Here is a 72,089-nt window from a genome sequence, read left to right as displayed (position 1 = left end):
AATCCATCATTCGAAAATTTTTAAAAAAATTACTTTATTTTATTTTTAAAAACATTTTATCATGGTACATATGTTCATGATTTAAAAGTTATTTCAAAAAGTTAGATTTTAGATATATTTCATGAGATAATAAATACGCATATGTTAACTTAATTCAATAACTGATTTATACTAAAATATTATAAAAAAAGTTTTGGAGAAAAATATATTACAAAATCAAACTAATGTGACTAAGTTTTATTAAATGTTGTTGCATTTAAAAGAAAATTGATAAGACATTTCGAATTATTCCATTCTAAAGTATATTATATGCAATTTAGGGGTTTGAATAAAATGTAAGAAAAATAAAATAATATTTTAAATTTATTTTATATTAATATTTTGTTAATGAACATTAATTTAGTTAAAATTAACATGATATGAAATGAGTTAAATTTCAAATATCTCCGGTAATATTGATATGATTTCATTTCCATTCTCGAAATCATTAATTCAAATCACGTTTCTTCCTACATAATTAATTATAAATATTAAACAATTTTAAAAGAATAATTAGACATATTTTAATAATAATATTTAAAATAATAGTAATGTTTATTATTAATCCAAATTTGTTAATAATGGTTTAAACATGTTTAATTTTTTTTAATAACAATAGTAATAGTAAAACCATAATTAATGCAACAATGAAGTATGAAATTAGCTTTATTAAAATTTGTGAAAATGACTTAATACCCCCCAGACTTTTCACAATTCAAATAAACAACAATTAAGACAAGAACAATTAAGACTATTCACAAAATAAACTCACATATTTATAATAAATGATGTTGCATTTAAAAGACAATTGATAAGACATTTTGAATTATTCCGTTCTAAAGTAGATTATATACAATTTAGGAGTTTGAATAAAATGTAATAAAAATAAAATAAAATAATATTTTAAAATTTATTTTATATTAATATTTTGTTAATGAACAATAATTTAGTTAAAATTAACATGATATGAAATGAGTTAAATTTCAAATAACTCCGGTAATATTGAAATGATTTCATATCCATTCTCAAAATCATTTATGCAAATCACCTTTGTTCCTACATAATTAATTATAAATATTAAACAATTTTAAAAGAACAATTATACATATTTTAATAATAATATATTAAATAATAGTAATGGTTATTATAAATCCAAATTTGACAACAATGGTTTAAACATGTTTAATTTTTTTAGTAACAATAGTAATAGTAAGACCATAATTAATGAAAAAATGAAGTATTCAATTAGCTTTATTAAAATTTATGAAAATGACTTAATACCCCCTAGAATTTTTCACAATTCAAATGAAACAACAATTAAGACAAGGACAATTAAAACTATTTATGTAGTAGCCGGTTCCATTTTATAAGATTAATTTACTAATCATATTTAGATTTAATAAATCATGATTAAAGGGTTTTAATATGATCTAGCGGGCCTAGGATTTGGGTCCAAAACGCCCGAAAAATAGTTAATGGACTTATTTGGCCTAAATAGGATCAGAACTTCCGAACTAGGGTCGGAACGTCCGATCAAATCGAAACCAGCGAAGTCAGTTCGGAAGCAACGTAGACGATCGGAACACCCGATAAAGCCATCGGATCTTCCGATCTGTATCATCCGAGATTTGTCATTTGATCTTGAACATGTAGCCGCATGCAGGGGATCGGAGCTTCCGCTCTGGCCCGATCGGAACGTGGCATGCATGCATCGATCGGAACTTTCGATCCGGCGATCGAAGCTTCCGATCGAGGTCTATAAATATTGGCCGAGAATGGTTTATTTGAATGCAATTGAATCCAATCCTCTCCAGTAATGGCTCTATTTTAAGGGCTTCAAGACTCTTTATTTAAGAGTTGGAGTAGGTAGTAGTATTTTTATAGTTAGCGGACAATGTTCGTAATAGTGGCCAAGCAGCGGAGCTTTGGCGAGGTGTTCAGGGGTCGTAGCAAGGCTGTGCCCAAGCTCTAGTGTAGTGACCCTTACCTGGATCACCTACTAAACAGAACTTAAGCATGCAATTAACTTAATTAAATGGATATCAGAATAAAACTGCGGAAATCATAAACAATATACAATCCCGAGGCAAAGAATCTATAAATATCCAAATATTATACAACCAGATCGAACAGTTGTATCAATCTAATAACAACAGAATAAAAACCTAGGCGAAGCTCCAGCTGACCAACCACTGCCTAGCCCCTCTTGGATCCACCCGCCTCATCCAATCGCAAACCTGTCCCATGGAATAGGGTGTCCAAAAACACAGAGTACGAGACATGAGCATAAAACGCTCAGTACAAGAGTATGAGTATACATGCATGCAAAGTGAACTCCCTATAAACTCGAGGTCAAGGATCAGATAACAGAAATAGACCGGGCCCTGGTATGTAGCACGCTGTGCCATCGCTTCAGGAGGTGGCTCCCATACCATAATACCAGTGGATATGCCGGACCCAAATTGATGGAAGTCCAACCACTAACAGGATAGGGAAAAACCCTACTAACAGACATCTCGAAGGAGATAGCTCAGTATGCAAATGAATGCAGCATAAATCAATGACATATAAACCATGCAGTCACATAATACATGCATACTCAGTCAGGATATCTCGAACAGTACTTTCGTACCTCAAATCAGTGCAAGCTCTACCAACTCTAGGTCCACGCCTATAGTCTGCTCTACACTGCCAAATGATACTACTATCATTAAAGTGCTCTAAAAGCCTTAACTAAGCTATTGCATACTCCTAAATATTTATAGGAAGCAAAAGCTATACATTCGTCCGTCGTTAGCCCTTTGCTGTCGATTGCCTCAAAACTAGGCCACAGCTCTGCTACGACGCCTGAACTGCTATGCCACTTCCGGATTCCCCACGGGACGCCTAGAATTCCCTAGATCTAAGTTAGAAGGCTAAGGAATCGAGAGAGAAGAGGTGATTGGTGCACTTCAAAAATGAGCTCGGCACCCCCTATTTATAGACGGAGTTCGGATCGTCCGAACTGGACTTCGGGTCGTCCGAACACGTTCGGGTCGTCCGAACTGGGCTTCGGGTCGTCCGAACCCGATATTATGTCATTTCTTATGTCAGCATGATGATGTCATCCATGACAACTGTCGGCAGCACGTTCGGAGCGCCCGAACCACTCTTCGGATCGTCCGAACCCTGACTTCGGTCCGTCCGAACCTTGACTTCGGATCCTCCGAACTCGATGACCCTCAAACCATTTTCAAGTGTTCTGAATCCAATTCCGGACTCCGTTAACCCATTAAGAGTTCCCTTAATCACGTTTACTCTTAACTAGTAGGATTAATGAATTGATTAACACTTAATCACTGATTTCGGGTACGGGCTACTACATTCTCCCCCACTTAAGATGTTTCGTCCTCGAAAACAGATCTTAAGTACTGAATGTAAAACAGAAATCAGAAACATTCTTTATTCCAGTCAAACGCTTACAGAGTTTACAACTGAATACAACTTAAGAATGAAATCAAAACAACTCAGGATGTTCTTCACGCATCCTGTTCTCAAGCTCCTAAGTAGCTTCCTCAGTGCCTCGGCGCTGCCACTGAACTAAAACCAGAGAAATGACTTTGTTCCGCAAAACCTTATCCTTATAATCCAGGATACGAATAGGTTTCTCAACATAGGTCAAATCCTTGCTTACCTGAACCTCAGACCGCTGCAGAATATGAGACTCATCCGCCACATATCATCGCAACAGAGATACGTGGAACACGTTGTGAATACTGGAAAGATGCGGTGGCAAAGCTAGTCGATAAGCCAAATCGCCAATGCTCTCCAAGATCTCAAACGAACCGATAAACCTAGGAGACAACTTGCCCTTAAGGCCAAATCTGAGAATTTTACGAAAAGATGACACTCTCAGAAATACTTTCTCCCCGACATCGAACTGCAAAGGCCTACGCTTAGTGTTAGCATAGCTGGCCTGACGATCCTATGCAGTCTTAATCCGTTTCTTGATCTGATCAACAATGTCTACCACCTACTGGATAAACTCCGGTCCCTCATCCTGTCTCTCCCCCACTTCTTCCCAGAAGAGGGGAGTACGACAACGTCGCCCGTACAATGCCTCAAAAGATGCCATCCCAATACTAGTATGATAGCTGTTGTTGTATGCGAACTCGATCAATGGCAAATGATCCTGCCAGACTGAACCAAAATCCATGACACACGCTCTAAGCATATCCTCCAAAGTACGGATAGTGCGCTCTGACTGACCATCACTCTCCGGATGATAGACAGTACTCAAACTGAGAGTAGTACCCATCGCACGCTGAACACTCCCCCAGAATCTAGAAGTAAACCTGGGGTCTCGATCGCTGACAATGCTCACAGGCACTCCATGAAGTCGAACGATCTCCTGAATGTACAACCGAGCCATACGATCCACATTGTACTCCCGGCTATAGGCAATGAAATGCACTGACTTGGTGAGTCGGTCCACCACAACCCAGATAGCAACCCAGTTCCTCGGGGATACCGGCAAATGGGTCACAAAGTCCTTTGTGATAAACTCCCATTTCCATTCAGGAATAGGTAGACTGTGAAGCAATCCTCCAGGTCGTCGGTGCTCTGCCTTGACCTGTTGACACACCAAACATCTCGAAACAAACTGATAAACACTGCATTTCATTCCCTTCCACCAGAAACGAGTACGTAGATCCTTGTACATCTTGTTGCTCCCAGGATGAATACTCAACTTAGTGCGATGCGCCTGAGACAAAATCTCCTCTCGCAACTCTTCATCCTGAGGAATCACAAGCCTACTAGACAAACACAGAAAGCCATCTGACTGATAATGAAATCCAGACGAGCTACCCTCGTTAGCTAGACGAGCTAAACGCTGGGTCTTTGAATCAGACATCTGAGCATCTCGAATCCGCGAATACAAAGCTGGCTCAGATAATATCACAAACATCTGGATACTCTGCATACCTTTCTTATGCTTGAAGGTATATCCTGAAGTACAACAGTCACTGATCGCACTAGACATCGAACAAGTCTGAAGTGCGGATAGTCGCACCTTGCGACTCAAAGCATCAGCAGTGAGATTAGCAGCTCCCGGATGGTACTTAATCTCGCAATCATAGTCCTTAAGCAAGTCCATCCAACGTCTCTGCCTCATGTTCAACTCTGCCTGAGTGAACAAATACTTGAGACTCTTATGGTCGGTGAAGATCTCAAATTTCTCGCCATACAGATAATGACGCCAGATCTTCAAAGCAAACACAATGGCTGCTAACTCCAAATCATGGACTGGGTAGTTGTCCTCGTGAAGCTTCAGCTGTCTAGAAGCGTATGCGATCACATGCCCATTCTGAGTCAGGACACAACCTAACCCCTGAAGAGAAGCATCAGTGTACACCACATACCCTCCAGATCCTAACGGTAATGCCAACACTGGCGCAGAAGTCAACCGCCGTCGAAGCTCAAAGAAGTTCTCCTCACACTCGGAGGACCACTCGAAATCCACACCCTTGCGGGTAAGCTGCGTCAAAGGTCGAGCTAGCTGAGAGAAGTTCAGTATGAAGTGACGATAATACCCTGCTAGACCCAGAAAACTACGGATCTCAGCAACCGTTGTCGGACGCGACCAATTAAGCACCGCCTCAATCTTGCTTGGATCAACAGAAATCCCCTCCCTGGATATGATATGGCCAAGAAAGACCACTCGATCCATCCAGAACTCACACTTGCTCAGCTTGGCGTACAACTGCTCATCCCGAAGAGGCTGCAGTACCAACCTCAAGTGAGAAACATGCTCTTCCGTATTACGCGAATACACCAATATGTCGTCAATGAAGACCACGACAAACTTGTCCAAATACTCCCTGAAGACACGGTTCATCAGGTCCATGAATATAGCCGGCACATTAGTCAAACCAAATGGCATCACTAGAAACTCGTAATGCCCATAGCGAGTACGGAATGCAGTCTTGGCTACGTCCTGATCTTGGACTCTCAACTGATGATACCCAGATCTCAAGTCAATCTTGGAGTAAACTGAAGTGCCCTGCAGCTGATCAAACAAGTCATCAATACGAGGCAACGGATACTTGTTCTTCATAGTGACTCGATTCAGCTGCCGATAGTCAATGCACAACCGCATAGACTCATCCTTCTTCTTTACAAAAAGAACAAGAGCTTCCCAAGGAGATACACTAGGACGAATGTACCCCTTTTTCAAAAGATCCTGTAGTTGATTCTTCAATTCACGCATCTCTGACAGAGCCAGACGATACGGTGCTCGAGAAATAGGCGAAGTACCCGGCATCAACTCTATGCCAAACTCGACTTCCCTAACAGGAGGAAAACCTGGAATCTCATCAGGAAATACATCTGGGAATTCATCTACAACAGGAATACTCTCTATCCCAATGCTCTCAGCGGACAAATCAACTGCATAGATAAGTTAGCCTTCCCCGCCAGACTCTAGAGCTCGACAGGCTCTCAAAGCTGATACCAAAGGAATCGGGGGTCGCGCTCCCTCTCCATAGAAAAACCAGCTCTCACTCCCTTCTGGATGAAAGCCTACTAATCTCTGATAGCAGTCCACTAAAGCTCGATAGGTAGTCAACATATCTATTCCCAGAATACAATCGAAATCATCCATCGCAAGAACCATGAGATTTGCTAACAGAATGTTCACTTCGAACTCTAAAGGGCAACCCATCACTAGACTCTTAGCCAAAGTAGATTGGCCCATCGGAGTAGAAACAGACATCACTACGTCTAGTGCAATGCATGGTAACTTATGCCTCTTAACAAAACGTGCAGAAATGAAGGAATGAGATGCACCAGTGTCAATAAGTACAAGAGAAGGTATACCATAAAGCAAAAATGTACCTGCGATGACTTTCTCATTCTCCTCCACTGCCTGATCATGTCTCAGGGCAAACACCTGGCCAGAAGCTCGTGGCCTCAAATGAGAACTCCCAGCAGGTTGTCCCTACGACCTCTGCTGCACGGTGGCCTGAGAACCAGATCCTGAACCAGAACCAGAACCGCCTCCCCCGTATAGTGGACAATCCCTCCGGATATGACCAGTCTCTCCACAACGGAAACAAGCTCCAGAAGCTCTATGGCACTTGTCGGATGGATGGTTCTTCCCACAATGATCACACTTGTCCTTCTTACCGAAATGGACAACACGTCCAGAACCAGAGGAAGAAGTAGATCCAGACTTCTTGAAAGATTGGGCACGGGGACCCAAAGAACTAGCAGGTCTCGACTGAGAGAAAGACCTGTTCCGTCGAATGCTGTCCTTCGCCTGGTGACAACGGCTCACCAAACCCTCGTAGGACATGTCATCGTCAACCGCCACATGGTCATGGATCTCAGGGTTAAGGTCCTGAAGGAACAGATTATACTTCATCTCGGAGCTGTCGGCAATCTCGGGGCAATAGGATAGCATATCAAAGAACTTTTGCTGATACTCATCAATAGACATGGCTCCCTGTCGCAGACTCAGTAGCTCACGTGCCTTCGACTGACGGAGTGCAGGAGGAAAATACAGCTTCTGAAAAGCTGTGCGGAACTCGGCCCAGGTAGCCACTCCTCTCACCGCAACAAAAGGTGCAGAAGTAAACCTCCACCACCTGCGCGCACGTCCATCCAGAAGATAACCCAGTGTCTCCATCTTCTGCTCCTCGGTGCATTGGAAAGTCTGAAAAGTCGTCTCCATGCGGTCTAACCAGTTCTCCGCATCCTCCGGAGACTCACCTCCAACCAAGGGCTTAGGCCCCATCTGCAAGAATCGACGTACACTGAAACGGTCCTCATCTCGATGACGATGGCGGCGTTCCCGACGAGGCTCCCGGTCGGCATCACCCCAACGCCCACCAATACTGCCATGAGAACTCTGGTCGTCACGATCTGCCATCTACAAAATTAACCTAACGGTTATCTTTATGTAGAATCTAAATCCCAAGAATACTTTTGCATGCTCTGATATCATAAATGTAGTGACCCTTACCTGGATCACCTACTAAACAGAACTTAGGCATGCAATTAACTTAATTAAACGGATATCAGAATAAAACTGCGGAACCATAAACAATATACAATCCCAAGGCAAGGAATCTGTAAATATCCAAATATTATACAACCAGATCGAACAGTTGTATCAATCTAATAACAACAGAATAAAAACCTAGGCGAAGCTCCAGCTGACCAACCACTGCCTAGCCCCTCTTAGATCCACCCGCCTCATCCAATCGCAAACCTGCCCCATGGAATAGGGTGTCCAGAAACACAGAGTACGAGACGTGAGCATAAAACGCTCAGTACGAGAGTATGAGTATACATGCATGCAAAGTGAACTCCCTATAAACTCGAGGTCAAGGATCAGATAACAGAGACAGATCGGGCCTTGGTATGTAGCATGCTGTACCGTCGCTTCAGGAGGTGGCTCCCATACCATAATACCAGTGGATATGCCGGACCCAAATCGATGGAAGTCCAACCACTAACAGGATAGGGAAAAACCCTACTAACAGACATCTCGAAGGAGATAGCTCAGTATGCAAATGAATGCAGCATAAATCAATGACATATAAACCATGCAGTCACATAATACATGCATACTCAGTCATGATATCTCGAACAGTACTTTCGTACCTCAAATAAATGCAAGCTCTACCAACTCTAGGTCCACGCTTATAGTCTGCTCTACACTGCCAAATGATACTACTATCATTAAAGTGCTCTAAAAGCCTTAACTAAGCTATTGCATACTCCTAAATATTTATAGGAAGCAAAATCTATACCTTCGTCCGTCGTTAGCCCTTTGCTGTCGATTGCCTCAAAACTAGGCCACAGCTTTGCTACGACGCCTGGACTGCTATGCCACTTCCGGATTCCCCACGGGACTCCTAGAATTCCCTAGATCTGAGTTAGAAGGCTAAGGAATCGAGAGAGAAGAGGTGATTGGTGCACTTCAAAAATGAGCTCGGCACCCCCTATTTATAGACGGAGTTCGGATCGTCCGAACTGGACTTCGGGTCGTCCGAACACGTTCGGGACGTCCGAACTGGGCTTCGGGTCGTCCGAACCCGATATTAAGTCATTTCTTATGTCAGCATGATGATGTCATCCATTACGACTGTCGGCAGCACGTTCGGAGCGTCCGAACCACTCTTCGGATCGTCCGAACCCTGACTTCGGTCCGTCCGAACCTTGACTTCGGAGCCTCCGAACTCGATGGCCCTCAAACCATTTTCAAGTGTTCTGAATCCAATTCCGGACTCCGTTAACCCATTAAGAGTTTCCTTAATCACGTTTACTCTTAACTAGTTGGATTAATGAATTGATTAACACTTAATCACTGATTTCGGGTACGGGCTACTACATCTAGGGCATTCGACATCAGCGGGCTGACGACAAACGAAGGTATAGCTTTGGCTCTTTATAGTAGATAAGGATTATGCTATAGTTTAATTAAAGCTTTTAGAACATGATAGATGAGGTTTGGCTTGTTAGATAATGCATGGTTATTATGAATTTTAGTGCTGCATGGTAGGCTTGGAACCTAGATGGGAGCTTCTAGGATCTGGCTTAGAAAGGTACGAAAGTACTGTTTGAGATATCCAGACTGAGTATGCATATATTATTTGTTTGCATGGTTTATTTGGTTATATGATATGATTTTATCTGTATATACCTGTCATGACTGTATGTTGCATACATGAGCATATTGATCATGTATCTTTGAGATATCCTGTAGTAGTAGGGCGCTCACCCTACGAGTAGTGGATGATTGGATATGTAAGTCTTGTGTCACGTCATCGTTATGGTTGGATACTTGTACTAGTATCAGGTCACCATTATTCACCAGGTATATGAGTCACCTCCTGATGCGACGGTGCAGCGTGCTATATACCATGGGCCCAGTTTTTGAGCTTGTTTCCTGACCTGAGTGTCTTGATATCCGATACACTTGCATACATGCACATGTAATATTGTATACTCATACTCTTGTATTGAGAGTTTTATGCTCACATCCGGTTATTTTCTGTTGTCTGAACACCTCATTCGATGGGGGCAGTTGCAGGTAGTTCTCCCAAGGATTGGGATGTTAGGTGGTGACCAAGGCAGGATTGCAGGGTTGACCACTAGATTAGACTTTTCTGCTATTAAGTTATTTAAAGTTTTTGCATTTTCTCTGATTAAGATTATTTATTGTTTAAATTGCATGCTTAAGCTTCTGATTAATAGATGATCACGGTGTGGGTCACTATATTTATTATATCAGAGCATGCAATAAGATTCTTTGGGACATAGTATTGACATTTGGGTTATCCTTGTAGGATTACAAGATAGATTCAATGATGATAGCAGTGACATGAATTGGAATAGCAAGATATCTAGGCTTTTCCAAGATTTTCATTGCCAAGGTTGGAATCAAAGTTTCGTATTATGTGGATCCTGTTACGCCTTAAACGGATACAAATCTCGTGTATTGAGATTAATATTTTTAATGCATTAACAAATCTCAAATTAATATGTTTTGATGATTACAAAACTCGGTTAATCATTACTAACAGTTTAAAGTAAGAAATTTGCATATTATAATACTTTTGAGTATAGACAATATTGGAAGCAAGAACCGACAATCAAAAATTGGAAATAAAAATTTCAAGGGTTCGAATCTGCCCAGGTTCGGACGATCCGAAGAACGTTCGGACGACCCGAAGATTTTTTATGAATAAAATAAAGATCGGAGGACAGGCTCGGAGGGCACGGAAGAACGTTTGGATGATCCGAAGACAGTTCGGACGACCCGAAGAATTTCTTGGAATTTAAATAATGATCGGAGGCACTCTCGGAGGCCACAAAATGACACTTCGGATGACCCGAAGACAAGTTTGGAGGACCCGAAATACTTTAAGGCCACTGAAGATTTTGTCGGAAGAAATTTGACGGAATGAATTTAATGCAGCCGTTCGGACGACCTGAAGATGAGTTCGGACCACCCGAACAGTTCACCAGCCGTATAAATTTGAACTTGAATCAGACAACGTTCGGACGACCCGAAGACCCATTTGGAGGCTCCGAACCTGTTTGGATTTGCAACTATAAATACATGTCATTTGAAGCCATTTCAACTCACCAATTCACTCTCATCTCCTATTTCAAGCAATATCCTCTTCTTCAAAGTATTCAAGTGATAGTTGAGCGATTTATTCAAAATCGATGGCTGTTTGTATTAAATCATTTGTGAGTTGGTTGCTCGGTTATTGTAAACACTTGTGTGTGAAGCCAAGTGTATTTTGCGAGTCTTGTGGCTATCCTTGGAGCCCTTAAGGCCAAGTGTTCTAGTTGTATTGGCGTGGTGATCGTGTTGAGTTGTACGGCTATCCTTGGAGCCATCAAGGCCAAGACGTTGAAGTGCTAGTGGATCCTTGGTTAATCGATCTTAACCAAGAAGGGGAGACTTAGACGATTTATCGTCGAACTTCCATAAACATCTCTTATCCCTTTTACTGCTTTATTTACATTACGCATATATTTACTGCACTTATTTGATTGCTTTAAGTCTTCCGCTTGCGTACTAGCATAATCGCTTTAAATTGCTAAAGTTGCCAATAGAACCAAAATCCCCCCCCCCCTCATTAGGTTCTAACAAGTGGTATCAGAGCCATCTTTTTACAAAATATTTTCAAAAAGGCTCTATGGCAAATCTAGCTAGCGATTATGCTCAAGGGCAATCAACCAATCACCCTCCTCTTTTCAACGACATAAACTACGGATATTGAAAAAATCGAATGTCCCTATATATCCAATCCGTAGACTATGACCTTTGGAAATTAACTGTGAAAGGTCCCTACATACCTACGAAAGAGGTTGAGAAAGTCAAAATTCCTAAGGGAATGGACGACTTTTCAAAGGAGGATATGAAATTGATATCTCAAAATGCTAAAGCTATGAATATTTTGCATTGTTCCTTAGATATGAACGAGTACAACCGGATCTCAATGTGCTCCTCCGCAAAAGATATTTGGGACAAATTGAAGATATGCCACGAAGGAACCAACCAAGTCAAAGAGACAAAGATAGATCTTCTACAACTCAAATACGAAACATTTGAGATGTAATCGAATGAAGATATAGACACAATGTTCCGAAGGCTTTCTCAAATCATCAATGAGCTAGCCCAACTTGGATAACAATATCCAACCAAGCAAGTATGGAGGAGAGCTCTACGCGCCTTACCCAAGGAGTGGGATGCCAAGAGGACTGCCATCATTTAGTCCAACAAAGGCGACACCGCATCGTATGACCTTGATCAGCTTCATGGGACCCTTAAAATCCATGAGTTAGAAGTATCTACAAGGAAAGAATCAAAGAGGGAGGATGAAAAAACCAAGGCAAAGGGGATTGCCTTATCCACCCAAGTCGAAAAAGAAGAAGATGATGATATGACACTCTTCGCAAGAAAGTTCAAAAGATTTATGCGAGGAAACAACTTCAAGAAGAAGACGGACAAGGAAGTAACATGCTACAATTGTCAACAAAAAGGCCACTATGCAAATGAGTGTCCTCTCAAGAAAAAGGTTAACAAGGGAAAGAAGAAAGCACTCATAGCCACTTGGAGCGATATCGATGATGACGAGGAGGAAGCTAACATTTGTCTCATGGCTAAGAGTGATGACATCATTTCTGACGACGATGACGAGGTAACTTCCTATGATGAATTACTACATGCATATAAACATATGTTTGATATGGTTAAGTCACTTAGAAAGAAAAATAAAAACCTCAAAAATGAATTAGAAACTAAGGAGCATGAAAACCTAAGATTAAAGGATGATATAACTCACTTAGAAAAATCATTTGATAAGTTCAATGTTAGTAGTAATAAATTGAATAATTTACTTAGCATGCAGAAATGTAGTTTTGATAAGGATGGAATAGGATATGGTAAGAAATCTATAGACTTTACTATCCTCATTGCTAAAGCAAAAATGAGATCACCCCCTACATGCTCTTATTGTTGTAAAATAGGTCATGCTAGACATAAATGTAGATCTTTGAAATATCAATATGATCAAAAGAGCTATATGAAATGGAGGCCTAAGAGTACTTAACAACTCATCAGTCGGCATTATGAGATCATGATCTAAGGAAGTTCATCATAGACCGGTTTAAACGGCCTTGACTTGCGACTGGTCTTACTGATGAACGCTGCTCTGTCCAAGGAAATAGGTTTTTAAAGAGTCCATAGCCCTACCTACTACTGGGAGCACTCTTGGAAAGTGGCGATGATGTTGCTATGAGAGACTGAACGCTTAGAAGTCCATTTTGTATGTCTCTTTTCTAACACTGTGGACCCAAAAAGAACTAAAGGGTAACAAAATCAACTCTTGCAGGAAAATAAGAAAACTGTTCTCCCTAGCATATGGTATCTAGACAGTGGATGTTCTAGATATATGACGGGGAACAAAGAGATACTCCAATCGGTCAAACCAAAGGAGAAAGGAACTGTCACCTTTGGAAACAACAACAAAGGAGTTATTGAAGGAATCGGCTCAATAGGTATATCTAAATCTTGCTTGATTAATGATGTACTCCTAGTGAAAGGACTTAAGCATAACCTACTAAGCATAAGTCAATTGTGTGATAGAGGTTATGAAGTCAAGTTCACTCCCCAACACTGCACTATATCACTCACATCTGACAAATCCATAAATTTCAAAGGATATAGAAGTGAAAATGTATACAAGGTTTCTTTAAATAATTTATCTTTATCAAATATTAAAAGCCTTGTATCCTTGAATGTTGATGACAACATTATTTGGCATAGACGACTAGGTCATGTTGGTCCTAGTACCATAGAAAAACTTTTTAAACTTGATTTAGTTGTTGGTATGCCAAAACTTAATTTAAAATTAGATTTTGTTTGTGATGCGTGTCAACTTGGCAAACACACAAGGAAATCTTTTAAAAACAAAAATTTTGTATCAACTTCTATGCCCCTTGAACTTCTTCACCTAGATCTATGTGGTCCCTCGAGGAACGCTAGCCTAGGAGGGAAGCTTTATGCATTTGTCATTGTGGATGATTTTTTACGTTTCACGTGGGCATTGTTTTTAGTCATCAAAAATGACGCCTTTGATTATTTTAAAACTTTTGTCAAACGCATTGAGAATGAGAAAAATCTTTCAATAAAACAGATCCGTAGTGACCACGAAACTGAATTTCAAAATAAGAGTTTTACAATTTTTTGTGAAGAGAAAGGCATCGGTCACAATTTTTCTTATCCTAGGACTCCTCAACAAAACGGGGTCGTTGAGAGAAAAAATAGGACACTTGTGGAGATTGCGAGGACCATGATATGTGAGCATTCTCTACCAAAATATTTTTGGGCTGAAGCAATGAACATTGTCTGTTACATCATTAATCGTGTATCAATAAGGCTCATTCTCAAGAAAACTCCATATGAATTATGGAGAGGGAGAAAGCCTAACATTTCATACTTTTGAGCTTTCGATTCAAAATGCTGCATTCATAATAATGGTAAGGATAATCTCAGTAAGTTTGATGTCAAGTCTGACAAGGGCATCTTTCTCGGATATTCTACCTCAAGTAAGGCTTTTAGAGTATTTAATAAACGCACTTTACTTGTTGAAGAATCAATGCATGTTGTATTTGATGAATCTATGTCTATAGTTTCTCGCACTAACAATGATGATATAGAATTACTCGAAGAAGAGATGGCTTCATCAAGCTTAAATGATATAAATGTTTCTATTGAGAAAACACCACTTCCAAAGGATTGGACTCTTTACAAAGATCATCCTATGGATCTTATCATTGGTAGTCCTTCGAAGGGAGTAATCACTCGTTCTTCACTTAATAATATTTGCAATCATCTTGCTTTTGTTTCGCATGTTGAACCTAAGTGCATTGATGATGTTTTATTAGATGATTCCTGGATTATTGTTATGCAAGATGAATTAAATGAATTCAAGCGCAATGATGTTTGGTGTCTTGTTCCTAGGCCGCATGATAGATATATTATTGGTACTAAATGAGTCTTTAAGAATAAACTTGATGAGCATGGTACTATCACTAGAAATAAAGCTATGCTAGTAGCGAAAGGATATAGTCAAGAAGAAGGCATTGATTATGATGAGACATATGCTCCTGTTGCCCGACTTGAATCTATTCGCATGTTGCTTGCTTTTGCCTGCTCTAAAAATTTCAAGTTATTTCAAATGGATGTTAAGAGTGCATTCTTGAATGGTGAATTAAAAGAGGAAGTTTACATTGAACAACCTGATGGCTTTGTTGATGCTTTATTGCCTGATCATGTGTATAGATTAAACAAAGCTTTGTATGGTTTGAAACAAGCTCCTAGAGCTTGGTATGAAAAACTACTTTCCTTCTCTCAAATGATTTTTCGAGAGGAAAGATTGACATTACTTTATTTACCAAAAATGTCAAAGATGATTTATTGATTGTGCAAATTTATGTTGATGACATAATTTTTGGTTCTACTAACGAAACTCTCTGTCAAGATTTCTCCAAGATTATGCAAGAACACTTTGAGATGAGCATGATGGGGGAACTTAACTATTTCCTCGGATTGCAAATCAAATAGTGCAAGGATGAGTTCTTTGTGTACCAAAACAAATACATCAAGGAGATTCTAAAGAAGTTTGGGATGGAGAACACAAAATCATTATCTACACCAATGAGCACAGCAATCAGACTCGACAAGGATGAAAATGGTAAATCTGTAGATCAATCTTCCTTTCGTAGTATGATTGGCTCCTTAATTTATGCTACTGCTAGTAGACCGGACATTATGTTTAGTGTTTGCTTGTGTGCACGATTTCAATCATGTCCAAAGGAATCACATTTGTTCGCTTTAAAACGCATTTTCAAATATCTTTCAAATACTCCAAATCTAGGCTTGTGGTATTCGAAAAATTCTTTATTTGATTTAAAAGCGTATTGTGATGCCGACTTTGGTGGATATAAGGTGGACAGGAAAAGCACTAGTGGAACTTGTTTCTTTTTAGGTAACTGTTTAGTTTCTTGGTTTTCAAAGAAACAAAATTGTGTTGCGTTGTCAACGACCGAAGCCGAATATATGGCTGCCGGTAGTTGTTGTGCGCAAATTCTTTGGATGAAGCATCAATTGCTCGACTATGGCGTCTCTTTTTCAAAAATTCCTATTTTCTGTGACAACACAAGCGCCATATGTCTAACAAAGAATCCGATTCAACATTCGCGCACCAAACATATTGACATTCGTCATCATTTTATTTATGACCACATCGAACGAAATGAAGTTGAACTTCAATATGTTGACACAACAAATCAAATTGCTGATATTTTTACAAAACCACTAGATGAAAATACTTTTATTCGTTTGCATGGTGAACTTGGCATGATTGAGTTGTAATCACTTGTGGACATAAATAAATTTAATGTCATATTAAGGGGGAGCTTATTATTAAATTCGAGCAATATAATTTTGGATAATATAAATTAATTGTATTTATTCAAAATTAAAAAAGCTCACATTTTATGTGAATTATTTGATTTAAACTTAAATTGCAAATTTTAAATATTTAAGGTCATTTTCGATTTTCTGACTTCGGCCAGTTCAGACCACCCGAACCCTAGTTCGGAGGACCCGAACCGCCTCGCGCCTTTTCAGTATAAAATCTTTCAAATTTCCTCCGAAAATAAAAAAATTTAAGAGAATATTAATAGTAATTTTTTTATATTTGAAAGAGTGTGTTATATACTGATATATTTTTTAAATAAATGAGTGCATGATATACTTTTTAAATAAATGAGTTAAGTGAATAGTCAGATAAATAAATTATTAAAAGAGAAAAACACATTAATTATTTAATAATGAGAAAAGGTTTATTAATAATATATTTTCTTTATATATATATATATATATATATATATATATATATATATATATATTGGAAGTAATATCTTTATATATAAATATGTGTATTGACTTGTGATTTTACTTTGGTGCTCTTACTAATTACTTTTCTTATTAATTTTTTTTATTTCCTCATTATTTGTTTTGTGCATTGTTCGTTTGGTTTTTCATCACACTTTATCTTTAAGTATACTGATTATTTTAAACATATAGCCATAACTTATGTGCTTAAATAAACTTTTGTTTTGCAACCAATATTTTTTTGTCCTTTATATTTGTAAATTATTTGAATAAAACATCGTATAAGATCAGTTTTATGTTTTCTTTTAGTTTCTAATTTTTTTTATTTGTAACCTCTTTGTTTGTGGCGTTGACTACAACTTATGTGTTTTTTTAAAAGTTATGCAACCAACATTTTTTTTGTTATATTTATAAAATACTTGAATAAAACTAAAACATGATAAAAGATCATTGCGATATGATTTTTTTAGATTTTATAATTCTCAAATCTTTTTATTTTACTTGTGGTACTTAGCCACAAATTATATGTTTAAATAAAAGTTATATGTCTTTTCTAAACTTTTAATTTTTTAATCTATTTATTCTACTTGTGGTCATTAACCAGAAATTATATATTTAAATTATATATTTAAATAAAAATATAAGCTATATCATATGGTTTAGTTTCCAATATCTAATTTTTTTGTTTAAATTTTTATGGTCTGTATTTAAAAACTACTTAAAAAAATATGTCAAAAATTAAACTAATATACTTTTTTTTTTATTTAACGTTGTCAATATTTAAATTCCTTTAATTTTACTCTATCCGAATCTACTACTAATCACTTGATAATCATGTAATTAACTTTATTAAAAAAATAAATTATTAATAGCGGAATATGACTGAAAACTTAAGAATTAATTATACAACTCAATCGAATTACAACAAAAGATAGAAATATCTTTAAACTAAAACCAACGGTAATTTCTTCTCACATGAACACTGATCCACCTCCTGAACAACTCGCATATTGCCCAGTCGAATATGGTATCCATGATAGAAGCACGGACGTAAAATCGTGAATTAGTTGTACAATGTTTCCACGACTTTAAAAAGTGATTAGATGAAAATTTAAATACAATATATATTATATTTTAACATTTAATTATAATGATATATATTATGTAAATTGTTTGTAATTATTGGCCAAACAATCAACACATAATTTGTCCAATACGATTTACTTGGTTAAATAACGTTTTGTGTGAAGGTTTACAAATTTATACCGAACAATAAAAACTATGAGTTCTATCGTAAAAAAAAATTACAAATTTTTATTTTTCATAAACATAATATATGTTTTTTGTATGGGAAAAAAAGAAATCTATTCTCTCAAATTTCATCTCCTCCGTCGTTCCCCGTTGGTCACCATTGTACAAACAACACTATTGTACAAACTAGGGGTGCATGATGCAAAGCGATTCGATCGAAACTCGACTCAAAGTCTGATTTAATCGAGCTTAAGTTGAGTTCGAGTGACTCGAATCTTCACTCGAGTCAAATTCAATTTGTAATAGTTCCTACTCGAGTCGAATTCAAGTAAACCACTCGGGTAACTATATATTATTATCATTTTTTAAAAAGATATATAATTTAAAGTGTTTTTTTCAATATAAATATAAAATTTAAACTTTAAAATTATGCCACTAACACTTTCACGCTTGAGCTTGAAATTTAATACTCGATTGACTTACAAAATTAAAAGAATAGAACTCAAGTAGTATGATACTAAAGCTCGACTCGATTCATATGCAACTTGTGTACAAACTAACAATAGACACTTAGAATTTTCATTTTTCATTTTTCACTTATTGAGTTCGAGTAATTCTCGTATCCCAGAGCGATCTCACCAAGCATGATACAAACAACATATCCTCCAAAACGTTTTGAAATCAGTTTAATTTTACATCCTCTGAGCTAAGCTTAATACGAAATACAAGCAAATTACACCGATGCCATCAAAATCTATCTGCTGTCATAACAACAGGTTGAACTTCAGACTGCTTGGTTGCAAGGTAAGGACCCTTTCTTATTGCTTCCTGTAGCTGCAAGTGTTTTTTGGAACAAAAATAATTAATAAGACACAGTCGGATCATGGCACAAAATACAAACATTAACCCATGTATCTAGTCAATGATACCAGCGTCAGGCATGAATCACACAGACGAAAGTGTAAATTCTTTATGAATTCACACAAATGTGTGATATCTGGTGTTCCTACATTATCTAAAGAATGCTTCGTTTTAATTGATGCTGTGTTGTAACCCGTGTATCCAGTCAATGATATCATTGTCGGGCATGACTCACATAGAACAGTGTAAATTCTTTATGGATTCACACAAACGTGTGATATCTGGTGTTCCTACGGTATCTGCAAGAATGCTTTGTTTTAATTGACGCTTAAATCCCGTGTTTTGCGCGTCTGATAACGATACATGATCATCAAATAATTTCAATAATCCACGTAATTCATCAAACATACGTAGAACGAGTATTGAATCACTGCAAGAGATTGGAGTTCTGAAACAAATCATCTGTATGAAATGTTTCTCTTGCACTTGCACCCGCAAATTTGCTCGTACCACAATTCTAGCTTTCGACTACATTAGGGAATATTGAGGTGTATTAGCTTCATTTTCAGAATTTATGCAATTAGATTAGATATGATGGGTCCAGGAGCATCGCGTATACATTTATGCTAGGACATAATTTTCGAGTTAAAGGCTGCCCAAGTCATGCAAATTAAATTGAGATTTTTGAGCCATGATATGCAAAGGTCTGAAATGATAAACATTGAAATATATCTCCAGAGAGATAACACGATATCAAACCTTCACAGCGATGTCAGCGAAAGTTGGATCACTTGATAGTTTACTAGATGATACGAAGGCCCGGTATATTGCTTCACAACATCTGTGTCTAGACTCCATTCCTGAAAAATCATCGCAAGGGTAGGACAAGTTACTAACTTCTCTCTCGTGTGGAGAAGACTCTTCCCATATTATCATTATTATTATATTGAGACCTATCTCTGACCGTGAGATACTAGTACCAGTATGGTAACAGAGATGCACCTATCTTTTTGGTTTCAGTATAAGTGTCAACCAGTATGGAAATAATCTCCGATCGTGAGATAAGGTCCATCAGACACCAGGGTCGAGCCACCAACCCAGTAATCAGTCTATAACCCTGTTTATAAAAAAAAATATCAAGATAGGCTCATAAACCTTATACTTCTATAGTTCTATTTACCCACAGCATAAAAAAATAATCTTGACAATATATTTTGTCAAGCCAGAGAAAAACTCATCCTCCTTTTGCTTTGCTTCATTTCTTAGCTAAAAAATAGGGTACAATTTTATGAAGCCGACATCCCAAATGATAGGGTGGCTAGTTCGAGTCAGCCGGACTCCTGAGAATGGGGTGAGAATTGAGAGAGAATACTCAAAATCGAGAGAAATTTAGATTGACATATGTCGAATGTTTACAAATGAGACTATGTGTCCTATTTATATCCTTTGGTACTACACTAACTATGATAACTTTTTTCTGCCATATGTTTTATGGTCACATGAAACTAGATTAACTTGCTTAGTCTTCAAATCCTCTTATCATACATTCATTTGCTCCTTTAGCCGAGTTTCATTTCTTAGCTAAAATAGGGTACAACTTTATGAAGGCGACATCTAAATTTGTTCACTTCCTACTCTTTAGTTCATAATGATGATTCCTCTTAGTTCCCAGGAGATAGAACTAGACCATATATATAAAAGCCATAGACAAACACAGAAATCAATTGATTGTGAAAGGAAGTCATATTATTTATGTCCTTTAAAGTTTAAAAAACAAAAAGACAAACCCAGAAATCAATTGATTGTGAAGGGAAGTCATATTACTTATGTCCTTTAAAGTACTAAAACAAGAAAACATACTCAACATATACGTTCAACAAATTCAAGGTGATTTTTCTTCCTTTTTTTTGCCATAAAATATAGAAACCAGGAATTGTAATACCAAACAATCAAACATGATCAGGCTAAAAAAAGAGGGAAATCATTTTTTGGGGGGCGGGGGTAAAAAAATAAAGGCACCAGGTTTGTAACAAGATAAAGAGACTTAGGTAGTGTTTGGAAGAACTTCTAAAATTTTGTGCAAAAAAAAAGCTGAGAAGTGCTTCCTAAAAGCTCTCCCAAACACTACCTAAAAATCTGTTTTCAGCTTCTACTTCTCCATAGCCAATGTATTTAGCACAAGGAGACCGGACATTGCAACATGGTGCCTGAGAAATGAGAGATGTGGAAAAGTTCATCACTGAAACAAAAGATGTTTTTGACAACGGAGTTTTATCCTTTAAATTTCCTGTTTACTTCATTAACCAGGATAATTTTAGAATTAACCACATTGAATCAACGCTCATAAATAGAGATTCAATTCAGAAAGACGCTTTTTAAATTAATAGTCATTCAAGTGCTTTCTCACCGCCATACGAATTTCAGAATCTTGCTGAAGGATTGATAGTAGTAGTCCCTGCAACATACATCACCATCATATCAAGAACAGGATGCAGAAAAAAGAACATTCAGGATAACCAAGGACATTAAAAATAAGACTGAAAATACATCATTGGCAGAGTACGTTCACTCAAAAATAGTAAATATAGCTTAAAGAACAAGTTCATCATGGATCCGGTGGCTATGTAGTACATACGATGATTTTGAAGCATGCTGAAGAATCCCTATAATTTATTCATTCTTTGTCCTCTCCAGCTTATCAATAATTATTTTCTGATCCCACAAAATAACTATAACACAGTAAACAAATAAGGGAAAGACCAAACCTGCCACAGTGAAGCAATAAGAGAGGACAAGTATGTGAATTAACAACCAAAAGGAGGTCGAGAAGAATCAACTTACTGATGGAGTCAGTTTAGATGTGTTAGATGCTTTCTCATAAATCAAGCGCTTAAGGTTTTCCTCAGCTGTGTTACTAAGGACAACATTGTTCTCCACACGTGTTTCGCCAGCAATGTTTCCGAGAGCATGTAAGGCAGCCTGTGCCCATAAAAGAACCAGCCTCAATCATAAAAAGGTGATATTGTCAATTGATATTTAAACAGAAAACATTTCTATTCTTATTCGGTCTGACAACACACTCCGATTGAAAGATCAAAATGTATAAAAGATACACATTTACGATGCTTGAACTGTCCATCCTTGCAGCATTATTATTTATGTAATAGTATCATTTCTTCTTCACACTTCCAGAAAGGGGTAAAAGTTTGCTAGAAATGGGGAACAAGTCCCAGAAAGCTTCTTGGCCTAATCACAATAAACTACTTCCACCAAAAGAATATGATCCTTTATTCCAGATTTTATTTGATATACTCTCTATCATATCTTGTGGCCAAAATAGTTTTGTTTTGTTGGATGCTATCAAACTTTTGGAGACGACTGTTACGAGTGGGTCCTCATGTGCATGTGAACCCATTTAAAACAAAAAATCAGGGGAGAGGTGTTGTAAACCAGTGTTGAAAGGACTGAGTTTGCTAATTGAAATTTTTACCCAAAAAAAAATGAAGCAGTGAGGCAAGTCTGCTCACCAGCTGTTTACCATGATGCTGACGGTCAAAGGCAGCATCTACAACATGTCTAGCAGCAGGAGGTGAAGTTGACAGAAGTAATGTTGCTCCCTGAAATGCTGCATAATTTTTACATATAATGAGAAGGGCTTAAAGTCCAGACTACAAGCAAATAAAATTATTCTCTTTAATTTATTTACTTATTAAAAAGGTTTAACAGAGCCAAACAGAAAATTTGAGTAAGAAATGTATAGTTAGCACTCACTCAATTTAAGGATGAAAAAGTAGTTAGTTTGGGGAACAGGCGCATACGTAGGAAAAACTCATAAAACACGGAATAATTATGACTTGATTACATAGAAGGAGGTTGAAAGGTAAAAGGTAAAAGTTGTAGAATTTTACAACATATATAATATAGATGCATACTGACATGATCCAATTTGACCCAATGCTTCAAGGGCACATTCACATTCATCTGAATCTTGGCTTTGCAGGAACTCAAACTTTCTCTCAATAGCTGAAAGAACACTTGTAATACCTGTTTTCAAGAGTGAACATTACCAGGCATAAATTTCTCTTGAATGCCCCAAATCCTTTTCTGTTGGTTGCAATTGTTCGAAATGTAGACCATGACGAGAATACATAATCTTGGTCAGTAAAACTTACTAATATTCTATATGTAAACCTCCATAGTACAAGACGAGAAAAAACAGATTGCAGCTAACATAATTGTCGAGTTTGCTATTTCACTTGACTCATGTCACCCATGCATTAATAATTGGGAGTGGTAATTTACACTCCATGTTTTGTTATCTGCACTCCATATGTGAATAAATTTTACACATTAAGTGGAGAGTAGATAACACAAAATGGTGCGTAAATAACAACCCCCCTGAATATTATACCAACAATATTAAAAACTCAAAAAAATTGGGATGATTTGCAACAATTGAATGGTTTAAAAAGTTTTTTAAAAAATAGACCACGAGACCAAAACACATGTGATGCAATGTATTGTATTATGTACAAAAGTGAAATGAGGTCTATTTTAAAGAAACGTACAGGCCTATTCCTGCAAAGCGTTCACAAAATTGTCGAAAAGATACTGGGACATTCTAATAAGAATGAAAATTCAAAAGTTACAACACTAATGAGGTCAATCAACCGAAACCACACACTGACATTATTATAAATGGTGATTAATTTCAGATGGGCTTCCAGAGAAGTCGTGTTTGTATTCATAGAGAAATGAACATCTATGTTTTGAAATTCTATTCCGGCATGTTCAACAATTGGTTATCAGAGAGCAAAATAAGTAGGGAAGCAATTCTAACATTTTGTGAACCAACATTTTGTTCAAGCGTAGCACTAAATGCCTAAATTGTTGGGATTTCCACATTTTGGCCAAAAACGAAAAGATTGTGAGATACACTTTCTGGCCCCATGCATAACCCTTTCATCTTTTTCGTACTCCCTTTTTCATAAAGCATCTTACCTATTTTTAAGCAGCATACATGCATTCGAGCGTATTTTATACGGAATTGGTTGTTTGGAGGAGTAATAACTCAGCAGGATTCCTTCACAATAAACTACAGGAGTGTTTTTCCTCGTGTTTTCAACATACAGTGCTTAAAAAAAGCATGTTGCTATGGCAGAGATAGTGCTTGATTGACAATAACAATATTAGCCTTCAAACGCTATACCAAAGAACAGCCATTGCAGGCTTCATTTAGAGAATGGAACTTCAAACTGCTAAATGACACAAAATGATAAAAGCACACCAGTAACCTGGCATAAATTTTGGGCTGTAGAATAAAATAGAAAAAAGGACATTAAACCTACTGGAGCCATCAATGAATTCAAAAGCATCTCCCTTTGACAGAAGCCTTCCTGCTATCACCATTGCCCGTGATCTTAAGATCGTTTCTGCAGCTTCACTGCTAGTAAAGTTCGAAATTTCATTGCATAAGGCATAAAAACCGAAGGACGACAAATACTAAAAGAGAAAAGCCAGTTTTCCAAAAACCTGATAATAGAACATAGAATTTGAAAGAGGCTGGTTCTTGACACAAACTCTGCACTATGCTGAGCTTCTGCCAACTTCATTATCAAGAAAAGATAAATTTCACTGAGATCATGGTATTTATGCCTACTAAACAATAAAGTATGAGCATGAAAATTACAAAGTTAAGAAAATCATTTGAGGTTAAACTATATCTATGGATAATATTTACATACGTTTACATTATTTGAAAATTCTTAAACAGATGATATTCACTTCTAGTCATTCGACATACAACTTTTATTTGAAAAATGAGGAAACAAAAGTTATGTTCATAAAAACTTGAACTAAAATTTGTTTGGAGTTTTATTCCTTTAGGCACCATTCAGTACAAATGATTAAGCGATAATTAATTTCTAATCTCCATTCACCCCATGTTTGGTTCACATTTCCTCAGACCGACATAAATATTGTTCGCATTTGGAGATTATCCATCGATCCATGTACATTAGAGTAATACGACCAAAAAAACTATGCAAACACTTCTGAAATGGGTGGAACTATTGGAGCGGTGGCGTGTTAGATGATGCTGGCAGTAAGGAGGCACTGTCTTATGTTTCTGCTGATGCTGGAACTATATTGTATGAGAAGGGTGATTTTTCTATGTTTCAGATTTCAAATTTGGTTACCTATAATTTAAAGAAGGTTGGCTTGTTCCAAGACATACTAGACCTCAAAATCAATCACCATTTGGACAAAGGAAGCAATGATTCAGCACTGGTGACTGCAGAAATTTAAAAGAAAAAGGAGCACTTACTAGGATTTGGCCTTTGGGCATTCCTTGTGTTCAAAGCCGAAATGCAAAAAACGTAGGACGAAATTCAGAAGTAAAAGATTTGGCAAGCTACAGCCATTGCCGCTGTGTGAGCTACCTCACCATCATTCATTACTTTCCCTTTTTATATATTCTTTAATTTAATTGAAACCCAATTCTTCTCTTGTGGTAAAAAATTTCACAAAAGTGTGAAGAGATAGCTCTAAAAACTAATTAAAAGAAGAAGAAGACAAGAAGGAGAAAATTGAGGCGGAAAACCGGGTTAACTTGTGGATGTGAAGAAGGGGCTGCCAAAGGAAATGAGTGGGAGATGAGATAAAATTGAGTTGAAAGTTTGATTTATAGGGTGTTTGGTTAAACTTATTAAAAAGAGCTTATAAGCTCCTAGAGCTTAAAAGCTGTTTTACGAGCTTATAAGTTGTTATAACTTATTTAAAAAATAAGCTGTTAAAGTGTTTGGATAAACTTATTTTAAATAACTTTAAGATGTTGATGTGTTTGGTATTATAAAATTCTTTTTATCGTCGAAATTACCAAAAAAAGTATAATTATATGAAAATAATGTTTCGAGTTATACATATATGAAAATAGTTTTAGAATAAACATATATTAAAAAATAAAATTGTTATAATATTTTATTTTAGAAAAGTTTTTGTGATTTGGAATTTTTTTAAAAAAATTATTTAATATTTAATGGGTGGAGGATATGATGGAGATTTATTAAAATATTTAAGGATATTTTAGAGTGATAAAATGTTAAAATAAGATCTTTTTGAAAAAAGTACATTCCCCCTTACTTTTTTAAAAACAGCTTATAAGTTGTCAAACAACTTATTTTGACAGCTTATAAGCTGTTTTAAAAAAGAATTACCAAACAAAAATTTAGAGCTTAAAAGCTCTAAAACAGCTTATAAGCTGTTTGAAAAAGCTTTTAAGCTCTGTCAAACACCCTCTTAAAGAAAAATATATAAAAGCTTTTTGAATGGTATATAAATACGATTAGAATTCAAATTGTCGTTATGTTTAATAATGCGACCAAACACCTCGAAATCAAATTATTTATCATAATCACCACATTGTTCTGTCAATACAAGCAAATAGTGGCTTACTATAAGGCAAAACATGCAAGGTACGTGAACTAGACAATAAAAAGGATAGGCATATTTGCAGGGAAATTATGTGAATAGTAGGAGGGAGTTCATTGGGTTAATTATAAATTTTTTGAGCAACTATACCACTCGTCTTTAATTGAGATCATTCTAGATTACAGTTTGCCCAACAATCAACATATGCGGATGTTAGGGTGTAAAATTCGAAAATGCTCTCTTTCCAGGGTGGAACACACGATTCAGTCTAACTTTATTTAACATTTGAAATATAGCATAACCATTACTTTCTAAACTAGTGGGAATTAATGGCAAAACACAATCATCATTCAGATGAAATTACGGTTTCTTTCTTAAAGTCTCAAGCCACAGCGTATCTCCAGTATCACCATATGATAAGCATTAACATAAACATTTTCGGGGGGGAAAAACAAAACAAAACAAAACAAAACAAACAAACACATTCGAGTTAAGGCCGTATTTCTGGGCCATTTCTGTATGGTACTCAGTGGTTACCTTACAAGCTTAGATTGTTAGTATGATTGAAAACAAATCATGCAGGATTTCTACCCTCTCAAGCTGGCTCAATTATGATTTCATTTATATTGAAAATCAGCAAACTCGAGCCAAGCTCGGATATGTTCGAATATATTTTCAGGTCAAATGCGAACCTCAAGTCATTTGTTTGATAGCTCATGCGCCGCTCGGTGAACTTTAACAATTATTAATTTTAAATTTTTTATAGATATTTTCAAAATGAACGAAATAATGACCTCTAGCTAGTTTGAACTTTTGCATGAGAAAGCTTAATAATTAAGTTCAAACCAAACAAACCGAGCTCGAATTCAAATGCTTAGTGAGCAAACATTAGAGCCCAAGAGAGTTTTTTTCAAGCTTTCAGTAAGATAAAAAATTCAAGCTCAATCTCAATGGAAAAATGCTAAGTATTTGACTCAATTCGGTTCGTCGGCACCCCTAATTATGATTTTTTTCCCTAAATATACCCAACTGCATAATCAAGATAAACATGGATACTATCAGATTTGATGGTGAAGTAATGCGCAGTGCAAAAAAAACAATATTAAAGACGAACCTCAGCTAGAAGTTCCAGCACACTCAAAATAACCAGAGTATCTTCAGTATTTCTCACTTCAGCCTCCAATAGATTTAGAAGATTTGATTTTGAGATTTCTGATGCCACAGAGCTTGAAATAGAGAAGAGCCTCACTATCAAGGCTAAAAGCCGAACTCTTCCCTTAACACGTTTTGAAAAATAAGAAAGCATAAAAGAACTTGAATTGAACTGATGCCAAATATCCACAAAAGTATGAAGCATAAGGTATTATCGGGTTAAATCAAATCTCCTTCAGGAAAAAATTAAAAAAAATAAATTTCACAAAATTAGTTGGTGTGCTTTCAATTGCAAATCCTAGATCAACCAACAACGGAATTAAATTTATAAAGGTAGTGGCTGCAGTTTATGACAAAAAGGAAATGAGTGTAGCATCCAGTCTCTCCAAAGTTTTAGGTTGACCAACATGTACCTATCACCATTGTAATGGAACTTCATGATTCTCAATCCTTTTGCACGCAAAATATAATGTTCGACATAGTTTCAGAATCAATATGACCTATGTAGTTAGAACCAACTCTACACCAAGTAGCCAACGGTCCTAAAGAACAACAAACACAACTTTCCGAGGAAATGGTTTTCAGAAAGTTCAAGGCAAATACGTTTTGGATGAGGATTATGTGCACTAGAAAAGGTGCTTGTGGAACTCCTCATCATTTTATAATTGAGAAGATTATTTTTATATGTTTCTTCTTGACTTTTAAACCAACAAACATATCCTTAAGCACTACATGTTTCCATATTTTAATCTATATCTTGAACAAAAAATTATACTTACTGCAAATTATTAACATCTTAATACATAAAAAACCACCAAAAAATCTATAATTAGACTTAGGCCTCGTTTGGTATCAAAAGCCAGACCAGAAAAGCATTTTTTTTTAAAAACAAAAGTGCTTTTTTAGTTATAAGGTGTTTGGATGGTCATTTAAGTGCTTTAAAAAGTACTTTTTAAAATTAAATTTAGAGCTTTTTCAAAAGCCCAAAATTAGAGCTTAAAAAAACACTTTTTTTAAAAAAAGTCTATGAAATCCAAACAGGCTCTTAGTGAACTTATTATCAAAACATAATAGTTGTAATAAAGCATCTCCATGGTCTCAACAAAAATATAACAATAAAGCATCTCCAAACATGAATATCTTTTTACCAATTGATCATCAACATTCAACACACACTCGCTAAGAAAAATACTTAAACTTCAAATATCTGTAAATAATTAACGAAACATCTAAAATTTCAGGCATTACTATTTATTCACAAGTAATTTTATTGAATATGTTTACTAGGTTACGCCAAAATTTTCACTAAAATGCCTTCATTGTAATAATACTAACATCTATTTTTCTTAATTAAAATTACATAACAATCAAAATATGCAATCACGTTGTGTTACTTGGAATTCAAAGATTCAAATTTTCTTATACATGTTGTAATTTTTTAATAATGAGGTTAAGTGTGATGTTATTCTATCATCTAAGGACGCGTAACTTATCACTTAACAACCAAATCAGACCAATAAAAAATAAAATTAATCATATTTATTTTAATATTTTCAAACAAACATAACTGATTGAAATTTTATTCAACGAACGAAAAATTCTCAAACCTAATCTGCACCAAAAATCAATTTGAAATTATATAGAAACAGCAAATCAGACATGCACAAATTTTTCCCCAAATTTGATTTGTTTTGTCTAGTTCTTTTTCGAAAGATCAATGAGTTGAAACAAGCAGATATTGCAAATAAAATAGTAATTAATATATTGAAATATTTGAATTGAATTCTAAAATTAAATTGATTTGATCAGTTCACGTGAAAACTTAGTAAGACTAAAAGTGTGATTTCTCTCTTATTAGGCAAATAATAAATATGTACTAATGAAATTAAAAAGTGAAGCAGTGAGCTACTCTTTGGAGATTGGATACAGATAACATTCAGCGCACAAATTACAAGTGATGTTGATTGAGAATTTACCAAGGGTGAACACTTTCGAGCCAAATTTTCAAGATGTGTCGCTTCATTGGTACTTGATGGAAAGACAATCCCCTGTAGGAAAACGTTATGCAATTATTAATCAGTAAAATGTCATTAAATTATTAATGAGGAAACTAGAAATATCATTGACCATACATCTCATTTGGCACATACCATTGCTTCAGGATAGCTGGCTAAAATTTTAATTGCATCAGCTGATGCAGCAGCCACTTGCTCATCTCTGTAAGAAAACAAGGAGTTTTGATTAGCACTGTTTAATATTACAAAAAGAAAGTCTCGGTGGTCTCTGTCAAGTATATTCCAGATACACATAAACCACACTTGATTAATATACCACACAAACCGTAAAGCAACTTGATAGATTTCTGAAGAAGCAAGATTGCTAACCACAACATTTAGTGTAGTGTAAAGGATCCGGCACCATAATACAAAATCAAGGTCAATTTCCCATATATTGAGGTAATGGGTAAATTGATTAGGGGTTCATATACATTCCATCATATATCGAGGTAATGAGTAAATTGATTAGGGGTTCATATACATTCCATTTTTTTGCATCCAATTGGCAACACCATCACAGACATATATATATTTTAGTAATTAGTCATCGTGCAATTTTCAACTCCATGAGAAAAAGATAGGGGGTCCAGTCGTCAAATCGATGTTGAGCACCCCGTACTTCAATTTATACCAAACATTGAAGGAAGCGGAAGATCTCAAGAGAGTTTATATGTAAGATGCATCGAATAGTAAAATCATCCAATCAACTGCAGGCAAAATTTTGAACACTTGGCTACTTTGAAAGGCATATGAATAATTGGACAGTTCAGTTCCCGTAATTTCTTTAGGTCTTCTCACATGTAAAATACTTGTTTATGAAGATAATATAAAAAAGAAACATCATTTCCTCCAATTTTTTCGTAATTAGTACCTTAAATCAAGAAAAATTTATGAATGTTGACAAGCCATAAAATCATAGAGAAACCTAAAATCTATACTACTACCTTAGTCCCACTTTAAAAATTGAAAGCTGTCTCAGTTTGTTAACCATCTAATTTAACCAGATTTTCAAAGAGCAGTAATGAGCAATTTTAGTTAATTTTATGAGATATATAAATTGTATCGATTATGCAATTGATGTTAATCACACAAAGTTTTATTTATTGAGATTCACAAAACAATAAATAGCTGGGCTTCACAAGTCACAACATTTCAAATTGAGTGTTTCTTTTAATATATCATTTTTTTTCCTTTAAAAGTTCAAGAATATGGTCTGACAGAAAGAGTTCAGGTTAAGCTTTAAGCATGTGCCACAGCAAACTGGACAAACGACGTATAAATATAAGTTAGTAATAGATAAGAAAAATCAATTATCATCGGCAGAACAACTAACAACAAAACATAAAAATCACAGATTCCGTTCGTAACAAACTTTGCAAAATTATACCAAATAGAAACACGTTCTTTTCTCACAGAAGCACTTACAGATTACCAATCCATAAAGGAGAAATAAAATCTTGTTAAAAACACTGAGATCTGAATGCACAAATGTTGATTTTTCTAAAATACAATCCTTATTTTGCAAGAACATGTCAATGACAACAGTAAAGTGCAAGGTTTACCCGTCAACCAGGCAACTGAGCAGAAGTGGGTAAACACCATACTGACGAATTAGCTGAATGGAAATCCTCCTATCAGTATTCTCTGACAATAGACAAGATACCTGAAACATTGCATATGTGTCTATTGCAATGATTGCATATAATAATTCAAAATTGAAACGATAGTACGTGTAGGAGAATAGCAAATTATTCAGTTGTCAATCGGAAGTTCCTACAACGTCTGAAAAACTAAACCATACACATACCGTTACGCAAGCTAGACGTTTCACATTTTGAGAATCTGCTCCAAGACCAACTAAAACAAAGGGCTGAATCATTAAAAAAACAACTTTATAAGAACTCAAAACAGAAAGGAAACAAAGATGATATCCCAGGCAGATAGATGTTGACTGCTAGGGATAAGTGAAATTCGAACTAAAATATCGTAAATAAAGAGAAAAGTAAGTTCCTATCTTATTCTCAAGATGAATGCCACATAACAAACTTTACTCATATGTATCCATCCCTTTACACAAGGCAATGCTTGAAATTCTAATAATCAATGAAACATTACTTACAAATTGTATGCGTCAAGATTGCTACCATACCATAAAATGAGGGATAAGAGATGCTCCATATTTAGTTTTGAAAATCCTTTCCAAACAAGGGACCACAGCATTTTCCAGGCCAGGATAATCCGCACTAGTTTGCAGAGCACTGTTTAAAATTTTCAAATTCAAAGAAACAAGACACAAAAGAGAGTTAAAATGGTGAACAAAATTCTATGACATTGAAATGCAACAAACATAAAGATGTGGCTCATCTCAATATCTGACCACCAATCCCAAACCGTAGAGACCATCAAATGCCTGAAATAACCATCTAAGTACACACAGAAGCAAGCACTAAGGCAGAGTTTGGGAATGTTTCAAGGAAGCACTTTCCCAAACACTACCTAAAACCAACTGAAAACACTTCCCACCTTTAAGCTAAGGCCCGGGATTACAAACCCAAAAATCTAAAGATCAACTGGATTCGAACAAATGGAAACCCCTGAACTAGCAACGACATAAACTGATTAAGCTATGAAATCAGATTGCATCTGCGGCATTTGAACATGGGATCTCATGCTCGGATACTATGTTACAATACAGAGTGCTCAATATCAATCGCACCCAACAGCAGTTTTACATTTTCAGAAATACATAATACATAAAAAAAAAAAATCAAAATTACCTAATAACGGCAGGGAGAGGGAAGCGAGCGAGAAATTCCTGCGCTGAAGTGTCGGAGAGGGAACCTGAAAAAATTAATTGCAATGAATATGCATACAACCTGCTTGATGATTGATATGCAGAGAGAAGGGTGAGTTAACCAGGGCGGTGGGCGAAGTCGGAAGCGGCTTCGAGTAGCTGAGCGGGATCAACGGAATATTCTTCCTCCATTACTTGTCTACAAAGTCACAAATTGTTTCTGAAATTTTCCGGAAAGATGCTGTTATGATATGATTCAACTATAATAGATGATCGACTGATGGCATCATCCTTGTGTGATGTGTCCACCCATCATCTCCCTGCCAAAAATGGGGTTCGTTCGACCCTGGCAAGAGGGTAATACCTTAAGCCATTTATTGTTTGACACGTGTTTCACCGTAAATTTATTTTATAATTTCTTATTCTTTTATTTTTTACCCTTTTGACGACCGTAATTTTCTAAAACTCATTTTCATTTCTCACCCTTCTTTCACCCCGGCCCACAACGTGACTTCCACCACCACCACTGCCCCTTGTGCTGCCGCCACCATCGCCCGGTTTCATCCCCGCCGCCGTCGGAGGTGCTCCACCACCTAATGCTTTACCTCATCTATTTAAATTTTATATTATATTTGAAATACCCTTGGGTCATTCCATTTAAATTTATTTCGTTCTAGTCGGCTCTTACAAAATACCGCTGCCGCCTCACCAGACACCGTCACTAGAGATTCTACCAATATCAATTTTGCGGAAAAATCAGTGTCTTGGGGTAGCATAGACTTTCCCCAATTTTGCATTGAAATATTTTTTGATACGTTTCTTATATTATTTTTTAATGTAAGATTTATGCCTAGTGATATTTTCTTTCTCATTTTCAAACTTAAGTTATATTTTTCCTTATATATTTTTGTTTGTGGTTAAGAAAAACTCCATTCACATATTTTTTTTCAACTATAGCCAAAATATAAGAAGTTTCGAAAACCTGTTAATTAGTTGTTCACATTCAAAATCCGAACTTCTGAAATTATTATTCCTATAGTTGTGGTAAGAATCAAAGCATTAACTATTTAATGTTAAATAATGAATTGTGTGTATAACAACATAGCTTATGTATTTAATTAATATTAGATTGTAATTTATTAAGTAAATCTAGATGGTATGTAAAAGTTTAATGCAAAAAATGACGATTATTTAAATGAATTAATAGATGAATTATTGATTAATCACTTATAATCTCTAATGTGCGTTGCTTTTGAAATTTTTCAGTTTGATAATTTTCAGTTTTTTCTTTGAAATTTTTGTAGATTATTATTTATAGAACGTAACAATATCATCAGCTCTCACCTCATTCCGTTAATATGAATGGTAAATAGTATAATTATGGTTATTCTATCAAAATTAATTGCTGGAGTTTTGCTTGTTGTAATAGACTTGGTGGGGGATACCGCTAAAAAAGTTGAAGCAGCAAGTAGGTGTGAAGAGCAATGTGCAGATTTGGAGTTCGGGATTCCTGAAATTGTTTCGGTACAATCTACTAACTCTATTATAGATCAATTGGAGGGTAGATTAGTTGTTGGTCAAGTCGTCAAAAATGTTGAAGATGCATATCTATTGTATTGTAATTATGCACATGCTAAAGATTTTAGTGTTTGAAAGGAGGACCAACGTTATTTTTTCGGAACTAGTGAACTTCAAGCTAAAGAGTTCGAATGTTCTTGTGAAGGCGGTAAAGATGAAAAATGTTCCAACGAAAGAATACCTATTTATCGTAAGCCGATTACTAGAACTAAATGTAAAGCAAAACTTTGAATCGTAAGGCAATGTGGGGGAGAATGGACCGTAGGTAGGTTTGTGACGGAACACAATCATGAAATGATTGCTGCTGATCAAAGACATTTGTTGAGATCATCACGTAGTATTTCATATGCACAAAAATCTACTTTAGAGGCAATGGTAAATGCCAGGATATCGGTTGCATTAAATGGTAAATGCCAGGATATCGGTGGCTAATGCAGTCTCTTATATGGAAGCTGAAGCACAAGGGCCACAAAATTTGAGATTTATTAGAAAAGATGCATATGATCACGTTGGTCGTCTGAGAAAACATACAAAAGTTGATAACGGAGATGCTTCTGCGCTGCTTTATTATTTCATAAATAAGTCGAACATAGAGTCTCAGTTTTATTGGAATGTTCAATTAGATGATGACAACAGGATCATGAACTTTTTCTTCAGGGATTATAGATGTCAGGTTGATTATGAATACTTTGGTGATGTTCTCTCAGTTGACACTACTTATCGAACCAACAAATATAATTTGATATGTGCTCCTTTTGTTGGAATAAATCACCACAAGCAAAATGTGATGTTTGGTTTGGCATTCATGTCTAATGAAACCGAGAGTTCGTTTGAATGGTTGTTTAGAACTTTTCTGGATTCTATGGGTGGGAAACAACCTCAAACAATTTTTATAGATCAATGTCAAGCAATGATGAATGCGGTGGATCGGTATTTCCATGTGCACATCATCGATTATGTCAATGGCACATTAATCAAAATGTTCCATCACATTTAGGCAGCTTGAATGGTGATTCAAATTTCAAACGATTGTGGCATAAATACATGAGTCATTGTGAATCTGAAGAAGATTTTGAGGTTACATGGAGATGTTTGATTGATGAATATAATCTCAGTGGTCACAAATGGTTAAATAAAATGTATACACTGCGATACAGATGGTCTATTGCATTTAGCAATCACAGGTTCAGTGCAGGCCTTCTAGCTACTTCTAGAAGTGAGGTCACAAATGTTGTCTTGAAGAAATTAGGTAGCAGTGCCATTTCACTATTTGATTTTGTGCTTAATTATGAAAAAATACAAAAAAATTGGCGTGCAAGGGAAAAGGCAGAAGATACTCGTTGTTGTCATGAGAAAGCTTCAGTGATGTTGAAAAACAATCCATTGTTGAATTGTGCTGCTGATGTTTATACACTCACCATTTACAAGTTAATTATTCGTAGTAGAATTGGTTAGTTCTTTGAATACAACATTTGTTCAAGATCCTTTGGCTTTGAGTGATTCTTTCCTTGAGTTCAAAGTGAAATCTTATGGTGAAAACTCAAGAATTGACAAGTGGTGTATAATAAAGTGACTCATGAAGTACAATGTAGTTGTCGCAAATTTGAGTCAATGGGCATATTATGCAAGCACGCTTTGAAAGTTTTCAACTTTATGAATGTGAAAGATATTCCCAAATCACATATAAAGAAGCGTTGGATGAAAGACATTTTGGTGGAGCTTCTGCTCATTGTACGAAAGACAGAATCCAAGAACATCAAAGAACGACTTTGATGATCTCCTTAAGCTTAAGAGTTGCTTTTTTATTGTTTTGTCTTTGTTTGTTTAATGTGACCTCACAATTATGTTCATTTCAGTTGTAGCAATGATTTGGATTGATTTTGAAGTAAAAGTTACCACGATAAGTTTATCGCCATGATTTTAAATTTTTTGGATTTATATCAAACAATTAAGATATACAAATCTAAAAGATAATTTTAGTGTAAAAAATTTAATATTTAAATCGTGCATATAAAATTATAAAGTTAAATAATAAAAATGTATCTCTAAATTAAATTAATTTTTATAATCTTCGTAAATAGTTGAAAATTTTTATTTTGTTATTAATTTCTTGTTTTACAGAAACATCATATATTTAATTTCTCTTATATTTTTGGTATTTTTGTAAAAAAAAAAATTCACCTTGCTTATGATTAAGACTAATATTATAAATATATTGGAAAATTAAGATACTAATTGAACTATAAACTAATATTTAATTTTTCCTAAGATGAATTCATAATTTATTGATCTACGTTAAACAAATTAATCATTAATTTATAATTTTTTTACATGATAATTATTAATTTATACTTTCATTAAAATATTATCATGTAAAAAAAACCTTATAAAAAATAAATATGAACTAAACGAAAAGTAGTAGCATATATAGGAATTACAATATTTATGTTTTTTTAAAAAATTACGAATCTTTGAAACACCGAAAATATTTAAACTTCTCATTTAAAAAAGGATACATTGTTGTCAAAATTGAAACGATGGTTTAAAGTTAAGAAGTGAATCAATTGTGTCAAAAAATAAAAAAAAAAAATAGACAAAAGAATAAGAATTATAAAGTGAACTAAAAAGTAGGACACATGGCAAAATACAAATGGCTTAGGCCCTTATGCCAGGTCGAACCAACCCAAAAATGGGAAGATTTAGGTAGAGTTTGCTGCCTATAAAAATAATATATTATGAAGACTTTTTTCACAAATTAACGAAAAATTTCCATAATCATTTATTTTTATAGGATACAAACACTATCTTAGAAAAATAGGTCTCTTAACAAATTCAATTAAGAGAATAGGCCTTGAATGACATATTACTTATTTAGTCTATGAAATTACTTATATATCCTTAAGAACTTCTAATAAGATACGTATAATTTTATTTTATTTTTTTTAAAAAAGGTGAGAATGGATATAAAAAAAACAAAACAAATTCAAATAGTTTTATATAAAAATTCAAATAAAAATAAAAGAGCATAAACCATATCATATACATGTTTATGTTGATACAAGAGCAAGTAAACATATACTCTCAAGTCATTATTGGAAAAAATATGATAAATGATTAAATGTTCGAATAGGGTATGGATCCATTATAATGGTTGATACAGTAGCAGAAAAATTAAAAATAGAAATTGAGGAAACAAAATTTGTAATACCTATTATATACCAAATAGAATTACGAATGGATATTATAATAGGGAATAATTTTTTAAGACAATATTTTTCTTTTTCGCAATTTGAAGATCACATAACTTTAAACGAAGGATCATCAATGATTTATATTCCTAAAATACGAACAGCATTTCGTGTAGGAAATGAAGGATTTACAAAGAATTTTCATAAACGAAATACAAACCCAATAGAATTAAAAATAGAAAATATTTTAACAATTAATCCTGAAAAAGAAATCATGAAGAAATTTCATGATATTTGTTATGAAAATCCTCATGACAAAATTAAGAAAAGAAAACAATTTATCGCTTCAATAAAGCTTAAAGATCTAATATCACAATCCGTGAAGTATCAAGAAGATGCAACTTGGATGATGTAAAAATATTCGAAAAAGAAGTACAAGAATTACTCAAACTTAAGACAATTATTCCAAGCAAGAGTCCACACTCTTCACCAGCTTTTTATGTCAGTAAGAAAGATACTGACAAGAAAAGAATGGTAATTGATTATCGGAAAATGAATAATGCAACAATTATGGATGGATATTACATCCCGAACAAGAACGATTTAATATCTTATATATGAGGAATGAAATATTTCTCCAGTTTAGATTGCAAATCAGGATTCTGACAAATTCAGCTAGATCCACAAACACAATTACTTACAACATTCAGTTGTCCAAAAGGACAATATCAATAGACTGTATTACCTTTCGGACTTAAACAAGCACTAGATATTTTCCAAAGATATATGGATGAATCTTTTAAATCATATGTAGATTTTTGTTTTGTTTATATAGATGACATATTAATTTACACAAAAAACATTAGATTAACATTATAAAGTCCTCATGACAGTATTAGATATTTGTCATAAACATGGAATTATACTTTTTGAAAAGAAAACTCAATTGTTTAAAACGAAAATAAATTATCTAGGATTACAAATAGAAGATGAAAAATATTGTCTACAACAACATATACTTAAGAAAATTCATGATTTCCCTAGTGAAATCAGAGATAAAGATCAATTAAGAAGATTTCTAGGATTATTAACTTATTCCATGAATTACATTAAGAAACTTGTAGAGATCACAAAATCTCTACACGCAAAACTTAAACAGGACTATAAATGAAAATGGTCGAAAGAAGATACTAATTACATAGACACTATTAAAAAGAAAATAATTAGTAATCTTCCTGAATTATATTTTCCTTCAAATAAAGATATAATAATAATTGAAACAAATGCGTCAGATGAATATTGGGGAGCGTGTTTAAAAGCATATACAGGAGAAAGAAATTTAGAAGAACTAACTAAAACAACTACCAGGAATAATGAAGAATTATGTAATTAACCAGGAACCTTTCAAGGCGCACAACTGAATTATCACTCAAATGAAAAAGAATTATTAGCTTTAATTTTTACAATTAAGACTTATGAAATTTATTTTATCTCTAAACCATTTTTAGTAAGAACAGATAATATGAATTTAACATATTTCAAGTCAAAGAAAATATCAAGAAATGCAGGAAGAAATGCAGCACAGTTAATTAAATGGAAATTTGAATTCTGAAGACCGTTACGTTCCGTGCTCCATACAGGGGAAATGAAAGCCTGGTGGCAGACCAAAAGACGTAAAGAACGCGAAGCGTGAAGTGCAATTAGATCTATTTATAGGACGAGTTTCAGGCAGAATGGAGGGTTCCTGCCCGGTTGTGGTCCGACATTATCAGTTCAAGATCTAGTGAAACGACCCTAACCTCTAATTTAATTAAATAAATGAGAAGGAGGAATTTCGAAGTATTATTATTATCACTATTTTATTTTTTTGAAAAAAAATTCGGCATGACCTATTTGTTTATAATCAAACCCACCTGTCTCAAATCAGCATTTCAAAAATAAAAAGAAAAACTCTCAAAAGATAAGTGTAGTAACCCAGATTCCATTTTAAGATAATAATACGTTAAACATGATTAAGTGTTGGTGATTAACCAAATCCGGGGTTTAATCGAACTTCAGAATCAAGAATTGGATTTTCATTTCTCTGAGCCAGTTCGGATGGTCCGAAGAGAACTTCGGACGGCCCGAACTCAGCACACCGGGGGCTCCGAAGGTGAGCTTGTTGACTTCGGAGTTAAGGCAAGTTCGGACGATCCGAACTAAGGATCGGACGGCCCGAACTCCCTCATGCCATGCAAGCAGGATTACTCAGCCATGGTTTTTGACAAGTGTCAAATTTAGGACACTTCGGACGACCCGAAGTGGTGATCGGATGGTCCGAACTTGACGTGTCTCGCATGTAGGCAGTGAGTTGGATCGGACGATCCGAACCCCAGTTCGGAGGGCCCGAACTCGACCAGAAATTTTCCTATAAATAGAACTCATTCGATTTCAATTTGAATTACAAATTTCCGAGTTTCCTTCTCCAGTTATATAGTGTGAGTTATACACTTGAGGGCCCTATCGGTTATAATCGAGGTTCTGGAATAACCAAGGTGTGGTTATAGTCATCCGGGACCAGCAACTCCAAAGGGCTATCTACGGACGAAGGTATGGTCCGCGAATCTATTTAAGTTTTGGAAGTACTTATTAGCTTAGTTAAGGCTTATAGAACTTATGTAGTGAAACGGTGAACTTCTGAATATAGGCTTGGAACCTAGAATCCTACTATACTTGAACTAGCTTAGAGGTACGTGCACACTGACTGAGATTGCCAGCGAGTATACATGTTTATATGTTGCATTTATTTGGCATTATTATATGGCATGATATATGATTTACCATTTTTCATATTCATATGTCATGTGCATATACACGTTGAGCCTATACCTTGTTATACTTGATTATAGAGTCGCTCAGCTCTATACTCGATAGTCTGTCACTGAGAGTACCGCGACGGCAGTGACATGTATGTCTGACTACTCTGGTGTACTAGACGAGTTGCTTGCGCATCTATATATATATATATACAGTAATGATCACCTGGGTGCAGGATTTTTCGTGTGCGACCATGGGGTTTTAGTGTTTTTTTTACACTAAAACACGGTATCGGGTTTTAGTGGTCGCACACGAAAAATCCTGCACACTGGGGTGCAGGTGATCAAAATTATATATATATATATATATATATATATATATAGAGTAATTTTTAGCTGCCCAACCATTCCTGCCCAACTCGTCCCCGACCACTAAAACCCACTACCGGGTTTTAGTTTTTTTTTTTAAAAAAAATTCGTATCACTAAAACCCGCTACCGGGTTTTAGTTGTCGGGGACGAGTTGGGCATCATTGGTTGGGCAGCTGAAAATTTCTATATATATATATATGATATATTATTGAAAAGTGATGCTAAAATTTTTATATTCGAATGTTTATGAAGTGTAGATGGTGGTTTATGAAAATTACTGATATAGATAATCTGGAAATAAAAGCCCAAGTTCTTGTAAAACCCCCCAAGTTGACAGCAAGTTTTTTTGGAATTAGTAGTTATCGAAGCAGAAATAAGCAAGCTCGTGCATTTAGTTGATGTGAGCTGATTTATTCAAGCTTTTCTGTGCATAATTGTTTCTTTACAGGCCAGAATTGTGTACTCAGAGTGTCAAATGGCTGAATTTCCAAAGTCCAGCAAGGAATCGTCCAAGAACGAAGCACACAAGAGATCATCTTCAGATACAAGGGATGAGAATGCATCCAAACAACAAAAAAGGGAGGAATACCCTTACCAAATGCTTCCAGGGTTGAAGTTAGCGGCTTCCAAAACTTCTGCATTTCGAGACTTTAAATTCATCCGTCAGGATTTTTTCAACCACCGTGAAGTAGCATCTAATCAAGAGCAAGAATTCGTGAATAACCAAATCCGGGTTTTAATCGGACTTCAGAATCAAGAATTGGATTTTCATTTCTCTGAGCCAGTTCGGATGGTCCGAAGAGAACTTCGGACGGCCCGAACTCAGCACACCGGGGGCTCCGAAGGTGAGCTTGTTGACTTCGGAGTTAAGGCAAGTTCGGACGATCCGAACTAAGGATCGGACGGCCCGAACTCCCTCATGCCATGCAAGCAGGATTACTCAGCCATGGTTTTTGAAAAGTGTCAAATTTAGGACACTTCGGACGACCCGAAGTGGTGATCGGATGGTCCGAACTTGATGTGTCTCGCATGTAGGCAGTGAGTTGGATCGGACGATCCGAACCCCAGTTCGGAGGGCCCGAACTCGACCAGAAATTTTCCTATAAATAGGACTCATTCGATTTCAATTTGAATTAAAAATTTTCGAGTTTCCTTCTCCAGTTATATAGTGTGAGTTATACACTTGAGGGCCCTATCGGTTATAATCGAGGTTCTGGAATAACCAAGGTGTGGTTATAGTCATCCGGGACCAGCAACTCCAAAGGGATATCTACGGACGAAGGTATGGTCCGGGAATCTATTTAAGTTTTGGGAGTACTTATTAGCTTAGTTAAGGCTTATAGAACTTATGTAGTGAAACGGTGAACTTCTGAATATAGGCTTGGAACCTAGGATCCTACTATACTTGAACTAGCTTAGAGGTACGTACACATTGACTGAGATTGCCAACGAGTATACATGTTTATATGTTGCATTTATTTGGCATTATTATATGGCATGATATATGATTTACCGTTTTTCATATTCATATGTCATGTGCATATACACGTTAAGCCTATACCTTGTTATACTTGATTATAGAGCCGCTCAGCTCTATACTTGATAGTCTGTCACTGAGAGTACCGCGACGGCGGGGACATGTATTTCTGACTACTCTGGTGTACTAGACGAGTGTGGTTGCACCCAGAGGTTGATCCGTGCGGTGGCAGCACTCATGTGGCGCGGGTACTGAGCATGACTTTTCAGATGACCTTTTACTAGTCATCATGTTGCATGCATTATGTAGTGACCCAACCCGGATCCACTAACTAATCAGAGTTATAGAAAAAGCGCACGCAATAAAAGCCTAAAGCGTAAAGAGCGGATAATTAAAATACAACAAATCCAATCGGCAGAATACAACCGACATTATCACAATTGCATAAATACTGTTATACAACCAAATCGAAGGTTCAGGGTAAATAAATCTCTACCCTCTACAACCTTGCACTCCCCAAGCTCAATCCTGCTGAGAGCCGCCTGGACCGTCCAGCTTCAAACCTGCCTCGCCACAAGGTACACAATACCCAAACACAGGGGCGTGAGCTAGAACGCTCAATACGAAGCAATGATATAAATAAAAATATGCGCACACAAATGATTTAAAACTCAAGTGAAAACACTTGCTCATGGCGCCGGGAGTATACAGTACCGGCTAGAGAGCTACTCCGCGAGGTACTCGTATATTCCATATCAGGGCTGAGCCAATCCCATCCTGACCCGAATCCAAAACAGGATACAAGTCCCATATGGAAACTGTCATACCTGACTCGAGTCCAAAATGAGATCATCGTTCCCTATGGAGACTGTCAATGACTCACATCTCTCCGGATGCAGTCATACGTAAAATCATGTATGTGCTAAGGCGGTAAAACATGCTAAAACATGATAAAACATATAGCACATACTCATGCAACATATAAGCAAATATATCATGCCGGCTATCTCGGTCAGTACTTACGTACCTCTAACACTGCTGGTCAAACCTAGCTCCACTGGTCTAGACTCCAAGCCTACTAGTCCAGTCTACTAGCTACTACAATGCAAATATCCATGCATCAACAATTAAGCTCTAAAAGCCTTAACTAAGCTATTGCATACTCCTAAATATTTTTAGGATGCCAAAGCTATACCTGCATCCGTCGTTAGCCCTTTGCTGACGATAGCCTCAAAACTAGGCCGTAGCTTCGCAACGACGTCTAGATCACTAAGCCACTTCCGGATTCCCCGTAGGACACCTAGATCCCCCTAGATCTGAGTTAGAAGGCTTAGGAATTGAGAAAGAAGATAGGAGATGAGCGAGTCACAAATGAACCTCGGCTCCTCTATTTATAGACAACGTTCGGGCCGTCCGAACTCGGCTTCGGGCCCTCCGAACTGGTTCGGATCCTCCGATCATGACTTCGGATCGTCCGAACACGATCGGACCGTCCGATCCTTACTTCGGGTCTTCCGAAGTCACATCAGTGATGTCATCCATGACGTCACCTTTCTGACGTAGTTGATGACGTAAGCCCTAACCCTGTTCGGATCCTCCGATCCCACCGACGGAGCCTCCGATCCTCTTCGGATCCTCCGAACTCCAGTTCGGAGCGTCCGAACCTCCCGAGCCATGCCCACCATGTTCGAGTATCCTGGATCTGTTTCTGAAGTCCGTTATCCCATCAGGAACTTACATAATCATGTTTTACTTAATCTAACCATGATCACGTGATTAATTACTCATTAATCACTAATTAGAAATGCGGGTTACTACATTCTCCCCCACTTAAGAAATTTCGTCCTCGAAATTTAAGTCTTAGAGGAAAACATAAATAGCCAACCAAATGTTCTTTATTACAACTGAACAAATACAAATTTGATACAAAGAAGTACAAAATCTCAAAATAACTCGGGGTGCTCGGCTAACATCCGATTCTCCAACTCCCAAGTAGCTTCCTCTGTACCTCTGCGCTGCCATTGAACCATAACCAATGGTATTCGCTTGTTACGAAGTACTTTGTCCTTCCTGTCAAGAATCCGCAGGGGTTTCTCCACATACGATAGATCCCGATCTACCTTTACCTCGGTCGGGTGCAAAATATGCGACTCATCCGCCACATACTGCCTCAACAAGGACACATGGAACACATCGTGGATCTCCGAAAGATCGGGTGGCAAGGCCAGACGATAAGCAACATCCCCAAACTTCTCGAGAATCTCAAAAGGACCAATGAATCTAGGTGTTAGTTTACCCTTGCGACCAAACCTCATCACCTTCCGGAAAGGTGACACACGCAAGAAAACATACTCTCCTACCTCAAAATGAAGTGGCCTGCGGTGAGTGTTCGCGTAGCTAGCCTGTCGATCCTGGGCTGCCTTAATCCTGCGTCGGATCAACTCTACTGCATCAATCATCTGCTGAATCATCTAAGGACCCTCAACCTGACGCTCGCCAACCTCGTCCCAAAATAAAGGTGTACGACAACGGCGTCCATAAAGAGCCTCAAATGGTGCCATGCCAATGCTGCGATGGTAACTATTGTTGTAGGCGAACTCCACCAATGGTAAATGATCATGCCACGCTGGACCAAAATCCATCACCGCCGCGCGAAGCATATCCTCTAGAGTGCGAATAGTACGCTCCGACTGTCCGTCCGTCTCTGGATGATAAGCCGTACTCAAGCTCAAAGTAGCCAAGGGCTCGCTAGAAACTACCCCAAAATCTCGAGGTGAATCTCGGATCTCTATCGCTGACAATGCTCAATGGAATCCCATGCAATCGAACAATATCCCGCACATACAATTGCAACATCCTATCAAAGGTGTAATCGCGGTTATAGGGAAGAAAATGCGCTGACTTCGACAACCGATCCACGACAACCCAAATAGCATCACAATTCTTGGAAGACATAGGCAAGTGGGTGACAAAGTCCATCATCACATGCTCCCACTTCCATTCAGGAATCTCTAAGCTGTGAAGTAACCCTCCGGGTCGTCTAAACTCTGCCTTGACCTGCTGACACACAAGGCATCGGGATACGAACTGATAAACGTTGCGCTTCATCCATTTCCACCAAAATCGAGTGCGAAGATCCTTATACATCTTCATGCTGCCTGGATGTACAGAGAATCGACTACGGTGATCTTGCGATAAGATCTCATCCCTCAAAGTAGAATCCTCGGGTACCACAACTCGACCAGAAAGACACAACAGACCGTCTCCTTGCAGATGAAAACCAGAAGTGTTATCACCCTAAGCCAGCCGGGCCAACTTCTGAGTCTTCAAATCAGAATTCTGAGCTCCCCGGATTCGTCTGTATAGCGCTGGCTCTGCAAGCACAGAAGAGACACGAATCCCTTGTTGTTCTTTCTTATGACGGAACGTAAATCCCAAAGAACAACACTCCTCCACTGCCTTCGAAACCGAACTGGTACGAATGGAACTCATATAAACTTTGCGACTAAGCGCATCAACAACAGGATTTGAAGAACCTGGATGGTACTTGATCTCACAATCGTAATCCTTCAACAGATCCATCCAACGACGCTGCTGCATGTTCAACTCAGCCTGTGTGAACAGATACTTCAAACTCTTATGATCGGTGAAGATCTCGAATCGTTCTCCGTACAAATAATGACGCCATATCTTAAGAGCAAAGACAATGGCTGCAAGATCTAAATCATGTACGGGATAGTTCTCCTCGTGAGTCTTCAACTGTCTGGAAGCATAAGCGATCACGTGGCCATTCTGAGTCAACACACACCCCAAACCCTGGAGAGAAGCATCAGTGAAGACTAAAAAACCACCTGATCCAGACGGTAAAGCAAGAATTGGAGCTGTCGTCAGACGACATCTCAACTCACGAAAACTGTCTTCACAAGCATCAGACCAGACGAAAGAAACGTCTTTCTTCGTCAACTGAGTCAAAGGCTTAGCTATCTGAGAGAAATTCTCCACAAAACGACGATAGTATCCTGCTAAACCAAGGAAACTACGAATCTCAGAAACTGTAGTCGGATGTGACCAATTCAAAATCGCCTCTGTCTTGCTAGGATCAACAGATATGCCATCCTGAGAAATGACATGACCAAGGAACACAACTCGATCAATCCAGAAGTCACACTTACTCAGCTTTGCGTACAACTGTCTCTCCCTCAAGATCTGAAGTACAGTATAGAGATGGTAGGCATGCTCATCCATGCTGCGAGAATACACCAAAATGTCATCGATGAACACCACCACAAACTTATCCAGAAATTCGCGGAAAACTCTGTTCATCAGATCCATAAAAATAGCTGGAGCATTCGTCAACCCAAATGGCATTACTAGAAACTCATAGTGTCCATACCGCGTACGAAATGCTGTCTTAGGAACATCCTCCTGTCGAACTCGCAATTGATGATACCCAGACCGAAGATCAATCTTCGAATAGACAGAAGTACCCTGCAACTGATCAAAGAGATCATCTATCCGCAGAAGAGGATACTTATTCTTCACTGTCACTTGATTCAACTGACGGCAGTCAATACACAACCGCATTGAATCATCCTTCTTCTTGACAAACAGTACTGGGGCTCCCCATGGCAAAACACTAGGTCTAATATAACCCTTATCAAGAATATCTTGCAATTTCTTCTGCAGCTCTTTCATTTCTGACGGTGCCAATCGGTAAGGAGTTCTGGAAATTGGTGCAGTCCCTGGCACTAACTCAATGCCAAACTCAATCTCCCTTACTGGTGGCAAACCTGGAATATCTTCCGGAAATGCATCTGGAAAGTCTCGAACCACTGGTATCTCTTGGATATCTGGCTCTCCTAAGGATGCGTCAATGGCGTAGATAAGGTAGCCTTCCCCGCCAGACTCTAAAGCACGTCGGGCCTTCAGAGCTGAAACCACTGGCATCGGGGGTCGCGCTCCCTCACCATAGAAATACCATGACACATCATCCTCTGGACGAAACTGGACGAACCTCTGATAGTAATCCACTATCGCTCGGTAGGTAGTCAATAGATCTATCCCAATGATGCAATCGAAATCCTCCATCGCTAGAATCATTAGGTTAGCACTAAGCTGATGTCCCTCAAAATCCAAAACACAACCCACAACCCACAACTAGACGCTTGGCTAAAACCTCGCTCCCCATAGGAGTAGAAACCACTAGCAACACGTCTAAAGGAATAAATGGCAATCTATACTTCTTAGCGAAACGTGCTGAGACAAAAGAATGCGATGCACCGGTATCAATTAAAACATATGCAGGAAAACCACGTAAACTACAGATACCTACAATCATCCGATCGCTGTCAGCCTCTGCCTGCTCCTGGTTAAGCGCAAAGACTTGACCTTGGGTACGTGGCCTCAAAGAAGAATGACCCCGAGAAGGAGTCTGAGTAGGCTGTCTCTGAGACTGCTGCGGATGCTGGCGCTGCTGCGAAAACTGCTGCTGGAAAGGTGGCTGCTGGTACTGAGGTGGCTGAACAGATGCCTGAGAACCTCCAGAACCACTCGCTGCCCCAATCAGCATAGGACAATCTCTCTTCATGTGACCCTCCTGGCCACACTGGAAACATGCAGTGGTCGATCGACCACACTGTCCTGGCAGATGCATGCATCGGCACTGAGCACACCGGTTCGGTCTCTGTCCACCAAAACGATGCACTCCACCAGATCCAGCGGAAGAAGAAGAAGTACCTCCTGGCTTCTTGAAGGACTGTCCTCTCGGACCCAAAGTACTAGAGCTCGCTGGCCTGGAAGAAGAGTAAAGTCCCCTGTTCCTCCGAATACTGTCCTCGGCCTGGCGACAACGGTCCACCAAATTCTCGTAAGTCCCATCGCCACCCACAGCAACCATACAATGAATGTCAGGGTTCAACCCCTGAAGGAAATGATCAAACTTCGCCATAGAACTATCAGCAACATGAGGACAAAAAGGTAGCAGATCAAAGAACTTCTGCTGGTACTCCTCGATCGTCATCGTCCCCTGTCGCAAACTCTACAACTAACTGGCTTTCGCCTGACGAAGTGCTGGAGGGAAATAAAATCTCTGATAGGCAGTACGGAACTCAACCCAAGTAGTTGCACCTCTAGCTGCTATGAACGGTGCGGAAGTAGATCTCCACCACTTCCTCGCTCTGCCCTCAATCATAAAGGCAAGAATCTCCATCCTATCCTCAGCCGTGCAACGAAACTCCTGGAAGCACTGCTCCATCCTCTCCATCCAATCCTCCGCCTCTTCAGCTGTCTCACCACCCGTCAAAGGCTTCGGGCTAACTTCCTTAAATCTATGCATGCTCACTCGCCTGCGCTCCTCGGGCTGTCCCCGACGTCTACGATCATCTGGATCGCCCCAACGACCGCCGTCTATGCTACCGTGACTCTCGTCGTAATCTGCCATCTGTTACATAAGAACAGATAATTACTTAATCCGCTTTATGATATTCCCAGTGCAATGCGTCTCTCTGATACCAAAAATGTAGTGACCCAACCCGGATCCACTAACTAATCAGAGTTATAGAAAAAGCGCACGCAATAAAAGCCTAAAGCGTAAAGAGCGGATAATTAAAATAAAACAAATCCAATCGGCAGAATACAACCGACGTTATCACAATTGTATAAATACTGTTATACAACCAAATCGAAGGTTTAGGGTAAATAAATATCTACCCTCTACAACCTCGCACTCCCCAAGCTCAATCCTGCTGAGAGCCGCCTGGACCGTCCAGCCTCAAACCTGCCCCGCCACAAGGTACACAATACCCAAATACAGGGGCGTGAGCTAGAACGCTCAATACGAAGCAATGATATAAATACAAATATGCGCATACAGATGATTTAAAACTCAAGTGAAAACACTTTCTCATGGCGCCGGGAGTATACAGTACCGGCTAGAGAGCTACTCCGCGGGGTACTCGTATATTCCATATCAGGGCTGAGCCAACCCCATCCTGGCCTAAATCCAAAACAGGATACAAGTCCCATATGGAAACTGTCATACCTGAATCGAGTCCAAAATGAGATCATCGTTCCCTATGGAGACTGTCAATGACTCACATCTCTCCGGATGCAGTCATACGTAAAATCATGTATGTGCTAAGGCGGTAAAACATGCTAAAACATGATAAAACATATATCACATACTCATGCAACATATAAGCAAATATATCATGTCGGCTATCTCGGTCAGTACTTACGTACCTCTAATACTGCTGGTCAAACCTAGCTCCACTGGTCTATACTCCAAGCCTACTAGTCCAGTCTACTAGCTACTACAATGCAAATATTCATGCATCAACAATTAAGCTCTAAAAGCCTTAACTAAGCTATTTCACACTCCTAAATATTTTTAGAATGCCAAAGCTATACCTGCGTCCGTCGTTAGCCCTTTGCTGACGATAGCCTCAAAACTAGGCCGTAGCTCCGCGACGACATCTAGATCACTAAGCCACTTCCGGATTCCCCGTAGGACGCCTAGATCCCCCTAGATCTGAGTTAGAAGGCTTAGGAATTGAGAGAAAAGAGAGGAGATGAGCGAGTCACAAATGAACCTCGGCTCCTCTATTTATAGACAACGTTCGGGCCGTTCGAACTCGGCTTCGGGCCCTCCGAACTGGTTCGGATCCTCCGATCATGACTTCGGATCGTCCGAACACGATCGGACCATCCGATCCTTACAATACAACCAAATCGAATAGTTGTATCAATCCAATAACAACAGAATAAAACCTAGGCGAAGCTCCAGCTGGCCAACCACTGCCTAGCCCCTCTTGGATCCACCCGCCTCGTCCAATCTCAAACCTGCCCCATGGAATAGGGTGTCCAGAAACACAGAGTACGAGACGTGAGCATAAAACGCTCAGTATGAGAGTATGAGTATACATGCATGCAAAGTGAACTCCCTATAACTCGAGGTCAAGGATCAGATACAAAGACAGACCGGGCCCTGGTATGTAGCACGCTGTGCCGTCGCTTCAGGAGGTGGCTCCCATACCATAATACCAGTGGATTTACCGGACCCAAAGCCATGGAAGTCCATCCACTAACAGGATAGGGTACAACCCTACTAATAGACATCTTGTGAGACCTCGATTCTAAACCACTAATCTCGGATTAAACAACAAGTAAGCGAACAAGAATCCAAGAGTAAAACAATTCAAAGTTTTTTTTTTTTTTTAAACGCCGCGCGCCCGCGCGAGGAACCAAGCTCGCGCGTGCGCGGGTTTCAACAACCGAGACCAACCAAAGGCTCGCGCCCGTGCGAGGTACCAAGCTCGCGCGCGCGCGGGCAAACAATTCAGAGGCCCAACGGAGGCCTCGCGCGCGCGCGAGGAACGCCTCGCCCGCGCGCGGAAGGCCTGGGCAGAAAATGCTCAGGCTGCAGAAAATAAAGAAAGGATTCCGCGCTTGGTCCGACATGCCTTCAAATACATATGCAATAACAGGGTGTAGGGAAACATTCCATAACAAGTCATGCTTTCAGAAGGCCTAAAAACAACCAGAAGTCTAAAACGATACAACAACAACATACTTCGATTTTAGATTACAATCCGAATACAAACTAATTCGAATAACAAAACATATCAAGTTCGAGTTCTAACATGCTTCAATCTTAAACTAGATAAACATGCTAATTCGACTTCTAAACCGAGTCTTACTTCTACTACTTGCCCTCGAAGCTAACCATGCCTCTTCTGACTTGTTCCTACCCCACCTGTTGCCAAGTACACATACAAAACAAAGCAACAGCCGGATAACCGGTGAGAATGATAATCCCAGTAAAAGCAACATATCAAGTAATGAATATACAACATGCTATCAAACCACATATTCAAGTCGAAGTTAATGATATGCATGTCTTTAAAACCAGGATATCGAATCTGATAAACACGGGAGTATTGCTCTGCTTTTGGGATCCTGAGGATGAGATCACGTAACGACTCACCGACTCTCCCAATCGAGGTGGTGCCACGTATCCCACTCCTCTAGACTTTGAGCAACCATAATGAGTATGCTAGCACTAGGTGAAATACTACAACCTAGGCCACTCAATCATGGTTCCCAAACGTCTAACAAAAAGGGCGGTTCTGCCCGCTGAAATCAAAGTAGGCTCAAGATGAATGCATAACAGGAACATAAACATAAGCCACATAACAAAAACTCAATCAATCAACAATTACAAGTTCCACGTGCTAGAACAAGTATCAATGCAATATGTGATTTAAAAAGGGGAAACTCGAGAACCAACAGTCCCGAGTATGCTATCCCGCTACGATGACTGCTTTTACCTTTCAATGCAGTAGTTCCAACTCTGGATAAGCTACAACAAAAGGTTTAATCAACAACTAAACAATCCAACAACAAAGGCAACGGTTCAAGGTAATCTCTTTACCGTTCTTCGTCCAATTCTCGACGACCAAATGCTGCTAACACAGGGCTTGACAACTCCAAACGAATCTGTTCAGATACAATCAAAATCAATTACCATGATCGACTTACAAGCCAAGTTCAACAACTTCAAAAACGGTTCAAATCTCCAAAACTCAAACCGACGGCATAACGGCTATAACTGAACAAACCGACAACGCAGACAGCAGTTCAATAGAGATATAACCTCATAAAAATTCTAAGACAACCAAAACAAAGCAAACCCATCAATCTCAAAATCCACATTTTCGAAAATGGCTTCCAAAAATCATAATAAATCCGAACGTCGCTCTAATTCAAAACCGACAGATAATAAACGATCAGAACTCTGTAGAGAAAAACATACTCGAATCTCGAACGATTCTAACAACATCCATAAACTAGAATGTATCCGATCGTAGAAGAACTTACAATATAACAGAGCTCTCACTGCAGTGATCGATAATCTGCCTTCAGAAATAAATTCCAACGGCCGGATCGAGCTCGGGATGAAATCTGGAAGCTTGAAGAATCGATTTCTTCAACAATGGAGGAGGGAGGCGTGAAGAGGAAGATGATGGAGAAGAGAGTGGGTCCAAAATCCTTATAAATATCTATAAAAACCGATAATTGCGTTTTAGTCCCTGAAAAATCCAATTTTTGCAAAAAGGACCCTGATCAAAATCAAACCGGCTCGAGAACTCTGTAATCTCTGATTAACTCAAATAAATTCAATTAAGATAAAAACGGGGCGTTACAATTCTCCCCCACTAAGAAGAGATTTCGTCCTCGAATCCACAAGAACCATAACTCATAAGATAGAATAAAGAACTAAAGACAGTAAGAAGAACTCACGTCATCCGAATAACTCCGGAAATCGCTGTCTCATGTCAGATTCTGTCTCCCAAGTCACTTCCTCGACGCCGTGACGGCTCCACTGCACTTTCACCAATGTAATCAACTTGGTTCTGAGTTGCTTTTCTTTCCGATCAAGGATCTGAATCGGTCGCTCAAAATAGCTCAGGGTCTCGTCTAACTCGGCTTCGTCAGGCTGAAGGATATGAGAAATATCTGGTTGATACTTTCGCAGCATAGAGACGTGAAAAACGTCGTGAATACCAGATAAAGACGGAGGAAGTGCAAGTCTGTAGGCAAGATCGCCTATTTTCTCGAGAATTTCGTACGGACCGATGAATCTCGGAGATAACTTTCCTCTCTTACCGAATCTGACGGTGCCTCTGAACGGAGAAATCTTAAGGAATACAAGGTCTCCCTGCTCAAAACTCAGAGGTCGACGTCTGACATTCGCATACTTCACCTGTCTATCTTGAGCTGACTTCATTCTGGTCTGAATGATCTTAACCTGCTCTGCCATATCTCTAAGCATCTCCGGTCCCAAATCTAGTGACTCGGACAATTCATCCCAAAACAACGGAGATCGGCACTTTCTACCATACAAAGCCTCAAAAGGCGCCATACCGATACTCGCTTGGAAGCTGTTGTTGTAAGAAAACTCGACAAGAGGCAAAGAATTCTGCCAACTAGTGCCAAAGTCTAGCACTACCGCTCGCAGCATATCCTCCAACGTCTGGATAGTCCGCTCTGACTGTCCATCTGTCTGAGGATGATAAGCTGTACTCAGATGCAATCGAGTACCAAGTGCCCCCTGAAGACTGTGCCAGAAGTGAGAAGTGAATCTAGGATCTCTGTCTGAAACGATCGACTTCGGCACACCATACAATCTCACAACATTGCTAACATACAACTCAGCCATCTGATCATGACGATACGTCATCCTGTACGGAATAAAACACGCAGACTTCGTCAATCGGTCGATCACTACCCAAATGGCATCGCATCCTCGAACGGATCGTGGTAGCTTCGTGATGAAATCCATAGAAATGTGATCCCATTTCCATTCAGGAACAGATAGGCTGTGCAAAAGACCACCTGGTCGCTTCCGCTCTGATTTCACTTGCTGACAATTCAAACACCGAGATACAAATCTCGCAACATCGTCCTTCATTCTCTTCCACCAGAACTGACTCTTCAGATCGTTGTACATCTTACGACCTCCAGGATGAACGCTAAACCGACTACAATGAGCCTCTCGGAGAATACGCTGTCTCAACTCCGAAATATCAGGCACAACAATACGATTATTCACGAACAAAACATCATCTCTAACCTGGAATTCAGACTGATGGCCCGATCTGACTTTCTCTACTGAAATCTGGATGCTCGGCTCAGACTTCTGTGCTTCTCTGATTGCAACAAACATCTCTGGCTCGGCTTGAATAGCAAACACTCTGATAGTCTCCCTATCTGTTTCAAACTCTAAACCAGAAGTGCAACAATCATCGATCAACTGGGAAACACCCATAGTAGAAAGGGATAAAGAACAAAGCTTTCGGCTCAAGGCATCTGCAACTGCATTAGACTTCCCCGGATAGTACTTGATTTCACAGTCGAAATCCTTCAATAGATCTAACCATCTCCTCTGTCTCATATTCAGCTCTGCTTGAGAAAACAAGTACTTAAGACTCTTATGGTCAGAAAAGATCTCGAAAGACTCACCATAAAGATAGTGACGCCAGATCTTCAGAGCAAAAACGATCGCAGCTAGTTCAAGATCATGGACCGGATACGAGTCTCATGCGGTTTCAGCTGCCTTGATGCATACGCCACCACATGCTTATGCTGCATAAGAACACAACCCAAGCCTCGGTTAGAAGCATCACAATAGACTGTGAACCCTCCAGTACCCTTCGGAATAGTAAGAATTGGAGCACTAGTCAGTCTCCTCTTTAGATCAACAAAGCTAGCCTCACAATCTGGAGTCCAGACAAAAGGTGCATTCTTCTGAGTCAGCTGGGTAATAGGCTTGGCAATAGACGAGAAACCCTCGATGAAACGACGGTAATAACCAGCTAAACCCATGAAGCTTCGGATCTCAGGTACTGATGTCGGTCTAGGCCAATTCATAACCGCTTCGATTTTGCTGGGATCGACAGAAATCCCATCTTCAGAAATAATATGACCGAGAAAGACAACTCGATCTAACCAGAATTCGCATTTCGATAGCTTGGCAAACAGCTGCTCAACTCGCAAAATCTGCAAGACGATTCTCAAGTGCTCTGCATGGTCAGTACGGTTCTTCGAGTAGATAAGAATATCATCGATGAAAATAATGACGAACGCATCTAAATAACGCTGAAAGATACGGTTCATCAAACCCATAAAAACAGCTGGAGCGTTAGTCAAACCGAACGGCATGACTATAAACTCAAAGTGACCATACCTCGTTCTGAATGCGGTCTTAGGAACATCTTCCTCTCGCACTCTCAGCTGATGGTAGCCTGACCTCAGATCAATCTTAGAGTAGACAGAAGAACCCTGCAGTTGATCAAACAAGTCATCTATTCGGGGTAAATGATATCTGTTCTTAACTGTAGCCTGATTCAATTGGCGGTAGTCGATACAGAGCCGCATAGAACCATCCTTCTTCTGAACGAATAGAACAGGAGCACCCCAAGGCGATACACTAGGTCTGATGTATCCATTGGCAATCAAATCCTCAAGCTGCTCCTTCAACTCTCTCAATTCAACAAGTGCCATACGATAAGGAGCTTTTGAAATAGGTTGAGTACCTGGCACTAAGTCAATGCTGAATTCGACTTCTCGAATGGGTGGCAATCCAGGAACATCTTCCGGAAACACATCAGCAAAATCTCTAACCACTGGTAAGTCAACCAAAGCTGGGCTAGATTTCAGTACATCAACCGCATAAACCAAAAATCCTTCTGCACCTCTCTGTAACAAACGAGTCATAGATAACACTGAAATCAAAGGAATTCTAGATCGAGAACCCTTACCAAAGAATTTCCACTCGTCTGCCATTTCAGGTCTGAACCTGACAACCTTCAGAAAACAATCAACTGTCGCCCTGTACTTGGTTAAAGCATCTATCCCGACAATACAATCAAAATCTGACAGCTCAAGTACAATACAGTCGAATTCTAACAAATTTCCCTCAAAACAAAGTTCACAGTTCCTGACTAGTCGGACAGAAACAATTCCTCCACCCAAAGGTGAAGTAACAGCTACTACAGTAGGCAACAATTCAGTTGGCAAAGCATGCAATAACACATATTTCTCAGAGATAAAGGAATGAGAAGCACCTGTATCTATCAAGACATGAGCAGAATGACCGAAAATCGAACAGTTACCTGCTATGACATCGTCAGGTGCTGCCTGAGCCTGATCCTCTGTCAATGCAAAGACTCGTGCTTGCTGTCTCGGAGGCTGATTTGCACTAGAGCTACCTCCTTGTCTGTTCTGCTGTTGCTGGGGTTGGAAAGAGTGTACTGCAGACGACTGCCTCTCCGTTTGAGCTGCAGGTCTAGACAAACTCCCACTCTGAGCTCTATCTCTATTACATTGAGGGCACACTTTAGAGAAGTGTCCCGGTTGCTGACATGTGTTACAATTGCCGAATACTCCCACACACTGATCCGGTGAGTGTCTTCCTCCACACTTGCTGCAGTACAAGGATGATGACCTAGAACTCGGTCCTGAACCGAATTGCTTCGAACCACTGGAACTGGACGAACTGTTTCCCTGTCTCTTGAACTGTTTACCTCTTGCCTTGTACTGATCCTTTCTGTTTCCCCCACTGTTTCCACCTTCATACCTCTGCTGCTAGTTCTGATGTTGAGGTGGCTGATTCTGGTACTGAGATGGTTGGTTCTGATACTGCCTCTGCTGCTGAGGTGCCCCCTGATTACCTCTTTGCCTCCACAAGCCTGCTTCTGCTCCCTTTGCGTAATTCATGGCATCCGCAAAGTTGCTAGGCCTGTTGGTGTTAACCAACGTGAAGACATCGGGGTTCAACCCGTTGATGAACTGATCTGCCTTAGCTTCTTCATCTCCGGCAATTAGCGGTGCAAAACGCAACAGACTATCGAACTTAGCCACGTACTCTTCAATGTTCAGATTCCCTTGCCTCAGATTTGCAAACTCTGCTCCCTTATCCTTACGATACGAGATAGGGAAAAACCGCTTATAAAACTCAGATTTAAAAAGAATCCAAGTAACCTCTGTACCTCTACTCTCAATTGCTTTCTTTGTCATGATCCACCAGCTCTTAGCACCACCACGCAGCTGATGAATTACTAACCTGATTCGGCGGTCATCTGTGTAGTCAATGGAATCAAACAACTGATCCATATCATCCAACCAACTCTCACAGTCAACTGGATTTTCTGAACCCATCAACAATGGCGGATTGAACGACTGAAACCTCTTCAGCAAGGTTTCCATAGGAGTCGCTGAAGCATCCAACTGATCAACCTCAGTGCTAGCTTGCTCAGTCGCAGGGATAACTGGTGGTGTGTTTTTGTTTATCACTCGACGAGGACCCATCTGATTATCAAAGGTTAGCACACGAGATATCTCAATCGCTACCATCAGTGCCCTTACAACCGCTTGGAATACCGAATACCAGTCGAGAACAGAAACAGTTATATCTCAAGTAGATCATGCTTTATTAATTTCAATCACACAACCATGTAATTCAAATAATGCTCAAACAATAAAGCATGCTCGCATGGAATTAAGTACACAATTAAATAATTCAAACACATGCGAGGAGTCATTGCACACAGACTCGATCTACCCCGCTCACTCTAGTTTGACCAAGAATCTTAACGCTCTGATACCACTTAATGTGAGACCTCGATTCTAAACCACTAATCACGGATTAAACAACAAGTAAGCGAACAAGAATCCAAGAGTAAAACAATTCAAAGTTTTTTTTTTTTTTTTTAAACGCCGCGCGCCCGCGCGAGGAACCAAGCTCGCGCGTGCGCGGGCTTCAACAACCGAGACCAACCAAAGGCTCGCGCCCGCGCGAGGTACCAAGCTCGCGCGCGCGCGCGCGAGGAACGCCTCGCCCGCGCGTGGAAGTCCTGGGCAGAAAATGCTCAGGCTGCAGAAAATAAAGAAAGGATTCCGCGCTTGGTCCGACATGCCTTCAAATACATATGCAATAACAGGGTGTAGGGAAACATTCCATAACAAGTCATGCTTTCAGAAGGCTTAAAAACAACCAGAAGTCTAAAACGATACAACAACAACATACTTCGATTTTAGATTACAATCCGAATACAAACTAATTCGAATAACAAAACATATCAAGTTCGAGTTCTAACATGCTTCAATCTTAAACTAGATAAACATGCTAATTCGACTTCTAAACCGAGTCTCACTTCTACTACTTGCCCTCGAAGCTAACCATGCCTCTTCTGACTTGTTCCTGCCCCACCTGTTGCCAAGTACACATACAAAACAAAGCAACAGCCGGATAACCGGTGAGAATGATAATCCCAGTTAAAGCAACATATCAAGTAATGAATATACAACATGCTATCAAACCACATATTCAAGTCGAAGTTAATGATATGCATGTCTTTAAAACCAGGATATCGAATCTGATAAACACGGGAGTATTGCTCTGCTTTTGGGATCCCGAGGATGAGATCACGTAACGACTCACCGACTCTCCCAATCGAGGTGGTGCCACGTATCCCACTCCTCTAGACTTTGAGCAACCATAATGAGTATGCTAGCACTAGGTGAAATACTACAACCTAGGCCACTCAATCATAGTTCCCAAACGTCTAACAAAAAGGGCGGTTCTGCCCGCTGAAATCAAAGTAGGCTCAAGATGAATGCATAACAGGAACATAAACATAAGCCACATAACAAAAACTCAATCAATCAACAATTACAAGTTCCACGTGCTAGAACAAGTATCAATGCAATATGTGATTTAAAAAGGGGAAACTCGAGAACCAACAGTCCCGAGTATGCTATCCCGCTACGATGACTGCTTTTACCTTTCAATGCAGTAGTTCCAACTCTGGATAAGCTACAACAAAAGGTTTAATCAACAACTAAACAATCCAACAACAAAGGCAACGGTTCAAGGTAATCTCTTTACCGTTCTTCGTCCAATTCTCGACGACCAAATGCTGCTAACACAGGGCTTGACAACTCCAAACGAATCTGTTCAGATACAATCAAAGATCAATTACCATGATCGACTTACAAGCCAAGTTCAACAACTTCAAAAACGGTTCAAATATCCAAAACTCAAACCGACGGCATAACGGCTATAACTGAACAAACCGACAACGCAGACAGCAGTTCAATAGAGATATAACCTCATAAAAATTCTAAGACAACCAAAACAAAGCAAACCCATCAATCTCAAAATCCACATTTTCGAAAATGGCTTCCAAAAATCATAATAAATCCGAACGTCGCTCTAATTCAAAACCGACAGATAATAAACGATCAGAACTCTGTAGAGAACAACATACTCGAATCTCGAATGATTCTAACAACATCCAAAAACTAGAATGTATCTGATCGTAGAAGAACTTACAATATAACAGAGCTCTCACTGCAGTGATCGATAATCTGCCTTCAGAAATAAATTCCAACGGCCGGATCGAGCTCGGGATGAAATCTGGAAGCTTGAAGAATCGATTTCTTCAACAATGGAGGAGGGAGGCGTGAAGAGGAAGATGATGGAGAAGAGAGTGGGTCCAAAATCCTTATAAATATCTATAAAAACCGATAATTGCGTTTTAGTCCCTGAAAAATCCAATTTTTGCAAAAAAGACCCTGATCAAAATCAAACCGGCTCGAGAACTCTGTAATCTCTGATTAACTCAAATAAATTCAATTAAGATAAAAATGGGGCGTTACACATCTCGAAGGAGATAGCTCAGTATGCAAATGAATGCAGCATAAATCAATGAAATATAGACCATGCAGTCACATAATACATGCATACTCAGTCAGGATATCTCGAATAGTACTTTCGTACCTCAAATTAGTGCAATCTCTACCAATTCTAGGTCCACACCTATAGTCTGCTCTACACTGCCAAATGATACTACTATCATTAAAGTGCTCTAAAAGCCTTAACTAAGCTATTGCATACTCCTAAATATTTTTAGAAAGCAAAAGCTATACCTTCGTCCGTCGTTAGCCCTTTGATGTCGATGCCTCCAGAACTTGGGCAAAACTCCGCTAAGACTCCCGAATGCCTCGCCGACCTCCGAGCCAAGCCTAAGAAGACTAAAACAACTCGAAAACGTCTAAAAGGAGAGGGAATTCTCGGAATTGGCAAATCAAAATGAAGCCTCGGCCTTCTATTTATAGACCACGATCGGAACCTCCGATCTTCGATCGGAACGTCCGATCCTGCCATCGGAGCTTCCGAACATCGTTATCTGCCACGTGTCAAAATATCACTGGTTGACTTCGGATAGGGGTGATCAGAGCTTCCGATCCTGCCACACATCATGCGTGACGTAATTCGATCGGAGCTTCCGATCGCTCATCGGAGCTTCCGATCTGTCCGATACCCAATTTGTTTAATTAGCGTTGATTAATCCCTTAATCACTGATTTCGGGTACGGGCTACTACATTCTCCCCCACTTAAGATGTTTCGTCCTCGAAACAGATCTTAAGTACTGAATGTAACACAAGGTACAGAAACATTCTTTATTCAAATCAAACGTTTACAGAGTTTGCAATTGAATACAACTTAAGAATGAAATCAAAACAACTCAAGATGGTCTTCACGCATCCTGTCCTCAAGCTCCCAAGTAGCTTCTTCAGTGCCTCGGCGCTGCCACTAAACTAAAACCAAAGGAATGACTTTGTTTCGCAAGACCTTATCCTTATGATTCAGGATACGAATAGGTTTCTCAACATAGGTCAAATCCTTATCTACTTTAACTTCGGATGGCTGCAAAATATGGGACTCATCCGCCACATACCGTCGCAACAGAGATACGTGGAACACGTCGTGAATACTGGACAGATACGGTGGTAAAGCCAGACGATAAGCCAAATCGCCAATGCTTTCCAAGATCTCAAACGGACCGATAAATCTGGGAGACAACTTGCCCTTAAGGCCAAATCTGAGAATCCTGCGGAAAGGTGACACTCTCAAAAACACCCTATCCCCGACATCGAACTGCAAAGGCCTACGCTTAGTGTTAGCATAGCCGGCCTGACGATCATATGAAATTTTAATCCGTTTCTTGATCTGATCAACAGTGTCTGTAGCTTGCTGGATTAACTCTGGCCCCTCAGCCTGTCTCTCCTCCACTTCTTCCCAAAAAAGTGGAGTACGACAACGTCGTCCGTACAACGCCTCAAAAGGTGCCATCCCAATGCTAGTATGATAGCTGTTGTTATACACGAACTCGATCAATGGCAAATGATCCTGCCAGGCTGAACCAAAATCCATGACGCACGCTCTAAGCATATCCTCCAAAGTACGGATAGTGCGCTCTGACTGACCATCAGTCTCCGAATGATAGGCAGTACTCAAACTGAGAGTAGTACCCATCGCACGCTGAACACTCCCCCAGAATCTAGAAGTAAACCTGGGGTTCCGATCGCTGACAATGCTCACAGGCACTCTATGAAATCGAACGATCTCCTGAATGTACAACCAAGCCATACGATCCACATTGTACTCCCGGCTATAGGAAATGAAATGCGCTGACTTGGTGAGTCGGTCCACCACAACCCAGATAGCATCACAGTTCCTCGGGGATACCGGCAAATGGGTCAAAAAGTTCATTGTGATAAACTCCCATTTCCATTCAGGAATAGGTAGACTGTGAAGCAATCCTCCAGGTCGTCGGTGCTCTGCCTTGACCTGTTGACACACCAAACATCTCGAAACAAACTGATAAACACTGCGTTTCATTCCCTTCCACCAGAAACGAGTACGTAGATCCTTGTACATCTTGTTGCTCCCAGGATGAATACTCAACTTAGTGCGATGCGCCTGAGACAAAATCTCCTCTCGCAACTCTACATCCTGCGGAATCACAAGCCTACCAGACAAACACAGAAAGCAATCTGATTGATAATGAAATCCAGACGAGCTACCCTCGTTAGCTAGACGAGCTAAACGCTGGATCTTCGAATCAGACATCTGAGCATCTCGAATCCGCAAATACAAAGCTGGCTCAGATAATATCGCAAAAATCTGGATACTCTGCATACCTTTCTTATGCTTGAAAGTATATCCTGAAGTACAACAGTCACTGATCGCACTAGACATCGAACAAGTCTGAAGTGCGGATAGTCGCACCTTGCGACTCAATGCATCAGCGGTGAGATTAGAAGCTCTCGGATGGTACTTAATCTCGCAATCATAGTCCTTAAGCAAGTCCATACAACGTCTCTGCCTCATGCTCAACTCCGCCTGAGTGAACAAATACTTGAGACTCTTATGGTCGGTGAAGATCTCAAATTTCTCGCCATACAGATAATGACGCCAGATCTTCAAAGCGAACACAATGGTTGCCAATTCCAAATCATGGACTGGGTAGTTGTCCTCGTGAAGCTACAACTGTCTAGAAGCGTATGCGATCACATGACCATTCCGAGTCAGGACACAACCTAACCCCTGAAGAGAAGCATCAGTGTACACCACATACCCTCCAGATCCTGACGGTAATGCCAACACCGGCGCAAAAGTCAACCGCCGTCGAAGCTTACAGAAGTTCTCCTCACACTCGGAGGACCACTCGAAATCCACACCCTTGCGGGTAAGCTGCGTCAAAGGTTGAGCTAGCTGAGAGAAATTCAAAATGAAGCGACGATAATATCCTGCTAGACCCAGAAAGCTACGGATCTCAGCAACCGTCGTCGGTCGTGACCAATTAAGCACCGCCTCAATCTTGCTTGGATCAACAAAAATCCCCTCCCTGGATATAATATGGCCAAGAAAGACCACTCGATCCATCCAAAACTCACACTTGCTCAGCTTGGCGTACAACTGCTCATCCCGAAGAGTCTGCAGTACCAACCGCAAGTGAGAAACATGCTCTTCCATATTACGCGAATACACCAAGATGTCGCCAATGAAGACCACGACAAACTTGTCCAAATACTCCCTGAAGACACGGTTCATCAGGTCCATGAATATATCCGGCGCATTAGTCAAACCAAATGGCATCACTAGAAACTCGTAATGCCCATAGCGAGTACGGAATGCAGTCTTGGCTACGTCTTGATCTCGGACTCTCAACTGATGATACCCAGATCTCAAGTCAATCTTGGAGTAAACTGAAGTTCCCTGCAGCTGATCAAACAAGTCATCAATACGAGGCAAAGGATACTTGTTCTTGACAGTAACTCGGTTCAACTGACGATAGTCAATGCATAGCCGCATAGACCCATCCTTTTTCTTTACAAAAAGAACAGGATCTCTCCAAGGAGATACACTAGGAAGAATGTACCCCTTGTCCAAAAGATCCTATAGCTGATTCTTCAACTCACGCATCTCTGACGGAGCCAGACGATACGGTGCTCGAGAAATAGGCGAAGTACCCGACATCAACTCTATGCCAAACTTGACTTCCCTAACAGGAGGAAAACCCGGAATCTCATCAGGAAATACATCTGGAAATTCATCCATGACCGGAATGCTCTCTATCCCAACGCTCTCAGCGGACAAATCAACTGCATAGATAAGGTAAACTTCCCCGCCAGACTCTAGAGCTCGATAGGCTCTCAAAGTAGATACCAGTGGCATCGGGGTTCGCGCTCCCTTACCATAGAAAAACCAGCTCTCACTCCCTTTCGAATGAAAGCGTACTAATCTCTGATAGCAGTCCACTGAAGCTCGATAGGTAGTCAGCATGTCTATCCCCAGAATACAATCGAAGTCATCCATCGCAAGAACCATGAGATTCGCTAACAGAATGTTCCCCTCGAACTCTAAAGAGCAACCCATCACTAGATGCTTAGCCAAAGCAGATTGGCCCATCGGAGTAGAAACAGACATCACTACGTCTAGTGCAATGCATGGTAACTTATGCCTCTTAACAAAACGTGCAGAAATGAAGGAATGAGATGCACCAGTGTCAATAAGTACAAGAGCAGGTATACCATAAAGCAGAAATGTACCTGCGATGACTTTCTCATTCTCCTCCACTGCTTGATCATGTCTCAGGGCAAACATCTGGCCAGAAGCTTGTGGCCTCAAATGAGAACTCCCAGCAGGCTGTCCCTGCGACCTCTGCTGAACGGTGGCCTGAGAACCAGATCCTGAACCAGAACCAGAACCGCCTCCCCCAGATAGTGGACAATCCCTCCGGATATGACCCACCTCACCGCAATGAAAACAAGCTCCAGAAGCTTTACGGCACTTGTCGGATGGATGGTTCTTCCCATAGTGATCACACTTGTCCTTTTTTCCGAAATGAACAACACCATCAGAGCCAGAGGAAGAAGAAGTAGATCCAGACTTCTTGAAAGATTGGGCACGGGGACCCAAAGAACTAGTAGGTCTCGACTGAGAGAAAGACCTGTTCCGTCGAATGTTGTCCTCTACCTGCTGACAACGGCTCACCAAACCTTCGTAGGACATGTCGTCACCAACCGCCACATGGTCATGGATCTTAGGGTTAAGGCCCTGAAGAAACAGATTATACTTCATCTCGGAGCTGTCGGCAATCTCCGGGAAATAGGCTAACAGATCAAAGAACTTCTGCTGGTACTCATCAATAGACAAAGCTCCCTGCCGCAAGCTCAGAAGCTCACCTGCCTTCGTCTGTCGGAGTGCAGGAGGAAAATATAGCTTGTGGAAATCTGTGCGGAATTCGGCCCAGGTGGCCACTCCTCTCGCCGCAACAAAAGGTGCAGAAGTAAACCTCCACCACCTACACGCACGTCCATCCAGAAGATAACTCAGTGTCTCCATCTTCTGGTCCTCGGTGCAGTGAAACGTCCGGAAAGTCGTCTCCATGCGGTCTAACCAGTTCTCCGCCTCTTCCGGAGACTCGCCTCCGCCCAAGGGCTTAGGCCCCATCTGCAAGAATCGACGTACACTGAAACGGTCCTCATCTCGATGACGATGGCGGCGTTCCCGACGAGGCTCCCGGTCGGCATCACCCCAACGCCCACCAATACTGCCATGAGAACTCTGGTCATCTTGATCTGCCATCTACAAAATTAACCTAACGGTTATCTTATGTAGAATCTAAATCCCAAGATTACTTTGCATGCTCTGATACCATAAATGTAGTGACCCTTACTCGGATCACCTACTAAACAGAACTTAGGCATGCAATTAACTTAATCAAAACAGTAATCAGAATTAAGCTGCGGAAACCATAGACATTATACAATCCCAAGTAAAGAAATCTGTAAATACCCAAATATAATACAACCAAATCGAATAGTTGTATCAATCCAATAACAACAGAATAAAACCTAGGCGAAGCTCCAGCTGGCCAACCACTGCCTAGCCCCTCTTGGATCCACCCGCCTCGTCCAATCGCAAACCTGCCCCATGGAATAGGGTGTCCAAAAACACAGAGTACGAGACGTGAGAATAAAATGCTCAGTACGAGAGTATGAGTATACATGCATGCAAAGTGAACTCCCTATAACTCGAGGTCAAGGATCAGATACAAAGATAGACCGGGCCCTGGTATGTAGCACGCTGTGCCGTCGCTTCAGGAGGTGGCTCCCATACCATAATACCAGTGGATTTACCAGACCCAAAGCCATGGAAGTCCATCCACTAATAGGATAGGGTACAACCCTACTAATAGACATATCGAAGGAGATAGCTCAGTATGCAAATGAATGCAGCATAAATCAATGACATATAAACCATGCAGTCACGTAATACATGCATACTCAGTCAGGATATCTCGAACAGTACTTTCGTACCTCAAATCAGTGCAAGCTCTACCAATTATAGGTTCACGCCTATAGTCTTCTCTACACTGCCAAATGATACTACTATCATTAAAGTGCTCTAAAAGCCTTAACTAAGCTATTGCATACTCATAAATATTTTTAGGAAGCAAAAGCTATACCTTCGTCCGTCGTTAGCCCTTTGATGTCGATGCCTCCAGAACTTGGGCACAACTCCGCTAAGACTCCTGAATGCCTCGCCGACCTCCAGGCCAAGCCTAAGAAGACTAAAACAACTCAAAAACGTATAAAATGAAGCCTCGGCCTTCTATTTATAGACCATGATCGGAACCTCCGATCCTCGATCGGAACTTCCGATCTTCGATCAGAACGTCCGATCCTGCCATCGGAGCTTCCGAACATCGTTATCTGCCACCTGTTAAAATATCACTGGTTGACTTCGGATAGGGGTGATCGGAGCTTCCGATCCTGCCACACGTCATGCGTGACGTAATTCGATCGGAGCTTCCGATCGCTCATCGGAGCTTCCGATCGCTCATCGAAGCTTCCGATCTGTCCGATACCCAATTTGTTTAATTAGCGTTGATTAATCCCTTAATCACTAATTTCGGGTACGGGCTACTACACAAACCGTCCCTTATTCAACACCCAAAACATCAGCCCTTCACTTCTTATTTGCTATCCAATATATCACAACCTAAGTGATACCATGTGAGCTACGTTCTCACCCATGGTAGCATCTAAATCACCCATCCAAACCACACAAAGACATAGACGAACATACTGCCTTAAGGTTGGAACAAAGCAATCAAGGCATGTTACAAGCATCAAGACGCCCAAATGGTAATTTAAAAATCTCAAACAACTAACCAAAGGAAGACAGAGGACTCAAACATCACGTTTTCAAACTTAATGCGAGATTTCGAAACAGGGCGGATGGGGAAGGGGGCATTATTCGAGACTCACGACTCACAAACCATCCAACACAATAAAAGCAATACATAACGATCATGAGAATGAATAAAACTCCGATGGACATCTGAGAAAGGCACGCACAGATAAGGTATAAGGCAGGAACTCGAATGCCGTCTATTGAACCTGGGAAAAATTCGAACATATTCCAATAACTCCAGAAATTCAAAAATGCACGCAGTAAAAGCAAGAAAAACGAGCACACAACATAGTAATCTACTTGGTGGCCAAAGAAATCCCATAATCTTGCCTTAACCAGAAAATCAGAAAATAAAAGGGAGAAGAAACTCGGCGGCTGTGATCAAGCTGGAAAAAATGGCGGAGCTCTCGCAACTCCTTGGAGGCACGCCTCGCCGGAAAAGGTAGAAGTGTTGCGGTCGGAGGCTGGGAAAGGAAGAAAGTGAGAGTGCCGATCCCTTGGAGCGTGAAAATGGGGAGGAAGAAATGAGGGGAATCACGTCTGATGCTTGGAGAAGGGGAGAATGCATATGGGCCGAGGTTGGGCTGTAACTTGGGCTGGAAAAAGAAGCTTTTGGGCCGGGTCAACTTATTATAAGTGTGTAGGTAGATATTATATAATATGCAACATTTTATATGGTGCGAGTAGAAGTGTTAGGCCCAGATTTCGTAAACACTCAAATTTAAAATTTTAAGAATTAAATACTTAAATTCTACTTACCGGGTTTGAAAATGAAAATTTTCAATACTTAAATATTTTGATGTTGCAACGATAAATAAAATATTTAAATAATAAACAGAACGATTAAAATAATTTAAACAAAATTGACGAATGATTAAGAGTCATTAAAATAAATACACAAGTGAAATAAAACTTTTAAAATGATTTGGAAAATTAAAAAGGATTTAAATAAATAAGCTAGACATTTAAAATAATTTAAAGTAGTTAGCTGCTAAACTTATGTTATTTAAAATAAATAAGTTGGACAATCAAAATATTTAAATAAATAAGTTTAATAGTTAAAATCATTTAATTAACTATCCAATTGCTCAGGTAGTTTTTTTTAAAAGTAAACGTAATATAATTTAAATGGATAAACTAAATAATTAGCATCATTTAAATAAGCATGCTTAAAACTTTAAAATATTTAAAAATAATAAGTAGTATAATAAAATAATTTAAATGAGTAAACGTACACAATTAAAATAATTAATATAGTAGTTAGTAAAATAAAGTTCTTTAAAAAATAATTAATATTTTATTAACACGTAAATCAAATAAAGAATTTAAATCCATTAAATTTAAAAATAATAATCCTAATATTTATTTATTAAATTAAATGCATGCGATTTAGTAGATTAGATTTTAGGTGTTACATCTAGCATGTCAAAGGAACAGACAACTCATTACCCGACGCATTAATCAGAGAATTTCATCCAAATTATACTATCCGTAGTAATGGAATAACAAAAGAGATCCTAAGTGATCCAGAAAATGACTGCGAGTCATCCGAACATGCCTCAGAAAGCATGAGAAATATAAATTGTTGAAATGAGATTTATATTCAGAAACATGAATTATTTTATGGCTTCAAGTCATCCGAACATGCCTCAAAAAGCTTGGAGAATATAAATTGATGAAATGAGATTTATTACAGAAACATGAATTACTCTATGAGTAAAATTGTAAGGCCCGGGATTATTTAATTTTAATCCGAGAATATTTAATTTGGGAATATTTAGAGTTTAGAATTAAATTCTAATATTCTTAAATTGGAAAGGATTGAAATTGAATTAAATCGCTTTTCCGGGGACTGAATTGCAAATAGTCAAAAGTTCAGGGACTAAACTGCAAATATGATATATATATCTCAATTTCCACTTGAATTAAGCTGAATACACGTGCATATCAGATTTTGGAAAGGAAAAGAAACAGAGGAATCGTCCAAACCTTCAAGAACTCCATTTTCGTCCCGTTCAAGCTTTGATAACTTGCGTTCCGGTTATCAGAAATTCCAGATAAATATATATCTGCGATCACAGCTTCGAGACCTTCGATTTGGTACATGTTTTATTCACATATCTCAGATTTTATTTTTATGTGAAAGATGGAAAATTATGATTTTATCATATATGCGTATATCAGCTGTACCGATCGTGTATTCGCAGACGGTTCGGAAAAAGACTGTCGTTCGGATTTTATATGAATTTGGGAAGAATAATTCGAACACTACCATGTTTGATTGATACTGATTTTTATGGTAATGAGATGATATGTTAGAGATTATAAGTTATCTGGATTGTTGGATTGATTTGGATATTGTTTGGATTGCCGGTTTTAGCCGTTATGCCGTCGATTTGCAAAATGTCAAGACTTTGATATTGTTGATTGAACGAAGTATGGTTTGAATGGCATCTGATCTTGTTAGTTATTCGATATGTAATTTATCAGCTTTCTATCGAAGTTGCCGAACTCGAGATCTCCGAGTCAAACCGAGAAGGATTTGAAGCAAGGTTTGCTAGCATTTGCACTTGAGATTGAGTTGAGAAGTGGAGAAACCTTTTGATATGAATTTTCATTGATGTACTTGCAGATTTGAAGTACTTTCAGACGTGACATAGAAAGGTATAAATGACAGCAAATCCAGATGGGATAGAACGCTTGAAATAGCTTTCATTTCAAGTATTCCCATGTCAATCACATACTTGTTTCTTTATATTTCTTATGTGATTATTTGTTTGTATTGCTTTGTTTGCTTATATGCTTAGTTGTTCAAGATGTGTTTTATAGCTTTTAATGCATACAGCTTATGTTGCATTCATCTTGAACTCCAGCCTTAATAGCACAGACGGCAGCCATCGCCTAGAGTGCAGATGACGTTTGGAGAGCTGTAGTGAGTGGCATGGACTGTAAATTTATTTCTAGAGTCAGCTTGACTCATGGCACAGAATATGGATTTATGTTCAGAGCCAGAAGATTCACTATAGTTGTACCAAAGTCAGAGGACTAAAATACTTGATGCCGCCTCGAATGGGAGTATCGGTGGTTTGATAGTTATTTTATTCCTCGGGATCCCAAAGAACTACGTTTTATTGATATCAGCTTGATAGCCTTCCTTTGCCATTTGCATTGCATTCACGTTTATTATCTCGCGTTTAAAGTTGTTTATACTGGGATTTTATTCTCACCGGAGTTATCCGGCTATTGCTTTGTTTTGTATGTGTGCATGACAATAGGTGGGGCAGGAGCTAGTCAGAAAAGACAAGGATAGCTCGAGATTGAGGCATAGCAAGTGAGGACACGGGCTTAAGTAGCACGACTTGTACTTTATGTTGTTGAACCATGCTAGAAGTGATACAAGAACTTTGTATATTATGGCTTGAATACATGCTAGTTTATGTTTATTATGTTTAGAAGCTTGTAAGACGTTATAAGATAGCATGTATTTGATTTTGTAGCATGTATAAAAGATTATGACTTGTTTATCCATTCTTTGGCAGCAGATTTTTGATAGCATATTCCCCGATCGAGCGAGACCCTGCCTTTTAAAACAAAATTTTTTTTAGCTCTTGTTTTTTTAATTCTTTTAAGTACTTGTTTAATTGTTAATTACAATAAATTGCCCTAAGATAAGATTAGCAACCCGGGTCCCCACAATAGGTGGTATCAGAGCATAAGTTTCTGGATTTAGATAGAAGTTGATGAGCGGGGTAGTTTGAGTCTGTCTAATTGTTTAATATTGCATGAGATTACATGTTATATCTGATTATGTGCATTATCTGCTAGCATGCTTTATATAGTAATAATTATGTGATTGCATGATTATGTGCTTTTATTGCTACTGCATGCTATATATATGCAATTGTATTCCAGAATATCCTTAGTCAGAACCTGAATTCTCATGAGAATGCATGAGAATGCTTATCAGAGAAGGATGGAATAAATTTTTGCATATTATATTGTTTATGCACTAATCTGTTTGACAATCAGATATGCCTCCCCGTAAAGCACCGGTCATTAGACAGCCATTAGTGGTTCCTCCAGCTGAACCAGTACAAGTACCACCGCCAATTGTTGAAACTCAGAATGCACAGGGTAGTATACATCTACTGACCCGTTGGATCCTACTGCTACTCCAATGGAGACTTTGTTAAAGCGATTTCAGTCATTCAAACCGCCAAAACTGAAAGGAACAGAAAACTCAGTTGATTGTGAAAATTGGCTTGAAGATATAGAACAACTATTTGAATCACTTGACTATACAGATGATCGTCGTATCCGACTGGTAATACATCAACTTCATGAAGTTGCCAAAAGTTGGTGGATTACTACCAAACGGGCATTGGAACAACGAGGTACGATTATCACCTGGACTGTATTTAAAACTGAGTTCTATCAACGTTTCTTTCCAGTCTCCTACAGGAAGGATAAGGGTGCTGAATTTGCCAATCTAAGGCAAGGTAATTTGAATATCGAGGAATATGTGGCCAAATTTTCAAGTCTTTTGAAGTTTGCACCACATATAGCAGCTACTGATGAAGCAATGGCGGATCAGTTTATCAATGGCCTTAATCCAGAGGTGTTTACCTTGGTGAACAGTGGACGACCAAATACTTTTGCTGATGCCTTGAACAAAGCTAAGGGAGCCGAAGCAGGTATTTTGCGACAAAGAGGAACACCGTTCATTCCACAGCCATTTCCCCAGCCTGTATCAGCTTTCATTCCACAGAATCCGCCACAGTTTCAGCAAACATCTCCCAGATTTGAGGGAGGAAGCAGTGGCAGAAAGGATTCTAGATTCAGGCCAAAGGGAAATCAATTTAAGAAGCCAGGTAGTAGTTCTTCAAGTTCTAGTGGACAGAGACAGTTTGGGGCAGGTCAGAGAACTGGTGAATCAGGAGCATTCTGTTTTAAGTGTGGTGGAAAACATTCAAGTGATCAGTGCAAGGGTGTGACAGGTAATTGCAATATTTGTCGTCAACCTGGTCACTATGCCAAGGTATGTCCTCAAAGAGCTATAGGTGAAAGTTCTTCTCGACCAATACCTCGGGCCGAAAGGCAATCAGTGCATTCATTTCAGCCTCAGCAACCTCAGCAACAGACCAGAGGAGGAGGAAGCCAGACTGTGACTCAACCTCCTAGACAACAGGCTCGAGTTTTTGCACTTACTGAGGAACAGGCACAGGCGGCACCTGACGATGTCATAGCAGGTAACTGCTTTATTTATGGTTATCCTGCCTATGTTTTGATAGATACAGGTGCATCTCATACATTCATCTCTGAAAAATTTGTTATGATGCATTCTTTATCTTCTGAGCCACTGCCTACTGTTGTTTCTATTTCATCACCGTTGGGTGAAGGTATTATATATGTTCGAATGATTCGAAATTGTGCGTTGCAATATGATGGGAATGTGATTAATATATATTGTATAGTACTTGGATTATCAGATTTCGATTGTATTGTTGGTATTGACATGTTAACCAAGTACAGAGCAACTGTAGATTGTTTCCAGAAAGTGGTTCGATTTAGACCAGAAATGGCATCTAAATGGAAATTCTATGGTAAGGGTTCTCGAGCCAAGATTCCTTTGATATCTGTGTTATCTATGACCCGTTTATTGCAGAGAGGGGCGAAAGGATTTCTGATTTATGCAGTCGATGTATTGAAATCCAGTCCAGCAGTAACAGATATTCCAGTTGTGCATGAATTTGCTGATGTATTTCCTGATGAAATTCCTGGTTTACCTCCAGTACGAGATATAGATTTCAGTATTGATCTAATGCCAGGTACGCAACCAATATCCAAGGCTCCTTACAGAATGACACCTATTGAATTGAAGGAGTTGAAGGATCAATTGGAAGATTTTTTAGCCAAGGGGTACATTAGACCGAGTGTTTCACCTTGGGGTGCTCCGGTACTGTTTGTACGAAAGAAAGATGGTTCCATGCGCTTATGCATTGATTATCATCAATTG

General features: G+C 38.9%; 2 protein-coding genes across 3 annotated transcripts; one reads left to right on the top strand and one right to left on the bottom strand.

Moving 5' to 3' along the window:
* Nucleotides 1-18,822: 18,822 nt before the first annotated feature.
* Nucleotides 18,823-32,886, bottom strand: LOC140880584 (uncharacterized). Of its 2 annotated transcripts, none has more exons than XM_073285153.1 (17): nt 32,674-32,886; nt 32,535-32,598; nt 31,907-32,015; nt 31,565-31,627; nt 31,320-31,420; nt 29,851-29,917; nt 29,677-29,748; nt 27,663-27,824; nt 24,653-24,726; nt 24,469-24,566; nt 23,057-23,164; nt 22,648-22,745; nt 21,962-22,099; nt 21,528-21,575; nt 20,123-20,237; nt 19,880-19,980; nt 18,823-19,093 (listed from the first exon to the last, which is right to left on the bottom strand). In XM_073285153.1, exons 1-17 carry the CDS (start codon nt 32,741-32,743, stop codon nt 19,007-19,009), a joined length of 1,575 nt encoding a protein of 524 aa, XP_073141254.1. In that variant the 5' UTR covers nt 32,744-32,886; the 3' UTR covers nt 18,823-19,006. The 2 variants fall into 2 exon arrangements, with proteins under 2 accessions (XP_073141254.1, XP_073141255.1); XM_073285154.1 differs by having other exon boundaries at nt 24,469-24,563.
* Nucleotides 32,887-34,532: 1,646 nt separating this feature from the next.
* LOC140877911 (protein FAR1-RELATED SEQUENCE 5-like) lies at nt 34,533-35,584 on the top strand. Its single transcript, XM_073281514.1, has 2 exons — nt 34,533-34,953; nt 35,127-35,584. The coding sequence occupies exons 1-2, from the start codon at nt 34,533-34,535 to the stop codon at nt 35,582-35,584; spliced, it is 879 nt and encodes a 292-aa protein (XP_073137615.1).
* The last annotated feature ends 36,505 nt before the right edge of the window (nt 35,585-72,089 follow it).

The sequence above is a fragment of the Henckelia pumila genome, chromosome 2 (assembly GCF_033568475.1).
Source record: "Henckelia pumila isolate YLH828 chromosome 2, ASM3356847v2, whole genome shotgun sequence".
Classification (NCBI taxonomy): Eukaryota; Viridiplantae; Streptophyta; class Magnoliopsida; order Lamiales; family Gesneriaceae; genus Henckelia; species Henckelia pumila.
The sequence above is the reverse complement of the archived record's forward strand: the minus strand, read 5'-3'. Positions and strand labels throughout refer to the sequence as shown.

Coding starts and splice junctions, on each gene's coding strand:
- LOC140880584 (XM_073285153.1), bottom strand. CDS start 32,743: ATGGAGGAAGAATATTCCGTTGATCCCGCTCAGCTACTCGAAGCCGCT. Junction 24,727..27,662: donor TGCTGGAACTTCTAGCTGAG/GTTCGTCTTTAA, acceptor TTGATAATGAAG/TTGGCAGAAGCTCAGCATAG. Junction 24,567..24,652: donor ATTCTATGTTCTATTATCAG/GTTTTTGGAAAA, acceptor GAACTTTACTAG/CAGTGAAGCTGCAGAAACGA.
- LOC140877911 (XM_073281514.1), top strand. CDS start 34,533: ATGGTAAATGCCAGGATATCGGTGGCTAATGCAGTCTCTTATATGGAA. Junction 34,954..35,126: donor CATGTCTAATGAAACCGAGA/GTTCGTTTGAAT, acceptor CATCACATTTAG/GCAGCTTGAATGGTGATTCA.